This window comes from Watersipora subatra, chromosome 4 (genome assembly GCF_963576615.1).
Source record: "Watersipora subatra chromosome 4, tzWatSuba1.1, whole genome shotgun sequence".
In the NCBI taxonomy this organism is placed as follows: domain Eukaryota; kingdom Metazoa; phylum Bryozoa; class Gymnolaemata; order Cheilostomatida; family Watersiporidae; genus Watersipora; species Watersipora subatra.
The window spans coordinates 52357039-52429127 of NC_088711.1; the positions used below are offsets into that span (position 1 = coordinate 52357039).

The window sequence follows — 72089 nt, forward strand, 5'->3', positions numbered from 1 at the left end:
TATATGATACGCAAAACAGTACCAATTGAACCATTGACTAATCCCTTCTCAACCCAAAGATTTGCTCTAAGCATAACTTGCTAACCGACTGATAGAAATACAGTGCGTTGAAGACCGCATGCAAGATTAGAAGATGCTAAGTGAGCATTGCGGCCAGCGTGTTTTGAGTTAATCTATGCAATGGGATTGCCAAGTAATAGAAGTCTGTTTGAGTTGTAGTCGTGGACCAATTGACATGTTGGAAATAGACGAGTAGCAGTATCGAAGACGGGATCGTGATCAGCAATGCCAGGAAATCGCCGCGACAGGAGTTCATAGTCTTGCTCTGTCGACTCTCCATCACGGAGTCTTAGTAATAGATCGCGGAAGATTAGATCGTTTGCTTGGCGCATACATTGGGATAAGAAGAACGCAGTATCAAAGGTTTGGTAAGCTGAGTGGCCATGCAAACAAGCAGCACTCCTGACATTGGGCTGAAACATTCTGGCATCTAAAACAGGCGGTAGTTGACCAAAGTCGCCAAACATGATTATGGAGCAGCCACCAAAAAACTGGTCTGATTTTTCAGGGAAGGCTTGTCGCAAACGTTTATCAATTGCATTAATCAGGCGGCAGCCAATCATTGAAAGTTCGTCAATTATAATGTATTTAATTTGCAGACACTTAGCTTGAAGAATTTGCAAAGCAGGGCCATTTAGCTGCCGAGTGTCAGTAGGTTTAGCAAAGTGTAGGAAAGAATGAATGGTCGAACCAGAGATGTTCAATGCTGCAACACCAGTAGGAGCCAAAATTTTGCAACATTGACTGAGTAGTTGATGCAATGCTTGAATTAGGAAGCTTTTACCTGTTCTAGCGGAACCAAGAACAAGTGCTCTGAGTGGAAGAGGATTGGGAAGTTGGGAATGGTTCTCTATGCGGTCATAGACTTGCCTTTGCTCATTGTTTAGTTGGGCAATATCAACAAGAGGTATTTCAATGGGAGGTGGGTTGTAATTGTTTTGAGCATCAATTAGAAAAGTAGGAGCGTGTGGGACAAGATGTAGGAGATCTTGGCTATCGGCAACCCAGTCAAAATCCGGATTGGCGTGTAAAGCAGGTTGAGCGAAAGGCAAGTCGTCTTCTTGGTCAAGTAGGCCCATCCAGGGCTCACGTTCATGGGGAGGATTTTCAGGAATGTTTTCTGCATCTTGAGCAAGTTGGGCCGCCGCTTGTTCCACTGCATTTTCAAGTGGTTGCTCTTGGTCAACGAGTAGGGGGTTTTCATGAATGAATTGTGTGTAAGCATCGACTGGGTTCTCAAAGCCTGCGAGCAATTGGTTCCACTGGGTGAAAGGTTTATGCAGAGCTAAAAACTGCACGCAATACTTGGCAAATGTGTCACTTACTGGATCTGAGCTGTATTTGGGGAAGATTTGCATGATGGCATCACCACCAATACGGGCATGAGCTGTAAGGAAGTTTGCATTACGGTGTTGGATAAGTCTGAATGATTTTGTGAATGCAAAGAAAGACATGGCTTGGAAGGCAGGAGGACGGGCCATGTATTTTCGCATATCAGAGTTTCCTTGTCCAGGTAAGTTGTCCTGTATTGTTTGACCATCAACTTTAAGAGTGACAAAGCTGCGTGAAGAGTGATACAGAGGTAAGCTAGCAACGACATGAACTGCTTCTTGTGCGCAAACATCTCTAGCAATAGTGTTGAGTAGTAAAGCAGTTGCAGTGCGTTGTATGTTGGCTTCAGGAAGAAGCTGTTGTGTGATAATTTGATGATAAACCTGCGTGTAGTCAGTACTTGCGGTTTCAGCTTTTGAAGTATATTTGGCAATGTATTTGGCTGCATCGGTTATGTCAAAAGTCAATGAAATGTCATGATTTGCAGTCCATGTAACCATGCATCTGCGATTATAGTTGTTCAAGAGAAGGTCATTAGTAGCAGGTTTTATAGCCATAGATGTTCTACGACCTTGTTCATCTAGAACAAAATCAACAGATGTTCGTGCTTGTAGTTCTTTTGGAAAGCCAAATCGGCATTTTTGAGTGCCATCTGGCTGTGTTCGCAAACAGTACACCGGATTGCAGCGTGTATGTTTTTGACAAATGTTGACAAGGTCTTTCAAGTAGTTTTCTAAGTTATCTACATCTTGACCTCTTAATGAGCATGGGTGGTTTCGAACATCCCAATAGAAATTAGCTGGATTTTGGTTATGTTCAATGGCAGGATTCCAAGTGCATACATATTTATCCCAATACGATGTTAGTTCAAGTTGTGTACAAGTTTGTGTGTTTGGGGCATTTTGTAACCAAGCTAGGCCATGCACATGCAAGCTGCCTCGATGTTGCCATTCAAATCTGTACCAATAGTCATCAATTAGAAAGTATGGTGTAAGGAAATGTTTGAAGAATGTGTCAAATCTAACACCTAGGTATGAGTCAACAGTAAGAGGTGAGTGCGCAATTGCTTGAGCAATGGTTCTATCGTCAGTATCAAGGAAACGTGCAAGATCCGGCCACTGCATGTCAGCAACTGAAAATGTGAAGAAAGCAGTAGCATTTCCGAGTTGTTTGTTCATTGCGAGAAGTTCATTGCGTCGGCTATACCAGTATTGAGCAGTACCCTTGATTTGGGAACCGAACCTAAGAATTTTGTTGCTCAAGTTTCGTTGATTTTCATTGACAAGTTGGCGAATATCGGCAACAGACATTTCACGTTCATTTGGGTTGTTCTGTACGAAGACTTGACCTACTTGAATGGATTGCCAGCGGAGTGTACTATTATAAGCAAGGAAAACAAATCTAGGATCAGCTTGAAATCGACCATCTTTGTAGTAAAGAAGATGTTTGAAGTAGTCACGCGCGGAAACAGGTTTAGCACGGGGTGCACGTAAATCCGCGGCACCTGTCGGGAACAAAACAGGAAATGCTCTTGCTATGTAGCCAACAGTGTTGAACTCGTTGATAGGTTCACCTTGTATTGCAGGCCAATCAATTACATCATTGTTATCAATTGCAGCTTGAATAGCTTGATTTTCATTTGGTGCGGGCCTTTGTGCAGGTGCAAATGTATTTGGAATGATATGGTCATTTGGGATATTTTGTTGACGTTGCAAGTTAGGTTCATTGTTGTTGGCTTCATTTGTGTTGTTGGCGCCATTATCTGGATTAGGTGATGGAGGTAGGTCAGCATCTAACTCTTGTACTATATGATGGTCAGGTAATTCCACAATGTCATCAAGTGGCAAAGCATCTATGTTTTCCTGGATAATGTTTATGTTACGATAAAATTCATTGTTAGCTTTAAGCCAAATGAGCGCGGCAAGAACTCTTTGACGGCGAACTGTAAAGAGATTGGCTGGCAAGGCAACTTGGTCAACGCGTCGACGAAGGACAATGATGTCAATTTGTTGTAATTGGCGAGGTAAATTTATTACAAAGTCATTTACGTTCTGAGGGAAATTGATGACATGACCTCTGAACCCAAATTGGCCACCATGTGGAAGACGGAATATAGACATTGTAGGATTAACCTGAGCAATGAGTAACTGTTCTATAAGTGTAAGAGAAGATAACAATTCAACAGATGGACCTGGGTCCATATTGTTGGCTGCACTGAATTTATTAACAGTGTCAGGTCTAACTTGTTGACACGTATGACATAGTTGTATTTGAGCATTGTATGTAATAAAATGTTTTTCATTACATTCAGTACATGTGAGCTGTGATATGTTGTTCTCAAGTCTGCCTAAAAAGTTGTTACGCAGTTCTTGAAAAGCAGGACAATCTAAAGATTGAAAATGAGGAATGTGATGAAGGGGGGCATTATTGGGAGGAGCAATATTGTTTTGTGCAATATTTTCATTGTCAATGATGTCCATAAAATCATGATCATCATCTGGAAACAAAGGGGCTGTCAAGTCGATGTCATTTACATCGCCTACAACATCTACTAAAGAATTCTCTGAATCAGATGAGTTGTTGTTATTAATTTGAGTAGCGTGTTGTTGAACATTAGCATTTGATGTAGATGGTTGCTGTGAGGACCTATTTATCCTCCTATTTATCCTAGTTATCCTCCTATTGCGCTGTAATAATTGAGAGACACGTGGACGGCCACTGCGTCGGCCGCGACGTGGTGTTATGGGAAGTTGTATGTCCATGGCAGTTGTCAAGTTGTTTTGAAATTAAATTCAAAGTCAATTATGCAAAACAAAAGGTTGTAAAAAAATCACACCAAATCCACTACTATCCCAAAGATATGGTCTACAACCCGATTTTACTGAAAATCGCCACAAAACAGTTAAAAAACTTGATTTAATACAACAATAAATCACACCTAATTTACTACTATCTCAAACCTGTTTCACAACACTAAAAAATATTAATTAAAGCTGTAGGCCTAACCTACTGTAATTTAACAATAAGTAACTTAACAATAACGTAATTTAATAATTAATTTAATAATGTTAATGGAATTTCTAGTTTAATAATGTAACTTAACAACACTTAGCAATAAGGAAATATGTTTATTATAACTCTGAAATACAAAATTAGAAGTAAAATGGCAAGCCACTGTGTACTATACATAGTTGAAAGTTGGTTGCGTTGAATGTGGAATGGTGTTGATAGCGATCTTTAACAGAAAGCAAGTATGAGCGTTCACACTTCTGAAAGTTTTCTGCAAACTGCAGCAAAATAAAGAAAATGTTATCGTCATAAACGGGCGTTGTAGTTCGGCCCTAGCTGGTACGTAAGTTGTAAAGAATTTCGGCTAACGTTTTAAATAATGAAACCTTCGGTGATTGGACAAAAAAACATAGGCTGATAAACGGTGTACCACAATTTCGTACCTGTAAATCGGTCTACGCCTCAAACGATCTACGTTTATTACAAAAACCTTCGAATAAATTCGATTACAAGTAAACAGCACCATAGACTGGTGAAATGAACACGGTTTTCTCGTGAAATACGCACTACTAAATAGTTCTACAATCGGTCGCACGGCTTTATTGGCGTTTCAATTTTCGGTCTTAACTTTTATTAAACCGAGCTTTTCAAGCTTTTTGTGGCAATTTGCGTTCAAATAAATCTGTCTATTTGTGTATAATCCGATTAGATGGGTAAGTTTAAAGATAATACCGACGGTTTACAAAGACTTGGTAACATATTTAAATAGGTTTAAATGTGTTTTGTATCGTTATTATACTTTAACGACTTTACATTCCGATGCTTAAATTTCTTGATGAAATTTCTAGCCAAGGGTTCGTCTCATTGTTGATGAATAATTTTCGTAAGTTGTGTGCACATGCATTTATCATAAAAACTCGCACACATCGCTCTGCTCGTTTGCTCGTGGGATTACTCATTTTGAAAATTGCTAGGTGGAAAGCGTTTTATAAGGGGTGAAATTTTATTGGGTATTATTGAGCTCTTCTATTATAGAGAGTTATCCTATTTATTACATGTTGTCTTCCTATTTTTCTGTGTAAAGGTCATAACCATAGGAGGCGAAGCATTAGAGTCTGCATATAAGGCAGCAAACAAAACTTTTTGATTCATTCTTATTCTCAGCTATGTTATATTTTCAACAATAAATAATATAAACGACATAAACTATGAAGCGTTTTATTAATTAATCTTTAATTAACCTAGTATTACTAATCGTTTTTGTATATCATGGAATAACCATTCAAGGATTTTGTAATATTGTCTGAAGCTTGGTTCCTGAGTTTTGCTTGAGGTACAGTCTTTCTGCAGGACCAGTGTGAGAACTGGTACCATGGTTATGGAGATTATGCACTTTTAGAGACAACTCAAGGCTGTCTATATCTCGAACAACTTTCACCTCATTGCTTTCTGGTCAGGGCAGAAGTCCTGTGTAATCTATACGCCAAAATTAGCATTTCTTTTTTAGCTCGCATATTACGGTCACTTACCCTTGTTTGTAGGATTTACAGGCTCAAGAAGCACATGGGGTTTTTAAGACAGTCAGCCACCATAGAGGCCTGAAGAAGTACCTTTTGTTGCACCCAACAAGAGACATGGTGAGTACAAATTTGTTGATGTTAGGTTTATAAATTGATTTGTTGGTGTTAGGTTTATAAATTGATTTGTTGGTGTTAGGTTTATAAATTGATTTGTTGGTGTTAGGTTTATAAATTGATTTGTTGGTGTTAGGTTTATAAATTGATTTGTTGGTGTTAGGTTTATAAATTGATTTGCTGGTTTTAGGTTTATAAATTGCGGGTAAAAACAAAAGGTTATGTCATAGTGTACACCAAAGTTGGATCATATACATTTTCTTTTGCAGGCAGATAGAGGTGGAACGAGACACGAAGCGTCTCGAGTATCGACCTGTCTCGTTTCGTATCGGTCTCGTCTCGACTTAACTATTGCCAAACTCGAGACAGGAAATAGAACTAAAGCACCTGCGCATGGTTGTTAAAACATGGCTTCTTGCGGTAGCAACAACTCCATATATTGTAATGAATTGCGGGCAACTGCCTTTAAAGTTATACCCGGTCTGTTACTACCTGTTGCTATTGATTATGTCGGCCACTGAGTCTAATCATGTAGTCCGGACAACGGCCCTGCTATATTTTAGTTCGGTTCTGTGTCCTTAAAACAGATACCGGGTCGTATCTAATTACTCTTCGGATAATCCAATTTAATAAATGAGACTTGCGGGTAAAATGTCTGTATTTTATTGTGTCGTGTCTAAACACCAACTGTCCTTCATAAAATTCGGGCCTCTCTTACGTATATACTACCAATCGCGGGTAAAACTTCAATGTATAAATCGATATATTTATAATAATTATGATCTTTCGAGCTCAAAATTCTTAGAATATATAACTTTGGTATTTTAGAGCTGTTTGTGTCACTTTTGTTTACAAAAACTACATGCATATCACTATTAAAATGTTGTATTTAAATCGTTTACACCAGGTGAAAATTCAATTTAAAAAGAGTTTTATTAATTTTATATATACCAAGTAGCTAGTACTTGTGTAGTGAAATCATCACCAAATGCTCATTATTTTACTGTCTCGTGTCTCGAGTCTCGAATTTTTACAAGACAGTGTCTCGAGTCTCGTCTCGAACTTAAAAAACCTGTCTCGTTCCACCTCTACAGACAGAATTGTTTTTTTCTAGACTCTATTATTTACTTGCCTGACCTATAATTGTGAGATCTTTATTCATTTCAGTGGTAATTGGGAAGACTGTGGCTGTCCACAACAGTGGGACTCTGGCTAGAGTGATAAAAGCCTATTACAGACATATAGTAAGTTCATGCACTATACTATCACAAACATTGTACCAAACTGTTGGATTTTGAACATTGTTTATGCATATGTTTAATCAACTACATGCATATAAGTATGATTTGGTATTAGGTTAATAAAGGGATACTGTAAGTATTATCATAATATATAGTTTTTACGTCTCTAACCTATTTCTTCTGCTTCCAAGCCAAAACAAGCACTTGCAATAGAAAAAAACTCTGCCATGGTGTTTTACTTTTCTATTTTACTGTAACCATGGTAATTAGACATACATAACCTTTATTTTTTCTCTGGTATGTGTGATGCTAAAACATATTCCTTCTCTCCTCTATATCTTTACATTTTAAATGGATCAACTTCTAAAATATTTGCTTTGGTTAGATTCCATGCAGATATTATGACAAAATTATGTTATTTTAAAAACAATTTGCATTGTAGGACTGTTTAGAAGAAGAGGAAATAGTGATACAGCAAAACCATCCAATGACGGACCACTTTTCAGAACTATAACTTGTTTTATTTCTTGCAAATGAGTTATTCGGCAAGGCCTTTGATAATTTTATCCAAAATTCATATCACAAAAGGAATAATTGGATTTTATATATGTTGTAAAATCGGTATAAAATCCAAAAATTTTAAAGGGAGGACAAGGTGTGCTCTCGATCAACTAATTTTGCCTGATCACTTCAAAACCAGTAATCCCTGATTATATATAACTATTATATGGATTGTTCCAAATAATTCAAGTGCGAGAGTCCCGAGATAGTGTTCAGAACACATAGCACTAAATAAATAGTGTGAATAGTGTGTAATAAATATATTTGTATTGGTCAGGCTTTCTCCACATCTTATTGGTCAGGTTTAATGATATTGGTATTAGTAATGACTGAATTGTATTAAGATAAAGTCCTCTATAAAAAAAAAATAAAAAAATAAACAAGGCATACATATTAACAATAAAGCATTAGAAAGCATACAATAAAATTAACATTGAGCATTCACAATGATATACATAAAAGTAAACATATTGCAGAGTTTAAAACTACATCTTCATATATAACGGTTAATAAAAAACTTACAATTATTTTCATAATAGGCTATTTGACCAATCAAATAAGTTGATAATAAGAGTAAACTATAACATCTAAAATAAACAATGGTTATTGAACACAATCATACAATTATAGCAAACAACAAATAATATCAATCAGGTACGTGTAATTATACAGTAGACAAGAATACATTACATTCAATGAATTAAATAAACAATTATATACCCACATATAAACATAAAAGTCATAGGAGTTATTAAATATGTGTTAAAAAGTTACACTGGAATCTTGTCTTTTGCTTTCCTGCTTCTCTTCAAAGCTAATGAAGAAAGAGTAGCTATTTAGCAGAAAAGCTAATTTAATTGCAGATTAAGTGTTAATTACTTGTGTTGTATTATGCTGAAAGAAAAGTATTATTTCTACAATATTTATTAAGTATTTTGTGCTCACTAAATAGATGCTTATTATTCGGCTGCAATTTCGCCTGGGTTTATCTGCTTATGTGTTTGTCTTTCTAAACGTGAGTACTAACTAAACATCTATTTAAATACTGTTATATGGACTTGTGCCAAGGATTTTTGTGCTGTAGTCCTTAGAGATCATTTAAAACACCTACCACTAAAACACATTATAAATTATAGTTGCTATACATAATTTTACTACTATATTTATACTACATATACCCATCTCTCCCAAATTTCCTTAGCCCTAAAAGTGACATATACTTTTGTGACATTTTGTTTAACAACTGTTGTACTTACTCTATACAGCTATAAAAGTGGGAGTCCACAGGCCAGAAATAATTCTCGTCTTCACACTCCTAGAGTGATGAGCTAGCTGAATAAATTACACACACCGCCCAAGGAGTTGTGCCACCACCTTACAAAAGTCTTTGTTCATTGTAGCAGTAGATTATTTGCAGCGCTATATCTATATATGTAATACTCTGAAAGAATTTGATAAATTTTTACATAACAAGTGGAGGTAAATGTATGCTTGTATTTTATACATTATTGGTCTAATTGTATAAAGATTACTTAACAACTAGATGTACTTTGCAGAAAATCAAAGAATTGTTATGTACATTAATATTTGTTATACTCACTGTACAATTTTTGTCTGGTGATATCCTCAACACATTATTTAATTGAACTCATGAGAGAACACAACTCTTGAGAGCTTGTTATAGCTGTAAATGTCCTATATTTTTTATAGATTTTAGTCCTGCATCTTAATTAATCATTAATTAACCAATATAATTTCACTGCTATAATAATTACATAACTAGGACCTTTCTAACTTTCGAACATATATGCATTATACATACATTTTGCTACTTTTACATTGTTTTATCACAAAATTCAATGTTTTAAAAAAATACATTATAATAATCTATCACACAAGTAATATTATTTATTGACAAGCAGTATTGCTATCGTCAGACAAAAGAATTGATGACAAACTTTGCAATTGGGCCAAGTCTCAGCAACTGGATAGTTTCTTTTCAGAAGTTGTCCTCCCTTTATTTTAATCAACAACCTATACATAGTTTTTTGCTTTAACCTTATAAAAATACTTTGACATTGTAATCTTATCAATAATCTGGTTGAGTTTTGTAATGGTTAGTTTAGCGTAGATCTATGCAATATTAGAAATTACAATTCTTTTGAAAAGACAACTCCAAATACAAACATGCAGTCAGACATCTGTATGTTATTATTCACTGCCTTGTCACAGGCATCTCATCTACAACTTGTTCCATATGTGCAAATATATCATCAATTGATGGGTCAGAAAACTGCATTTTCACACTAGAAAATTACTGCACGAATGTCTAACATTAGTTCAAATCATCCTTGTTGTTGGAGTTGCCTGCCCACAGACAAGCAACTCTAATAACAAGGTTTACATGATTCCTTGCATGATTTGAACTAGTCTAACATGTATTATACCTTCGGTTGCCAATCGGTTTTATGGAGTTGTCCTACAGTGGCATGTGGAAAACTCCATAAAAAACAGATTTAAGCAGGGAATTAAATGCCAAGCGGGTACTGGCTTTCACAGATGGGCGCATGAACTCATAAAAACCAGTACCCTAGCTAATTCCAAGACAATTGTTTCCACTATACATATATACTTCTTAGACATATATAATTTACACGCTTCACACATGCCGATATCGTGAATTATTATTTATTTACAAATTATAACAATATTATACTTACTCGTTAGTAGAATCGGTTAATCATATATGTACACACTGGTTCATGTATATAACTGAGAATCGATATAAAATTCTAAGGAGAATCAGAAAAATAAATTTTTCAACTGAAAATTCTGATACAAAGCAATTAAACTTTGTAGTTCTAGCGAAACAAAGAAATATAAATAAAAACATTAACTAATGATTTAAGTAAAATTGTTCATACATTTGATTAACATCACGCTTCGAGATGAAGTGCAAAATGAAAAATAAAATCTAGTAGAATAATAGCTTTTCAGATTGCCCTTTAAAATACTAATAAGTTCTAACTGCTAATCACCTTATTCAAAGTTTATTTTAGGAAAGATACCAGCTGCTTAATAATAAGCTCAGAGTTAGTAAGTGCCTCTCATAGTTGAAGTGAATGGATTATGTTACGGAAGGATAAGAATGTTTGTAAGCTAAGAAAGAAATTGTCTTGATACTGATAACTTATAGAAAATTTTAGCTTCACAATTGTTGCGTTCCGTTGCTCTGCAACTGGAGTGTTGATAGTTTTTAGATGTTCGCATGCATTAATATTATATCCACCGCAGCATCTGAATATATTTCTCCATTCCAATCATCTACAAGTATATTGCATACAAATATCGTAGAATACAGAATGAAGTGTGAATGTGAATTCTACCTCAATAGCCTCAAATACATAAGCGCAAGTGAATGCAAATGGTAAAAAATTTGAAAGAAGATTTTCGCAAATTTCATAATAGCAAATGCTCTCTAGTCATTATAATTTCTGCTAAATTAATTATCTACACACATGGAATTTATAAGAAGAAATTTTAATACTTTTTGAAAACACCATTTAACATAATCATTGTATCTCATTTATGTTAATGCCAGCATCACGGTTCCCATAAAGCGATCCAAATTAGTCCAATATATTAGTTGAGTACATAGTTGAGTACATAGTTGAGTATTTACTCAATCCTTCTAATAAGTTAGTATTGAGCACATCTATATGTTTATACTCATGAACAGTGCTCCATGTGCTGATAACATCTCTGGACAACATCAACTGCTGCACTTGTTCATTGCAAGAGCAATAGTATGAACCACGGACATTTATGATGACTCTGAACTCATGTTCCTAAACACATTACACCTATATTACACAGAATAAAGGAAAGACATGCATTTCTAAAGGGTTGAATGTTGTTATTACAACTTAATACAGGTTGTTTTACGGGTCGTAGTGTTGGAAAAGTATACCAAACATTTAGTATTTACACCCTCTTATGGACTGAAAATGACCCAATCCCTGTAAACATAAAGGTAAAAGCTCTAATCCAACAAAAGAGTTAAATGCGTTTACATGCAAACATACCTTTAATTGTAATTGTCACCATCAAATTCGGGTAACACTAGCATCCTCTCAAAAACTGTGATGCAGTCATGCACAGATAAGGCTGATCTACATATATGATATAGTCTCATCAGCCATTCCACTAGTCTCACTATATTATCAAATAAAACAACAAAACATGCTTTTACTTGTCTTCACAATGTTAGGCCAAAGGGACAGAAGAAAATAACTACTTTGCAAACAAATGTTTTACAAGGACATTTTATTATTTCTTCATAGATGGCGCACGACCTATTCCATATGCATACCTTGCAATCCCACTTTAATAAAAAGCTTCAAAAATGAAAGATAATGAAACAAATATTTCACTACTATTATATATATATCGCATACCAATACATGTATATAACTTGCATGTTTTGTCTTGATAAGTTGCAAGGAGGGTACCATTTTGGTATCAAATGCAAACAATACTATTAAAGAGAAAGATGTAATACAACTTTTGGGTACTCTAATAGTTTTACACTAAAATGCAGGCTAACTTTGGGTGAATCCGAAACACACTTTTGTGCAGTTAATTTTTCTCGAGTATTAATTTAAAAAAAATCATGGAAAGAACACTCCATACATGCCACACAAATTGTACTTTGAATGGGGAAGTATTTAACTATATACACCTTTTTGTCATATGCAGGTAACCCGTTTTCCTACCGTAAACTAAAAGTATGTAAAATATATTTATAGGTAGGACAATTCTGAAAACAGTTATCAACTGCCATAATACCTACCATACACGGGTTTCAATAGAATCCTTAGCTGCCATACATCTTGTTTGTTCCATATAATCCCCATTATTCAGCAATTCACTATTACCTGCAACCTCATTTCTCACAACTTGACTGCTAAAACCAAAAAGTGGTATATATATATATATCACTGGTCATTTCACCACCTCCTTTACAGCGTATTGCGTGAGTAATAGCAACTAGGTTGTAGGGAAAAAGATTGGGCACTCCTCATAGAAAATATTACTAAAACTATATAATGATCCCAATCACTCAATTAGTGGGGAGTAAATTTTTCAGAGTTTGACTCCTCATCAGCGCAGCTCAAAGACTACATCCCAGAGTGCTCAAACAGCAAATATGGTATATACCTCAGATAGTACACCACCACATGGGAGAGTGCTCAACCAACGCAATCAAAGGGAGTGTAATACTTAATCTGCGGACAGTACTGTTTCGGAGTTTGACTTCTCACCAGCGCAGCTCAGAGACCATGGGGACAACGACAAACTAGTGCTGCGCTGGGCAAGAATCCGACTACCTAACTTACTCTGGTATAGTAACTTTCACTACCGTACTCGGAGTACCCAAAACCCGAGCTTGAAAAGACAAACCGTTATCCTTGTAATCATGAAAACCTTGCCCCGCACTAGGACAAACCCTATCCATGAGCGTCAAATAAATTTGCTCCTCAGTATTTATCCGTGGACTCTGTCAAAAGTGCTCAAACAGCAAACTGTGTGCTTAGTATATGCTACAGCATAATACAACACTACATGGATAACACTCAACCAAAACAAGCTAAAGGTTAATCAAACTATAGATAATCGGAGTCATCTATGCAGCTTTGAAGCCAGAGAAAATTGACCATTAGCTGAGCACAAACATTCACAATGAAAATAGTAACTTACACATTGGGTTCCTGACTACCGACTGCTTGTGATATAGGCCTACCAATATTTCGTTTCTCATTGTCTAAAATCATACAAATTCAAGTTTTAAGTCCTTTAGTTTACATTCTTAGTTTTATTACATAAAGGTTTCCTTTGACTAGGCATCATAAATACTTAAATATTAATCACACACAAACAGCAGTTACTAGCTAAAATAAATACCAGGGCATGAGAATTTGTAAGGGGAATGTCTCTTCTCAATATGGAATATTTTTTCTCCATCTGCACTAGTTGATGTAACACATTACTTCTAGCTGTCCTGCGCAGCCTTCTTATCTGAAAAATAGATAAAGATATAGAACATTAATTACAGCTCGACTGAACAGTAGAGACGTTCTAACCTAAACCAAAAAAGTATTTGTTCACACTCAATGAGCAGTGTATGTGTCGACATACTCACCTTTTTCATATAGTCACGATTATCTTCCATTTCTTTTTCGTCAACTTACACAAACCTAAAAATATACATATTACGGGCAAATTTTACATATTAATAAGACTGACTCTATGCTGTTTGATATTTTTTGCGTCATTTTATACTGAGGGAGATTTGTGACAGACAGGCCAAAATCAAGATTGTGTACCATAAACATTGTATGCCCAAAGTATATAAGGAATACTTAAATTGACTTCACAAGCCTGAAAGATATATTTTAACATAACAAAATATAATAAACAAAATCCACATGCTTCCATTATAGTCTAGGAGCAGAGTAACTCAATTGTGAGTTGTTATTATTTTTCTCAACTTATGCAATATGATGCGTGCAAAAGATTCTTCAGTATTTATATATTGCCTGTTTGAACGTTGCACTCTGTAACCTCGTTGCTTATATACTTTCATGTTTAAATTACATCTCATCAAATGGCGGAGGCGTAATAAACAAGTCGATCATTGTTGCCATTGTGACAAGGAATTTCACAGACTGCGATTGGATGATTGGAACAAAACGTCATAATCCGCCAGAATGCTTAGTAATAGCGGCCAAACTAGTAGCATGAGTTGCGTACACTGCGTGCCTGAGCTACTAACCTCAAGTGATTTAGTAGTTTTATCACCTCAACAGATAAAAACGGTAACTGAACGCGCTGACCATTATAGGTTCAACCATTTGGAACCATTTACAACTATTGCTAGATAAGCAGAACTAATTAATTTCATGATCAAACCGAAGACATTGTTCGTTCACCGCGATAGCCATTAATTCATTGTCATTGAATATTAAGAACGATGTCCATATGAATATGATGATTCAATTACTATTGACTGATACTAAATTCAAAGCAACTAACAGATCATATCACAGACCAGATTTTACATGTGATGTGGTTAAGTATTCCATTGTATCTTGCTGTTTTGTTCGTTTGAATTTGATGATCATGATGATCTATCAATCAAGGCCAATCTACATTATTTGAGCTGAAGACCTAACATTTTTGTTTGGGGGCCACAGAACATTTTTGTGTCAACAAGTGGAAGATGGGTTTAATGGTAACTTAATATTTCTAGCATATTTGTGACCTAGTCATTATTAATCCAGTCTCCTACTAATTATGCCACCTGATCCCACAAATCATGGCTGGAGTAAAGACGATTAAGAATTCTGTGCAGTGGTTTCCTGATGGACACAGAGCGATTCCCAGGCAGTTTGTGCATTGAACTAGTTGCTCATGCAAAAAAGAGTAGATGTGAAAGCCGATGATAATGCAAAACTGCATCTTTAGTTTGCACAAGTCTATGTGTCTGCGTAGACTGCAGCAATGAAATGAACGACAAGGTTGAAGATGGTAATCATATGGACAGTGATGATGAGCTTTAAGATTTTATTTAATGGTTTTATTGAATACTTTGCAAAATGCTTTCTAGAATCGATTGAGAGTTTTCGATGTATCATGATAAACAGACTGTGTGCCTTGGTAAGCATGCTATATAATATAATTATCATACAATGTATCAAAATACACATACAAAGTCCTATGATATTAATTAATCATCCATAAAGTTAGTTGTCATCGAACATACTGCACCAATATTGTTTTAGCACACTACTCGTACAATAAATCTAGAACTAAGCAAGAGATTTCATATATGTCAGTTAAATAAAAAAGAAATAACATGTACCGACGAAAAGCACTAAGAGAAGCATAATAAATACTTTATGCTTGTCACGTGTTGCTCAGCAATATAATAATTTCATTTAAAATATTAAACATTAAATTCGTTAGTCTGCGTCACAACCAGTGTACCCAATGAGGAATACAGTATAGCCTGTCAATCAGTAGTTGTACAGGTCCCATTGTAAAGAGTATGAAGAGGTTCCTGGCAGACCAGTGGATAAGATGATGACGAGAAATGTCTGTCATATTGAGTCCTTGGCGGCTGACTACAAAGTAAAAAATCACATCCATTACATACAATGAGTTCAAAATACAAAATTATCATAAAGACATATAAGAGCTTACATTTATGGTGCAATATATATCCATCATAACCTATCAGAAAAAGACGATCTATCAAAGCATGTAGGTATAAATTTAAAACTTAAAAATAGGAAGAGGTACAGGACTGATTTTCATGTGTAGTCAATGTGCATAGCCCTACATGAAAGGAATAGATGTACACCCTTCAGCTCTTGCCACAACAATATTTAGTTAACTCATACATCGCATACTTCTGTAAGGTAATAAAATTTTGATAAGTGAGCACTATAATAATAAAATATAACTCAATAGATTAAAATACAATGAAATATGTATTAATATATAGTGTCACACAACATAATGCGACACATAAATCCTATAAAACAATTTACTGCATCGCAGTTCAATACAACATAATACAGTTATTGTAATATAATACACCAGAATATAATGTAATAATACAGTATAAGATCTGCATGACACTATATAAAATTTTAAAACTAACCAAACTATCAGTTACATAATAATCATACAGCTGCATGAAGGTCATCAAAAGGCAACATCAGTTTGTAATGTGGCTGCAGGATGAACTCCAGTGTGATCTTATTCAACATTTCAGTATTTGAACTTTGATAGTTTTTAGTGAGAAAGTTGGTAGGGACAGGCAGTCGAGAAGCTACGACGCTGTGTCTCACACAACAAGTCATTAAACTTACTGGTTGTTCAGGATGTGCCCTCTTCAAGTTTCTTCTATGGGTGAACTTAATGTAACAATTTTGATGCGCTTGAAGCACCTCACCTCTGTCCATCAAATCTCTGAGTGCTCTATAAAATATTTCAGTTGTAGAGCCCACCTTTTTTTGGCTATGCCAAATACATACTAGGGTCAGGGCTGGAGATGTGGCGAGTTATGGTTGGTGTCAATAACATAATATAATATCAAATCTGATTCATATAATAATCCACTGGGATCTAGTAGGCAGATCACACGACAAGAAAGTAGTAAAAAATTAATAGCTTATTATTGAGTTGAATCTGAGCGTTTCCTCATGTTAGGTCTTCAGCTCAAATCATGTAAGGTAGATTGGCCTTGATTGACAGATCATCATGATCCTCAAATTCAAACGAATAAAACAACAAGATACAATGGAATATTTAACCACACCACATGTAAAATATGGTCCGTGATGACATTTGTTAGTTGCTTAGAATTTATTGTCAGTCAATAGTGATTTAATCATCATATTAATATGCACATCGTTCTTGATATTCAATAACAATGAATTAATGGCTATCGCGGTGAACGAACGAGGTCTTTGTTTGATCATGAAATTAATTAGTTCTGCTTACCTAGCAATAGTTGAAAATGGTTCCAAATCATTGAACTTATAGTGGTCAACACGTTCGGTTACCGTTTTTATCTGTTGAGATGATAGAATTACTAAATCACTTGAGGTTAGTAGCTTGGGCACGCAATGTACGCAGCACATTGTACTAGTTTGAGCCGCCATTTCTAAGGAATCTGGCGGGTTATGACGTTTTGTTCCAATCATCCAATCGCAGTCTGTGAAATTCCCTGTCACAATGGCAACAATGATCGACTTGTTTATTACGCCTCCGCCATTTGATGAGATGTAATTTAAACATGAAAGTATATAAGCAACGAGGTTACAGAGTGCAATGTTCAAACAGGCAATATATAAATACTGAAGAATCTTTTGCACGCATCATATTGCATAAGTTGAGAAAAATAATAGAAATTATTTTTATGACAGATAGGGTTGTCCTGCTCTCTGACTATTACCCCAGTAATGATTAAATAAAAAAACATATTAGCCTCCCTTACCCAAAGATTTTCAATGCTAAAACTATATATAAAATGCCACACTCACCTCAAGTGTAAACTGTTACGGCCTTAGTTTAGACATTTTAGTACGATTATTTCCATACACTTTGAAGATCTTCAAACCATTGATATATCTAATCTAGCCTCGGTCTATTCTAATCTAGCCATAGGTCTATTTAAAATGAATTTAAAAAGCAATTGTTGGCTAGACCAATTATGGTAAAGAGCCAATGACAAAAGGACAAGCCACAACCATGGGTGAGCCATCATTTTGCAATGGCAAGGCATTAATAAATCCTGCACAATATAGCCATACCATATGCAAATATTAGAGACTTGTATAGGTACCAGATATGACCCAATCCTGCACAGTACAGCATAGCCATACTCTATGCAAAGATTAGAAGCATGTACAGGTAAAATATATGATCCTAATCTAGCACAGTATAGCTATGCTGTATGCAAAAAGTAGGTTTTTACAAGTACCATATATAACCCTAATACTGCACAGTATAGCCATACCCAGGAGTTCCAGGAGGGAAGGACTTGGGTCTCCTTAGGCCCCATATCACCTGCACTAGATCAGATATACAATCTAAACTGGACCTGGTTTACTTACATTCTGGAGGGTTAAAACATAACACGTAGCTCCAAGTAAACCCTATTAGTATACTGTTACTACAGTGGCGCATGCGATATGGGGCCCAAGGAGACCCTAGTCCTTCCCTCCTTGCACAAGGTTAGGATTTTATGGTTACATGGTACAAGCCTCTAAAACTTGCTGCATATGGTTATGCTGTTCAGGATAAGGTCATATAGTACACATGGCCTCGAATACTTGCATATGGCTATGCGGCTATACTGTCTACACTATAGCAGAACAGGGTTGATTGTAAACTTCAAGTTTAGGTCTAATCCTCCATGATGTGCCCATGTACTCCACTACATACTGTTCACTTTAGATTACATATAATCAGTTAATCCACTATGTACACTGTCCACTATGTATACTACGTATTAATAGTATTTATTGAGCAACATCACAACAACACCACACCCGCATAAACAAAAACAATTACATGACTTTGGATTGGAATGGATTGTAGCTTAGGTTGGACCAATTTACTATATTAGGCCCCAAATGGATGATAATAAAGACATCAACAAACCGAAGCCACAATCCAGTCTAACCAAGGTTGACTGTGTCTACTACTACTGCTACTTACTACAACTCCTGACCCAACACCACAGTAACAAGTAGGCCTACTACAACAACAAGTACAACAATTTCCAGCATATGTGACATGCCATCCGTGGCGGCGGAGTAAGAGTATAATGATTGCTTCAGTGTTGGTGGTTCCCACAGGAAGCCAGGTCTAGGGACTATTTTAAAACTTATCACAGCAGACCTGCCAACCAAGCAAGGGGGAAATGTGTGAGATGAGACAAAAGTTTATTTTTTGTATAAGATTTTGGGGCAATGTGTGGATTAAAAAAAAACTAAGTAACTATTTCTCAATGAAAGAACCATTACCAATAGGTAGATTCTGTATATAATAACTTCCAAAATTGGGCACTTTTTTAAATGTTTGCTAGTAGTAGTAGTACGTAGTAAATGAGGGCAATTGAGTGAGACCAGAGTGAGAGCTTTATATGTGTGAGAGAAATGAGTGAGAATGAGTGAGAGTTGGCAGATCAAAACAAAAAAATCATATTGGTTGGAACGGCATTATAATAAACAAATCTGTTTGCTTTGATTGATGATTTAACTTTAAAAAAAGAAAATGAGAACATATAAATCATTAAAATGTAGCCGTGATTGGTAAACGATAAATACTGGGCCGTCATCCACTACATCGGAAAATATTTATAGAACAAAGGCTTCGTACTTACGTTTATTTATACAACAAAACCTACCTTTTGCACACTTTTTACTAATAAATATCTTTCTTATACTCAAATGATAAAATACATTAAATAGTTCACTATATCAAATACTATAAATGCTGAAAACTTTTTTGTTTTGAATGTTTTATCAAGGGTAAATAACTAAAAGTACCTTAGCAAGGATTAGGGTCTGTTTTCGTGTACGGTAATTTAATAATTGCTATACGACACTGAGTAAAATATTGTAAAGAAGAGCTCGCTGTCAGCTTGAAATACGATGCTTTACGGTTCTGAATAGTCGTAGAATATATGGAACAATAGACAGACTAGCAATAGACAGTTGTAAAATATTTTGCTCTGGCAAAACTAGAGCAAAACATTCCATTTCAGTACCCTATGTGTACCGTGGTGCTTAGATAGATCTTAGCTACAGGCCGCCTCGGAAATGTATGTAGGCCTGTTCGTAACTAGGCAGACGGTCTTTTAAATGCACATCATACGGTGCAATGATTTTTGCTCGAGGCCATACTCGGACTAATCGGCGCGGACTTTATCATCTTTCAACCGGAGTACATGTATTACACGTATTATCGTTAGATTTGTTTTGATTTAGCAATTTTATCGAATGCTTATCGCAAGCTAGTTAATAAATAATGCAGTGCTCTCCATAGGTGTCAAGAATGCGGTATGGTTAAAAGCTGCTTGTTGTGTATCCAAACGCTTATGCGGTTGCATGCCTATGACAAGCCTAATTAGTAGCTATCATCATCAGCATCTATTAATAATATTGCTCTTAGTTTAATGGTTGCTTATTATTATTGCTCACCCAATGATCGAATGATTTTTAACATTCTGATGAGAATCAGCTAACTCATATGAAGTTTGATATATGCTTGATAACGACATTGTATTTGCCGTTTGTATAAATTTAATCCCTTTATCTAAATAATGTGATGGAAACGTATGTTGCCATCTCCTTTTTTTCTTTATATCATTTGGAGTTGTATTCTCTTTTTCATTTATGTAACCACGCCCCTAAAGGAGGCTGGCCTTTGCTACCTTAATTACATATTCAGCTGTATTTAAGGCAGAGCCTCGGCTCATTTACGTTGTTCAATATATGCCTTGCATTTAGAACCACACTCTTCTGTTACTTTGCGCAATAGCAGAACCACACTGAGCACTTACTTTACTCCAAGACTCAGTCTATGGACTGTGCTTTGGGAGTAAAGCCACAGAAACACTGTCGACCCCGTCGACCTCAGGTCGACCTTGTCGAACTAGTATAGTACCACTCAGGGAGCAATTCCTGGTGTAAGGTGGTTGATGTAGACCGGTGGTGTAAGTCGACCTAGTCGCCTCCGCGTGTTGGTCACGGGCAACCCTTACACAGCCCCTGTGAAGAGTGAATGCAGACCGGTAGAGTAAGCCGACCTAGTCGCCTCTACGTGTTGGTCGCAGGATCCAACACACCGGTGGCAGCAGTGGGATTTGACCACGGACTTCCAAGATAACCCTTGTAACCATGCCAAGCAGCCGACGGAGTGCTACCAGAGATCTGGCTGAGGCAGAGTTACACCAGGTCGACCAGATTGGTCAACTGACAGAGGCTATTACTAGAGCCTTACAAATACCTAAGAAGGAAGCTAGCTTCAAGCCACCGAAGTTCGATGGGAGTGAAGATGTAGAGTTGTTCATCTCCCAGTTCGAGGAGGTTGCGGAAGCTAATGAGTGGAGTGAGAAGGCCACTCTCCTCCACCTGCGTGAGACATTGAAGGAGGGAGCCAGAAGCTGTAGTCGAGGGGACTCGCCTGCCTCCATCTTCTCGGCTTTACGCACAAAGTACGGGCTCTCCCCGAGAGAGGCTAAGAGTAGGCTCCACCTCAAGAGGGAACCAAAGACGAGCCTCCAAGAACACGCAACAGAAATGGAGCGTCTGGTGAAGATAGCATACGCTGACCTTCCAGACTCCTACCAATCCAGTATGGCCATGGATGCGTTTTCCCTGACCCTGGGAAACACGCCCCTCCAACGCCATCTTTTGGCAATGAAGGCCCAGAGCTTGGAGGAAGCAGTGCAGGCAGGGAATGAGTTCCTGCAAATTCAGCCCACTCTTCCTCGGCCTGGTGCCCGACCCATAATAATGACAGTGGAGGAGGAGGAGGCTACCCCTGCTACAGTCGCCCCCGTTCACTCGGATCCCCCATCAGCCACCCTGAATGACGTCCTGATGGCGATAAAAGGATTAGCGGATGGACTAAGGGAAGGAAATCTGTTGGGACAACGGGGAGTGGAGAAAAGGGGACCGAATTGTTGGGGTTGCGGCCAGACAGGGCACACCCAACGCCGGTGCCCTCAAGTCTCCCAAGGACGACCACCTCAAGCCACGAGGTCGGGAAACGGTTCCCATCCACAGCAGTAGGGGGAAGTACTGACTGTGGATCGAATATACCCCTGCAAGGCCAGTGGCAACGGCCACGACGGACTAGGCGACACAGGCTCCCCCCCTGCTCGCCACCGGTCCCCTTGCATAACCAGTATCAACCCTTACCTGAGTGTGCAGGTCTCCCACCCTCAGAAGCCAAGGAAGAAATGTACGTCTGGCCAAAACCGTCTCGGCCTTCCAAAAAAGGCCCCCAGAGAATGAGCAAAGCCAGACGAACTCACGGAGACGAATCATGGAAGCCGCATAATAGCAGCTATTTCTTGCCAGGTCGCATCGGAGGTCAGCCCGTCCAGTTTCTCGTGGACACCGGATGCACCTCTAATCTGTTGGGTCGACATGTCTTTGAGCGCTTACCCAAGGATGTCAAAAGCCAATTAGAGGTTCGGGAAGACTATGGACGGATGGCAGATGGTACCCGGCTGCAGTTTCACGGACTCATCACTCTCCCAGTCAGAGTCAGGAGTGTCCAGGTTACTGTATCTCTCGTGGTGTGTGCCCTGAAGGAGGACGCCATCCTGGGCATGCCCTTCTTGGTCGACCACCACTGTGAGATGAACTTTCAGCAACCCACGTTGGTGTTAAATGGACAGAAGTTGACTTGCACTGACCGAGAGGGTCGACCTCTGACAAGTGGAGTTCAAATAATGCGAGCCACAACGCTTCCCCCTCGAACCGAGGTCCTGGTTGCCGGACGTCTCACGTCCTCATCCTATCAACCAGTCGGGTTAATCGAGGGAATAAGAAACGGTTATATGGTGGCCGCCAGCCTACATCAACCCGGTGAGAAGGGGAGAGTGGCCATCCACTGCATGAATCCCACCGACCATCCCGTCAGCGTGACGGCAGGGACGGTCGTGGGACAATACACTGGAGTCGGGCCGGACGAAATAGGGGTCCCCTGGACAGCGAGGGGAGAGGCCGAGATTTCTAAGGAACCTCCCCCTTCTGTTTCCAACGTACCTCCCCACATGCTGGACTTGCTCCAACAGGCGACACCACATTGCTCGTCCCCTACCGAGCACCGAAGGATGGAAGACCTTTTGGTCCGTTATGCGGATGTATTTAGCCAAGGAAGCGAGGACGTGGGGCGTACCACCCTGGTACAACACGAGATCCCCCTCCTTCCAGAGGCGCAACCCATCCGTCAACACCCATATCGAGTAGGACACGAGAAAGAAGCCGAAATCGAACGACAGGTTTCGGCCCTGGAGAAACAAGGCATGATTGAGCCCGCTCACGGGGCCTGGAGCTCTCCGGTGGTCTTGGTGAGGAAGAAGGACGGGGCGTGGCGATTGTGTGTAGACTATAGAAAACTTACTAGTGTCACTCGCCAGGACGCCTACCCCCTCCCCCGGATTGACGAGAGTTTGGACGCCTTGTCCGGCTGCAGGTTTTTCAGTACCTTGGACATGATGAGCGGATACTAGCAGGTACCTCTCTCCGCCGAGGCCCAGGAACGGTCAGCGTTCGCCACACGCAGTGGGTTATGGAGGTGGAAGGTGCTCCCCTTTGGACTGACCTCCGCCCCGGCTACCTTCCAGCGGCTAATGGAACGCGTCCTCCAAGGGCTACACTGGAAAACCTTGCTGTTGTACCTGGACGACATCATCGTCATGTCGGCAGACTTCTCTAGTCATGTAACTAGGCTGGCAGAGATGTTGGAGCGATTGAGACAGGCCGGGCTGAAACTAAAGCCCTCTAAATGCAGTCTGTTCCAGACCCAAGTCAAGTACCTGGGCCACATAGTCAGCGACACTGGAGTGACTACCGACCCTGAGAAGATTCAGGCCATCAGTGGATGGGCAGCACCCCAGGATGTGACACAGTTAAGGTCATACTTGGGTACCACTGGGTACTATCACCAATACGTACCTGACTACGCCTCGATCGCCAAACCTCTCACCTTGTTGACAAGCGAAGGGGTCCCTTGGAAGTGGGAGGAAGAGGAACAGGAAGCTTTCCTTAGGCTCAAGTGGTCACTGACGCACGCTCCAGTACTGGCATATCCCGATCCCTCCTTGCCCTACGTGCTCGATACCGATGCTAGTAACGTAGGGACCGGGGCTGTGTTATCCCAGGTCCAGCAAGGCAAGGAGCGACCTATAGCCTACTATAGCAAGACCCTCTCCTCCGCCGAACGCAATTACTGCGTAACTAGAAAAGTGTTGCTGGCAGTTGTGCTGGCTGTCCGGCATTTCCGGCCCTACCTATATGGCAGAGAATTTACGATCCGGACCGATCATGCCTCCTTGGTTTGGTTGCACCGGAGGAAGGAACCCTCTTGCCAGGTGGCCCGGTGGCTGGAGAGCCTGGCCGAGCACAAGTACCGAATTATCCATCGAAAAGGCGTTAAGCACGGTAACGCCGATGGATTGAGTCGACGACAGTGCATCGACTGCCGGCAGTGTGCTGCCATTGAGAAGCGGGATCAGGGGCCAACTAGGTCACAAGTGTGTGACTCTCTAGTAACCCCAGGAACAAATTGGGAAACTGCTGTGCCAGTGGACCAGGTTCCGGTACAGCCACCAAGAGGTACAGGAACACCCAGTCCCAACATCCGCCAGTTGGATGAAGATGAATGGCCTCGACTACCCAGCAGCGGACATGCCTCAGGGCCCGGCCTCCCGATTCCCACACCAGCCAGTCCAGTCCCAGTACGGCTGCCAGGCGGTGCGGGGTCACCAGGAGTGTTGGACGACCCTCCCGGAAGCCTTCAAGACCCTCGGTTACGGGCCATCAAGATGGCAGGTGAAACCGGAGTCGTTGAGGGAGCTGGTGAACGCACGGTCCCAAAGGTCCCAGAACGGTTGACAGTGGTGCAGACTTCGCTAGATGAAGTACGGGCATTACAACAGAGACCCGCTACCGACCTAGGGATAATTTACCAGGCCGTCAGGAACCGGAAGAGAATAGAAGATGCCGTGCTGCAAGTAGGCAGCCCCGAGCTGCAGTGATTGGCCCGGATGTTCCACCAGCTCCAGCTCGACGAGTCAGGTGTATTGACCCTTCATCTCATTCAGAATGGGCGAGAAAGGGTGGTGGTGGTATGCCCGCAAACGCTGAGACAGGAAATCCTGTGGAAAGCTCACGAACAAACGCACTGCGGTGTGGAGAGGACCTTGAAACGCGTCCAATTGGACTGGTACTGGCCGGGCATGGCTGGAGATATCCGGAGGGCAGTTCTCTCTTGTGAAGTTTGCCAGAGGGCCAAAACGGGAAAAGGCCGGACCTCCGGGAACAGACAACGGCTGTACGCCGGGAGGCCATGGCAACGCCTAGCCGTAGACTTGGTGGGACCCCTACCTCAGACCCCTCGAGGAAATAGCTGGGTGTTGGTGCTCACTGACCATTTCACTCGGTGGTCAGATGCCTTAGCCATCCCCGACGCTACAGCCCCAACGGTAGCTCAGGTCCTGGACGAGAGAATATTCAGCTACTTCGGTCTGCCCGAAATTATCCACACCGACCAGGGGAGCCAATTCGAGTCCTCTTTATTCCAAGAGTTATGTGACTTGTGGGGAGTCGACAAATCTAGGACCACTCCGTACCACCCCGAAGGGAATGGTGTGGTTGAAAGAAATAATCGTGTACTGGGTGACTCCCTACGAGCCCTCTTACTGGGCAGAGGACAGGAAGATTGGGATCAGTTACTGCCACAAATCATGCGGACGCTGCGAGGTTTACCGCACTCCGCCACTAAGGAAACACCCAATTACTTGATGTTGGGTCGAGAGCTTCGTCTTCCTGACCAGTTGCTGTATGGAAACAGGCTGGAATCATTTACAAGCATACACGAGTATGTCCAGACTGTTCACGACCGGTTGATGCAAGCCCATACTCTCCTCCGAGATAGACAGAAGGAAATTGTGTCAACCGATGTGAGAGAGCCTCCGCTATTCAATGAGGGTGACCTCGTATGGTTACTAAGCAAGCGGCGGAGAAAAGGAGAAAATCCAAAATTAGCGGCCAAGTATGTGGGACCCTATCGCGTACTAAGGAGTCACGAAAATCATACTTACGAAATAGAAAGGTATGGACAGCGATCCACTCAAGCTGAAGGAAGGTTAAGGCTCTGTCGCCCTAGTCCGGTGCAACAAGGACGAGCCCCAGTTGAAGTCGAGCCTGCCCGACGTCCTAACATGAGAGGTCACCCCCGGAGACGAGTCTCACGAGGAAACAATAATCCGGATGCCGTTATTCTAGAATCACTCCTGCCTAGCCGACTAATGGAGTTACCAATACTCCAGTCGCCGGGAAGATTGGAATCACTTCGGTTTCCCGGCGAAGATTCCTTGGTCTCTCCAGGGGAACGCAACCCTAACTCGAGGGCTGACCCCGACCCTGGCTGCGGATTGACGACCGAGGAGGCAAGAACCACGGGAAATATAGGAGCCCAGGCTAGTAACACCGGGGCTGGGAACACATCACGGCCCCAACGAATAAGAAAGCCTCCTGCGTATTTAGCCGACTATGATACCAGCGCCGTCCAATCAGGAGAAGCCACCAGAGGTCAAGGTCAGAGGGCGGCCATCTTGGACACCAGAGAGAGCGCGCTCATTGCTTGCTGTCAACTCGAAGCGTATACATCTGCACCTCCTCTAAACATGGAAGTAACGAAAGAGACAGTAAAGAAGGCTTCTCCAATCATCGGAGCCTTGCCTCTATTATCCGAAGTGATCATTCCACTGGAGCTCCACCCAGCTCCTAACGAGACCCTGGACGACACGGAGTCAGACTCAGTGAAAGAGGATTCCTCTCCACACTCCCACCTGCCGACCAAGTGGATCTCTGAAGAGACGGCCAAGAAGATCTTAAGATTATGCCGGGAAAATGGTGTTAACTGCCCACTGTGTCAGCAGCTATTGTCTACCCCCCGACGGCGCCGGATACATATCGCTCAGCATTTCACCAGATTTTTTTGTAAATGTGGGAGGAATTCCACGTCCAGAGACACTATCTCGAAGCATCAGTCACGAATTAGAGATGCGGAGACACGAAAAGCCCACGGCGGAAAGGGCATCACTATTTATGAGTTCGACCGCACCAGCTACCCCGCATGGAGCCAGAAGGTCCAACTGACTAACCCCCCGGCATTCGAGAAACCCACACCCTACGGGCCAGTTAAAGCGAAGCCGCCTGTGCGAAGAGGGCCCCAGGCGCCCTTTCCCTCTCCCCCGAAGAAAAAGTGGTGTAGTCCGCTCAAGGTAGAATGGCCGATCCCAGCTCCCAGGAAACTAACCACGGTCGGAAGCGTCCAGAGCCGACTGGGGGATATTCGACCCCGAGTCACGGTGGACGTCCTGCGGGAAGAGGCCTCCAATCTCAGACGGACGGCTCGCCGTCTAGAAGACCTGGCGAACCGAATGTCGACCCCATAGAAGATGCGACCGAAAGACATTGTTTATCCCTATTTTTCTTGGTATGTTTTAGTTAGTTGGTGTTCTCTCATATTATTTCATTTTTCTTTTCTTTTTGGTATGTTTTAGTTAGTTGGTGTTCTCTCATATTATTTTATTTTTCTTTTCTTTTTGGTTTGTTTTATATAGCCGATGGTTGTCTATAGGGGCGGCGTGTGTGATGGAAATGTATGTTGCCATCTCCTTTTTTTCTTTATATCATTTGGAGTTGTATTCTCTTTTTCATTTATGTAACCACGCCCCTAAAGGAGGCTGGCCTTTGCTACCTTATTTACATATTCAGCTGTATTTAAGGCAGAGCCTCGGCTCATTTACGTTGTTCAATATATGCCTTGCATTTAGAACCACACTCTTCTGTTACTTTGCGCAATAGCAGAACCACACTGAGCACTTACTTTACTCCAAGACTCAGTCTATGGACTGTGCTTTGGGAGTAAAGCCACAGAAACACTGTCGACCCCGTCGACCTCAGGTCGACCTTGTCGAACTAGTATAGTACCACTCAGGGAGCAATTCCTGGTGTAAGGTGGTTGATGTAGACCGGTGGTGTAAGTCGACCTAGTCGCCTCCGCGTGTTGGTCACGGGCAACCCTTACACAGCCCCTGTGAAGAGTGAATGCAGACCGGTAGAGTAAGCCGACCTAGTCGCCTCTACATGTTGATCGCAGGATCCAACACAATAAAAATGTCTGACAGTTTTTAAATGTACGAACTTTTGTACAAGTTCACAATTAGGGGCAGAGATGGGAAGCTCGTGGGGGTTGGAAATGGTGTAGATTGTGGCCTAGCTCTGGGTTATCTGTCTATCAGATTTTAGTATTTAAGCGTATGAAAGTATGAAAGGAAGAGATAGCATCACCAAAGCTTTAGATACTTTAAATATGCAAACACTATGTGAAAGACGTAAGGTCAGTAGACAAAATCTGCTAAAGCGACTCCTCTCCTCTGACCGGAATCACAACTCATTAATTACCACCTATGATGAATTAATGCAGGACCGAGTTAGTACGACTGTCACACGATCTGCTGGAAGAGGCGATCTTCCTACTATATATGCAAGAATGTCTGTTTATCACAACAGCTTTTTACCAAAGACTGTTCGTGAATTTAAAAACTATACATCACATCAACAATAAACAATTATTTGCTAATATGGCAATAAATTACAATATTATCTAGTGTTAACAACTGCTCAACATATGAGGCATGCCGCTTGCCGCAACCAGCTCTAGTACGTTCTATGAAGAAGATGTAAGATGTAAACTGTTGAAATTGATTATCCTAAATAGACTGCTGGTTTATGAACCCAACCAGCTTTCACAACAGACTTTGATTTTTATGAGCTGCGAAATATACATGAACTACAATTTTGATGCTTATTGTCAAATGATGAGACATTTTTGTAGGCACAACTTATTAGCCTATAGGCTATGCAGAGAAGTTTAAACTAGCTTTGTCATTGACTCATTAAATAACTGTTTGAAAATATAAATTGAACTGGACACAGTTTCTGTGAAAGTTTAAAATCAGGCACAATAGCGAGTTTTTTTCTGTTGTGACATCTTATTGCTTACCCTTACCCTACCATGAATTGCTAGTAAATGTCTTAAAAGAAGAACAAGCGTGAAAGTAAAATTTTCATACTCTTGGTAGATCTCCTGCTCATTGAAATCATTTGAAAACAAACAAGTTCGCTGTTCAAACGCTTTTATGTGTATTTTCCATTTGACCCATAAACAGACACAAGCTACTTGTCTTCTTGCACAGTAAACCTGTAAAAGCTTGAAATATAAGTTACCACCTTGCTGACCTGTTACAGCTGGTTCACTTAGAGCACTACTTTGAAGGCATGCATAGTCTCCAAATATTCAGAGCCACAAGCAGTGTACCTTTGGAAAGACATGTATAAGAACAGAATGAAACTTGCTTCTGGTGAAAGCATAGTTTTCACATTCAAGCACGACATTTTTGCATGGTCATTTAACACTGTTACTTAAACCATAACTGTCACATGAAACTTTTATCATATTTTCTAGGTAAATCAGCCACTCTGATTCCGATTTTGTGCTCAAAATAAAAATTGGTCCACTAATCTTCAAAGTCGTTTAGGATTTTTTATTGCGTTTCAATATCCGTTCCGAAAACAACGCAATCGGCAAGCTCCGCCCATAAATATGTGACGAAACCTAGCTTTTTCAGGAATGCAAGTTTAGGAATATTTCATCCGATTTATAATAATAGAGATGGGTGTCTTAAAACCCATTATTATCTAAATCCAGCCTGTAAAATAGCGTCTTTTATGAAATGTATATAAACTATTTAAAATTGCTCGTAGCTTGTTACACGATGTTTAAATAGGCTGAACGCTGAGAAAAATGAGCTCAAAAAGCGTGATTTTATCACAAGCTAGCGTTGTTAACGCGCTTTTTTAAATATGCAATGTTAAATAGCTTATCTACCTTTCAGAAAAGAAAGATTATATTTTTAGGCTGAATTTAGATATTAATGGATTTTAAAACACCCATCTCTATTATTCTAAATCGGTCTAAACATCCCTACGTAACTTCTGTTCCTAAAAAGCTAGGTTACTTCACGTATTTATGGGCGGAGCTTGTTGTGCGGATTGTGTTGTTTTCGAGACCAATATTAAAACGCTGTAAAAAAGCCTTCATTACTCTGAAAGTTAGTAGACTAATCTTTATTTTGAGTACAAAATCGGAATCAGTGTGTCTGATTTACCTAGTACATAACAATAAAAGTTGTACGTGACAGTTATGGTTTTATATTTTGTATCTTTATTTATTATTTTACAGCTTTGAGAAATCTGGTTTTGTGACAACTGAGTCCTTTGTATGCTATTTTAGTAATAACAACCTTACATTATAGTTTTCTGTTAATTAACACAGCAAATCTCTGTATGTAAAACTATTCAATGCAAGTAAGTGGATTTTATTCTGCGGCTTAGGTTAAATTTACTACCAATTTTTTCGTTTTTTTGTGACGTCATTCTATCATTGTCTGCCATCTTTATGGACAATTATTATCGTTAAAAACATGAAACTTCTGCAATTAATTATTGCAAACAATGCTTTTGTTTGCAAATTTTTTATTTTAGTATCAAAACAACACCGAAAAATCCTATTAATCAAGAGAATGACGATCGTTCTCTACAAAGATGGCGGCTTTTTCGTGGGTGAGCGCTTGTGCAAACAGGGTGATGACGTCAAAAAAACGATGGATAACTGTTATTGGGCCAAGGTGTTGCTAAAGAAGTGAAATATTATAGTCTCATTTGTAATACCTTTATGTTGTTATTACAGTGAACCTCCGTCATGCAGCATTAATTTGTTCCAGTGTTGGCATCGTAAGGCGGTATGACTAATAGAGGTATATTGAAAATACAGAAATTATTTAATGCAAACACCTCTTGGCTATTAAATATCAGAATTGTATATATGTAATAAACATATTAAATTTAGGAACAGAATAGTATATATATTAACCTTGGTACCTATAGTCAGCAGCAACCAACTTAGTGGTTATGATCTGCAATAAAATGTAACAATACTATGTATAATACAAAAAATTTTTTATCGTCTTAATTTATTGTTTTACGAAACACGAATAATCCTAAATTTAGAAAGGGAGAGAGAGCTTCGTATCTCTTTCAGACGTTGGGGGAGGGAATTCGGCAAATAACAGATCGGCATCTTTGTGACTCCAACGTATGCATCATACCGACCACTAAATTAAAGTTTCGAAAAACTTTTGTGTTAATGTCATATGGCGAAACAAATGCCATAAGGAGAGGACAAAAAAAACACACCATGTTCTGCATCGTAAAGCTATAAAACAAAGACGCCGTAACTCGGTGGTGTATTGTGTAGTAGACACTTCTACGGCATGAATAATCTGTTCTAGAAACGTTTATGTCATATGAACAGTAAAGTACATGTAATTTGTCTTATCTGTTCCAAGATCTTTCTAAACTCATTCATTTCGCCTTTCAAAAAAGAAAAACTAGACCAAACATTCATTTGTTGGCTGTAACGTAACTGTACTTTTATTGGTTTGTAGCAACAACTTTCCCCCTTTGTCTTATCACTTTCACTCAATTTATGGTCCATGAATGTGATAATCTATACAAACATGTATATAGTTCTCAGTGTTTGTTGGTCTTTTGTCTTTCCTGCGTACAGTTATAGCAATTAAAGTCTAGAAATAAAAATCTGCATGGCAGCAGATTTGATCTCAGAACCGCACATTCACAAGGCGACTAACTAAACAATTATGCCACATAGGATATAATTGGTTCATTGAGCAGATAGCTATTATTTGAGTTAAAATGTGCATATAAAAATGCTGTGAGTAATATGCACAGGGTTGAAATGCTATGCCCAGTGTTGAAAGGCTCTGCATACCAAGGCATAACAATGCTGTGTTACGGCGCAGCATCACTGAAGCTTGCTCTTATTAGGAAGTTTAGCAATGCATATGCTAGTTTACTCAAATTAACAATGCCAATTACATTCCTTACCACAATTTGTAAGCTGTTTTATATAACCCGTGCATTGCCGGTAATATAAAACAGCTTACCGCAACTCCTCTCAATTCATAGTAAAACTAGTCAAATATTCACTAGTTTTACTAAAAGCTAAGGTGAGCGCATACCTCCAACATCAATTTATAACAATTTGTTCATCTTTTCCCAGACAGCAAAGTCTATTCTCCAAAGAAAAAATAATAAAAATATTTTTCAAGTTTGCAATAAAGTTAGAGTACAACAACAATATATTTTTACTATTCAACTGCTAATTATTATCTGTGCTTTACTGACACATCGGCTGTTATGTCTTGTATGGATTGCTAATGGAGAATGACTGATGTTTGGAATGTGTGTTTGTGTGTTTATTCCATTGACCTTGAAACTGCAAAGCAAATGTACACAATGAGTGCAGCTATATACTAAGTGCATAAAACCCAAACAAACTAAATGTATGAACAAACCAAACCTCTCAGCTTTAGTTATCTGTCAATAATGATGAGAAAAATTCTTGATACCAACAGCGTAGTAGGAGTGAGAACGAGTGTTTCATTGATGAAGTTTTCTTTTGTCCTGTTCACAATGCTAGTAAGGTGTGCTTTCATATGACATGGCAAAGATTAATCCTTCAGCTTGTGTTGTAAACCATGAGGTGCTTAACTGATAGCAAGAGACTTATGCACAGCAAGCTTATGCAGCGGATTACGAAAAACCTGCGCATAGCTGAAGAATAATTCCTGATGACCTCCATTGCACCCCCTCCAAAAACCTTTTAGTTTTCTCAATGCCTAGAGTTGTATGTAGAATTATTAGCTTGTAAACGGGTCTCTTCAGTTTTTTCTTGGGCGTTTGCAAAGTCACATGCCTCACATAGCCAACACTATTTGGTTGGGCTTCAGTTACTCTCCCAAGTTGTCAGTTGCATCTAAGTAGTACATCGACCATAACTATCACCACATCTCCAGACTTGAGGTTCCACTTTTGCCCTCTCCGTAAAATCTGAAGATACTGTAATTTCCACTTATACCAGACTTGATCAGTCAGGTACTTCGCCCGTTTCCATGGTTTGTGACTGTATAGAGAGCTGGCGAGGCAAAAGAGCCCAGTGGTGGTGAGAGGTTTTATTTTTTATTGTCACCAGGCTGTTGAGAGTTGATTTTTGACCTACTGTAGTGGATATGACCATATGTGGATTTTGCATGCTCTGTATTCTTGTAGCTATATAACTGATTGGGAAGATGTTTGATGTGCGTTTAAGAGCACCTCATTTTGCGTGGACAACTTGCCAGTCGTCACTCTCATAGCATCAGTCTTAGTGCCTGTCAATATAATCTGCATCAGACTGTTACCATTGTACATGCATGTTGCGCAATCGTTGATTAGCTAATGTTGCATTGCGCAATAGTTAAACTGCTGATGTAATGTGGCGCAATCCATATTTGAGTCATCCTATTTCTTTATTAACACGGTTCACTTACTCAGTTATTACGCAATATTCTATTTTTAGCAACTGACTAATAATGCTGTTTTTTCTGGAAATTACTGGAATAATGCTTTTAGTATATAAAGACGGACATGCTGCTGGCTAGACATTCATTATTCATTTGCCATAAAGGCAACGTCTAGTGAAAAGTTTGAATCTTCTCTTGATAGAGCCGCACAAGGGGTCATATATAAGAACTCGGGCTGTCACCAAATTTACTGCGTGACAGTGCCAGCTTTGGCAGTTGCTTGTCTTGTGCTATCTGACAAGAATCGGAAAGTAGATGTTTCGGTTGTGTCTAGGTAGCTAGCTTTCGCTGTAGATGTATTACTTTGATTGGCTGATAGAACCTGTAGCGTGTCTTTGGCTATGTTTACAACAGTAGAATATTCATGACTCCACAAATAACTGGCTGTATTGACAGTAGTTGGCGGTACAGGCAAGACTCTCCGGGTACTCAATAAAGAGACTGTTGTGTCAACTGTTTGAGGTACATCTTGTATTGTGACATGGTTGTCAGGTCCGTTTATGACCACTTCATGAGTTGTTACTTGTTGACGGGTTTCTGTGATTACGGCACAGAGGCTGATATTAGTCGTTATGTCATTTGTTGAATCAACTGGATCAGTTGTCGCATTTACGCTTTGTCCTGACGCTTTCAAACTTTGCTTCGTAGTACCTAGGTCAGCTTCAGTTGCTTCAGAAATGGAACGATTAACTTCAACAAGATGGTCGTTATCATTCGTTGTTACCAAACTCGTGCCTGGTTTGGAGATAATCCTGTCAGCACCTTTTGTAGTTTCTAATAAATGGTCAGTTTTGATAATATGTTACCCAATATTTGTGGCCTTTTTATATATAGGGTAAGTATTTGCAATAGCTTGGTCAGTAAGGCTCACTTTTTCTGAAGCCTGGCTAGTTGTCATGACAATTAAAGCAACATCAGTTTTATGGTAGTACAACTGTGTCAGTTTCTATCTCTAATGTTTCATCCGTTTAAGAGGTCACCATGTCAGCTTTCATATCTTCAAATGTCTGACCGGTTGTCATGCTAGTCAAGCAAAAATTTGGCTGAAGTTCTGTACGTCGTGTAGAATCTATGCTATAGGATGTGTATGTTATAGGGGCGTCTACTGTAATAGGTTGTTTTGGGTAAAAAATTTCTACTGTTAACAGGTCAGATAGATTTCCTTTATAATGCATTCATCTCTACACCTTATACGTTGTGTTTAGTTACCATAAAACCTCTAATTGAATGCCATGGCACTCTATTTTTCAACCCTTCCTCTATGGTGGCAGTCAAATAGATGTGGCGTTCAAATAGATGCTGGGTTTTTTTTTTCAAATGTCAAAATTCTGAAGATAGATTTAGCTATTTCAAGGCCGAAGTGAATGCCACCTGTATTTCGCCTTCCTCTGCTGAATCAATATTAACCTTGTTGGATGCAATAAATCAGCTAACTTACTTCCGACTTGTCAAATATCTCTTAAAAATATGCATTGAGAAGCCAAATAGATCTCTACCAGTTAATATATATTGCTTGCAATTAACCCGCGATGATATTACAGCCTGTGTCCTACTTCAAGATTGTTTATGGACTTCGATACGAACAAAAACAACGAAAGGACTAATTATTGTTGATGTAACCAAGTCATTATTAGTGCCAGTTTGCAGACACCTTTTTACTGATCACTCGCTATTATGACTTCGCAAAGATCAGAGAATGTCAAGGTGACGGCCAAATGAACTGGCGTTCAATTAAAGGGTGGCGCTCTTTTTTCAACTCTTCTCCTATGGTGGCAGTCAAATAAAGAAATATGATGGTTGTTCAATTAAAGGTTTTACAATAGCTATGAAGATACAATAGTCCTAACAGAAGCCTTGCTTATTGTTCACAATCTTGTTATTCAATGATTATTAATAAGTTCGTCACACCCAACTACAATGTATATCCATGTACCCAGATATAAGGAAGGTTAACATTAGGTTTATTACAGAGTTAAGATAGGTGTGAATATCAATTATGAATTATATGCAAAATGTTGTTTCATTGTTGAGTTCACAGACCTAAAACTTGTCTTCATATTGAGTTTTAATGCTTCATTGCGTAGCGAAGACTAATGCACTCATTCAACACAGCAACACTTTGAACACACAGCAAACATTCTGTTTTATTTGTCACTTTTTTTTTAAATTACTGACATCCATTCATTAATAAATGATTGATATTTTCTGTCAGTTTAGCGTTTCTTGGGAACTTCCATAGTCGGTAATATTTTTAAATATAAAAAATGTAAATTCTTAATCTAATATTAACTAATAACTAAAGAAGAACTCTAACAGTCCCGTTGTGGCCTAGTCTTCAGCAGTCGTAGTGAAATGAAGTGTAACATTAGTATTCGTGTCAGTGGAATGCAATGTATTATGCTAGTTACGACTCATGTATCACACAGACAGTTAACTAAGAGCACAGAAATCGGCAACTGCCAGTACTGAGTCGTCGGGCCATATAACATGGTGTGGTTGAATACTTTATGTAAAATGGTAAAAATACTTTCAGGCTCTATAGACCCTGCTCATTGGCAGTATGTTGCCCACGGGAAGAGTCTGGACCCTGCCCATGGGCAACCTACTGCCCACTGGCAGGGGCAGTATGTTGGAAGGCAAGAGGCAGTACTTCAACCTTGCCTACAAGCGTTGGAGTGTTGGGCAGGGACAGGCAGGGGTCAGTACTTCAACCTTGCTTAAAATGCACTCGTATGCTGAGAGAATTTTAGGCAAGGTTATTTCTGTTTTGTTTTTAGAATGTTTTGAATTGTGGTCAATTATTTATAAAGCTTTGTTAAAAATGGTTAAAAATCTGTTATACTGTTTCTGGCTACTTTATTTATTCGGACAGTTGAGTACATTGTCAGAGAGATAAGTATCTGGGTTCAGATCTAGCATCCTGGTATGGCTATGCTATAATCATTTTGTCTTGACAATTGCCTAGCCTTTGACAGATTTACTGACTTTGCTCATAATAGTGATAATAAGGAGAATGGTTTAGTTAGTTTTTGTTATCTGATATTAGTTTTAACAGGAATAAACTACTGTAATCTCTTTTAATGACACGTCTTATATATATACTCACCATCAAATGGCAAAATAATAGTGGTCAAAGGAGTCTTTGCACAATAATTTTTCTTAGCTACCCATGCTTGTTCATGTTTCCATTTTTCCTATGTTGAAACTAAAATCATTGCGGCTTTTACAGATCAATTTTTTTAACTAGTGGCAGAAAAAGTATAGATAACTGGCATTGTATGTGTTATTGTTATAGATAAAAATTAAGGCTCTTGTAGTAAAGTCTGCTGTGTTTCTATTGGTATCCAGGTTTGATGGTCACATCAGCTGCCTTGTTTGAAGTTTGCACTATTTTAACATGGAATTTGACATCAGAAACATCTGCGTTTCCCTGGTTCCCATTTCTCTTGAGCCTCACTCCCTTTATTACATACTTTCTCACCAAAGAGCTCAAGGTTTGTTGCAGTTGCTGAGATCATGAGGGTTAAATGTGTGTTTCTAAGCAGCAAATACGTAGATATGGGTTGTACATTTCTCAGCTGACTTGAAATAACAAAAAATGAAATACTCATTCAACTTTTATATATTGTTCACTTAGCAGGTCTTAGTTTGTATCCCATTTGTGTTACATCTCAACCTACTTGCACTGCCTGTCAATATTTCTTATTAAGATTGGATTTGGCAGCTAATTTTTATTTGAGTTTTAACTTGTTATATAACAGTTATAGCAGGTATGAGTTTATGGTAGTCTTACATGACAATTATAATCTACATGTATATGTAGTTATTTTACAATAATTATACAGTTACTGTATGCATCACATAATCTTATATACCTCAACCTTAGGGGTTACATGAACTCTATGGAACTTTCTAACTACAACATATTTGCTACATAGTGACTACAAAGTGATAGCGCAAGTATATGAGAGAGAGGTCAAAGTTCAGAAGGAGCATCATCATAGCCTGGCATGATGTATAAATCATAAGTAGAGTTTAGTTGAAGGAACAAATTGGAAATGTCTTATTAACTTCATGCAGGATCAATCAGCTGGGTCGGTGGCTGCTGCCTTCATCTCCATAGTACCAGGCTATATCAGCTCAGGTCTGTCGCTGGTTCCTATGACAACGAAGGAATCGCCATATTTTGCATGATCTTAACCTACTACCTCTGGATTAAACTTGTCAAAACTGGTTCGATCTTATGAGCTGCTGTTTGCTCTGTTGCCTACTTTTACATGGTTAGTAGTTTCCTTTTTATATTTATCACTGAGCTAGCTTTCAGGTAAGACATGTTCTCGCTCCCAAGTATTTATGACCTACCGGAAGACGAGTCGTAACGGTTTTTTCACGATATATTTCTTATAAAATTAGTTATTAATACGAAGAAAGTAGGTAAAGATATTTGAAAACTGCTACAAGTGGAAGCGAAATTTCTGGTCTAACATCTCGTGCAAAAATTAAACAGATTGGTTTGCGTTGTTGCTTAGAAACAGCGATTGTAAACAGAGTCGTGCCAATGCCGGTTTTGCGGCCACTAGGGTATCTGACGCACCCTACGTAATACCGCAAACGCGGCCGTTAGGGTTCAATGAGTTAAGTACAGAGATTAAGTAGTTGTGCAGTTGTTCAGAAATATCTAAAGGCAATAAATGCGTGCTGGATGTCACGAGTTGTAGTCTCGTCGAATGCTCTATTTTATCCTAACATTAAACTTTGGAGACGATAGACAGACGGTCAGACTGACACTGATATTATTATGTGTAGTAAAGATATAGATTAGTTTTACTTTATTATCCTTAACCTTAATTATTAGTTAAATTTATTAATTATCACTACTTTAATTATTAATGCTATTATATTACTTTATTTCTAGTATCCTTCCTGTCATGCTCATATTGTTATATTAAGTTAGCCATTTATTATGAGACATTTCATTTAGCCGAGTTATTATAGTTAGATAACTTTTAAAGACAGGAAGTATATTCCTTAGATGATTCAACTGAGTCATCTTATCTCTTACTTGGTTTTTCTAAGGGTCATAATCACTGTTAGTTTGAGACAATAGTGTTAACATTGTTTATAGGTTTTACAGTGACTGCTGCTGTTTGCAAGTTCATTGAGAGCTCAATAGGATTGTTTGTGTAACAATTTGTATGACTGAGCCTCACACCTTTCATGTCTGAGTTTTGACTTGTTGTCTCTGATGCATTATAGCATTTAGTATGTCCAAGTTTTGTACTACTTGCCTTGTATATAATGCACATCAGTTCTTGGGTGTCAGGTGTCATCTCGGAGAGGCTATGTATTTCCCATCAACCTTATCCCTCTTCACTTGTTGGCACTTATGGTTACTTGAAGGTTCTCTCACAGGATATATGTAGCCTACAGCGCAGTAAGTACTATGAGATACATTAGCGTTTATGAGATACAATCTTGTCTATGAGATATACCTGCGTCTATGAGATATGCTTGTCTCTATGAGATACACTCGCCTTCATGACATATTTTATACTATCATTTTTGAAAATAAAATTTTAGTTTAAAACGTATCTAAAAAAGTTGCCTATTTTCTTCTGTTAATGGAGATTGTAAAATGTGAGTTACCTAGGCTAAATCGCCAAATGAATAAACATTGTGTGCATTCCTAAGAATTACATTAGTACACTAGTTCGTTATCCGGTTGTAGTACAACCTTACGACTTAGTAGCCTGTGTTTAGGCTATTATTCACAATCAATATAATATCAATTAGACAAGCAGTCTTCACCCTTTGTTCAATTGTTCAGACATGATTAAAATTGTATTTTCCATTTATCATTAGGTATCAAAGCAAGCAAGTTAAGGACACGGTATGCATGTTTGACCCAGAGAATTATCTCCCCTTGATTTTGTTTTGGTTCAGAGAAAGCCAATGCATTGGCATCCATTTAGATTACTCAGATTTCTGAGCCATGTTATTCATAAATCAAGCTTGTCGGATCTGTGTCTACTAGTGTAATGGCCATGTGATAGCTTTGTGTTATGTTGTTGAACCTCATCCTAGAGTTGTTGGTATTTTTGTTACAGGTTTATTGTCTTGGTACCCTCTTGTTTATCTCCTTTGTTGGATTCTAACCAGTACAGTCGAGTGAACAAATGGCTGTAAGTACCTACTCGTCGTTGTGGTAAAAGGGGAGATGTAGGGCTATACACAATATGTAAACAACGGTTGACAATTTGAAATCTAACCTTGTACACACGAGCAAGCCTTTTCACCCTATATCGGTTACCAAACTCCACTTGCCTGTAAAAGTACTCGAGGTAGCGCACTTCTTTGTGGACTGATTATCATATTGGAGCTCCGAACCTTTTATCACCAAATGAAAAAAGTAGAAGTAATGTATTGCAAAGTGTAAAACTCAATAAAAAAGAGAAGTTGAATATAGCAAATAGTGTCAGGAAAATTGGCGCGTTCCCCTTACTGCTGCACAAGGAAACAAACCACTGAGTGCAAAGCAATAGGAATATATATATTTGACAATATATATAATAATATTACTGCTGTACAAGGAAACAAACCACTGAGTGCAAAGCAATAGAAATATATATATTTGACAATATATATAATAATATTACTGCAGAAGATTAGATGATCTTAGAAAGAGATCATGTTTAGTATTACAAACTTATTATTAGTATTAGAAACTTCAGTATTACAAGATCAAAAGTATACTGCACAAAGCAGCAAAAGTTTCATAAGCCGGAAGTGTGGAAGTACAAAAAGAACTAATGTTCTGTCAGCAGCCGCTCTTTAGTTCTCGGTCAGCTGGAAGTGCCTTCGGAAGTTTTGCTAAGCCTCAAGAACGAATAGTCTAATGGACTCGAAACTATGAATTTATATTGACATTGTATACACACAAAAAAATTGTATACGCACAGACAAAATTTTTTTAATCCTATATACACCGGAAGTACAGAAAAACCCTAGCGGAACTATGAATCCAAGGTGAATCAGATAGGTAAACATTTCCCTGAATTATTTGGAGCGCACGTGTTAAAGTGTTAAACTTGAATTGTTTTAAACATTCAGAAGTTGTCTTATCATAAGCTAAAATATGATAGCAAAAGATATGATATAGTGAAACTAGTTGATTTTGAAAGTGGGTGAAGTTTGCTGCATAAAATTATTCCTTAACCCTTTCACTGCCGTACGCGCATTTATGCGAAATCCATGGTTGACTGCCGTGTACGAATTTTCTGGCAATTGCATAGTAACCTAATTTTATTATTCGTTGACAACATAGCCAACGACCTTTAGTACCTTTATGGTATTGACAGTATTGTTCGGAAACTTCTCTATAAAAGAAGCCTAAATTTGCGAAGCAATTTTGAATCTTTGTTTGGGATTTTCCAACTCAAAAATGCACATTTTTCATTTTTAATGTTCAAAATATTTATTGTTACATGGCTCCCTCAAGCACCTCCCAAGTAAGAAAATTAAAAAATACTTATGTTGATGGCATTATGGCCGATTCCGATTTTAGTGATTACACAAATAATGAAAGCAATAGCTCTGACGACGATGAGATTAATATTAGTGTTGCAACAAGATGTCATTTTCAAAATTTTAGTTTTACATAGCTTTAGTAAGCTATATAATATAGCCACAAAATTATAGCTTCACATACATGTAGCTTTAGCAAGCCATGTAGTATAGCTAAATTGACAATGTTTGCATAGTGATGTTTGTAAACATTTAAAACAGGTAACAACATAAAATATACTTGTACAATTTTTTCTTAAACGATGTTTAAAATTGAAAAATTATGAGTATGTATCATGCTCTAAAATCAGCAATTTTCAGTAAAATGGCTAGCAGTAGGCCAAAAGCTAAATTCCTACATGGATGGCAGTGAAAGGGTTAAGATCAGGTTTGCTATACAAAAATTAGTAATTGGTATCATAAAGGTTGACTTTCAACAATTTACATTACAGTTATTTAGTATCAAAAGGTTCACAATGTCTTTCTCTGTTGTGTGGTAGGTTCAAAATATGTGGAAATGTGATTACAAGCTCCTAAAAGCTCAAAAACGAACAGTTAAAAAACGACTGTAGGTTGGAATCCCTTTCTTTGATGACGTACTCAACTCGACGTGGTTATTGTTTTGACACATGGTGTTATCACCCGAAATGAAAAGACAATTAAAGTCACATTATAAAACGTCTCGGAGCACTAGTTTAGGACTAACACTTTGGGTTCTACCAAAAAGCCCTCATCAAATATACATGTAGATGCTCGCTACTTCACAGTTTCTTTTCAGCCTTTTATAATCATCTAGTCATAATCTTATCATGTGACCCATATTTCCTAAAAATGGGGCAAGCAATTTTTACAATGTGCATTTTTCGACCAGCACAGGTGACCAACAGGCTCCTCGTGTTTATCAAAGGATGGTATGCCCCTTCCAGCTATGAATAAACAATTAAACTGATTTTTAGGCCACGTTTTGAGTTATCAGTGCTCAAAGTGACAGCATTACGATGATAACGAAATAGATGACTAAAGATAGTAGACATGGTTTTATTGAATGCGTGAAGTTTATTCGTGAAAGTATTTTGACGAATGAGGTCGCATGAAGGTGTTAACAGAAGCACATCGTGTTCAACTACGTCATATCTGAGCTGTTTTGAGAGGGGTTCCAACCTACGGCTGTTTTCGTGATGGCTGTGATTAACTGTTTGTTTTTCATCTTCTACGAGCTTGTAATCACATTTCCACATATTTTGCAATTACAACACAACAGAGTAAAACATGGTGAACCTTTTGATACCAAATAACTGTAATGTATACTTTTTTGCAAGTCAACCTTTAAGATACATCCTGTTAGTCTAGTTTTTAATTTGTCTATAAACTAGCCTGGCTAGCCGTTGTTGTCTGCATATTAAAATCAGCTTGTAAACAATGAGCGTTGCCTGTCACTCGCTATCAGCTTGGCACATTGCCAAGGTACAATTTGAGTAAGCCGACCAATAAGAAGTACCACTCTCCGTGACTTACACCCACAGTTTTTCGTCATGATCAAAAGCAGTAGCCCGTTTGCTCCCATATACCGACATATATCGCCTAGCGATTCCATCAAGCTTGTGTGGCTAAATTGGTAGGGCGTCGGAATGGCAAATTGGAAGTCCGAGATCAAATCTTCGGCGATGTGGATTCTTCATTCCAAGATTTTAATAGCTATAGCTGGACACATTCAATGATGACAAAGTTTGATATACAATATACAAAATTGATCATGGGTAAAACGCTCAAAAGAAAATGATGTCTTTTCTTTTGAGCATTTTAACAACGATCAAGTTTTGCCAGTGTCAATCTAAAAAACGTCCTGGCAATAACGTCACCTCAAACAAACCAATCTCAAGTGATAGAAAAATCTCTATACTTTTTGATAAAAACGTTTTAAACTTTACATTAGAAGTATTTAATTTGAAACAAGCCATTTGTGCTTTTGATTTATATTATAGTTTGTATATGTACATGTATCTACTAATAAATAAGTAAATACATGGACTTGTGACAGTGCTCTGATAACTTGAACGCTCTGATAATTCGAACACTTTCGCTCGGTCCCGTGAAGTTCGAGTTATCCATGTTTGACTGTATATAGATATATTTCTCAAAGTTGGTCGTGTGTATGTGTGCATGCCCAGCTATAGCTATTGAAATCTTGGAATAAAGATTCTGTATCGCAAATGATGAGACATCGGAACCCCCCTATTCGCTAGTCTGACACCTTACTAAACAAGCCAGACGAGTTTGATAGATTCGCTAGGCAATATATGCTGTTATATAGAAACAATTACTCTACCGTTCTCCATTACGACGCAACATGATGACGTAACGGCATGGACAGCGGTGGCGTAATTTTATGCTTGCTCAATCGTGAGAGCAAATAGTTAGCTCTTATTAGTAAGCTTACTCAAATTAGCCATTGGCAATGGGCCAGGCTAATAGCAAGTGGCAGGGAATAGCAAATAACAATTACTTCTCATTGTTTATAAGCTGATTTTTAATACCTGGGCAACGCCAAGCATATACCTAGCAATTTCAAATGTTATATGTTAAATACCAATAAGTTTTCGGTCCAAAGACTTTTTTAGTACCCTGGCAACGCCGAGTAGTACAGTTTTTTAGCATACATATGCCTTATTGAGGAGTAAACAGTATCAAACTTTGATGAATTGTTGTGATGTCGGAGTTGTCCTCTTATTAAAACACTGCAGCTGTGCTATACCTTGTCCTAATACTGTTTACAAACTATAATGAGATTGGAACATTTCCATGGTCACATTATATTCACAGTAACACAGAAGCACAGAAATTCATCTTTTTAATAACTAATCACGTTCTTATCACTTCCTTAATAGGCATTCGGCGTGTTTGGATTCTGTCAGATTTACACGTTCGTCGACTATGTCGGATCTCGTATGACATATGACCAGTTCACCCTTCTGCTCAGGACCATAGTGACTGTTGTTGGAGGAATGGCGTTGGTCGTCGGTGGACTGCTCACTGCTACAGGTATTGTTTGTTATAAAATGTAATTGTAGAAGTTTAAATCTGTCACACCGTCTCTCACTAGTTTGTTTGTATATAAAACTCTGTTTATGAATTGTCTCAGGTACTTTTATGCAGGCTTCAACATTGACTAGAGTAACTCATGTACATCGTAAGCTTTTATTTCTCTCTACAAACAGCCATTAGTTTAATGAACTTAATGTCTTGTTATATAAAAGTTGTCTTTTACATCCGTCTTATGTAAAAAGATTTTTACTGCTTGAAAATAAAAAATAAATCAACTTGAAGAGCTAATGTAAACTTAGAGTGAAATGAAGGCTAAATGTGGTCTTCACAGTAAATACATAGCAAACATGGTATTGTTATATCTACATAATATTTAACTATAGTTGTGACATATACATTTTTATTTAGTTGTTCTTTCATAGTTGGTTTAAGCAAAAAGTAAAAGTAAACACTCATGTCTGTATTTATACTGGAGTGTCTGACCTGTGAGCAGGAGGTTATAGCTCCATAACCAGAAAAGGCACCTGGTGTTGACAGGAATAGTATCCAGTCTTAAGTTGCTCTCTGTAACTGAGCATGTCCAGTCATCAAAGTTAACATTCCATTGGCCTCAGACATGTTCAGCAACGATCACAGAGACATTGTTTGCACAAAAATGTTCTAAAAAACATACACAGCTTCTGCTAGCAGTAATTTAAGAATATGCTGTGCTTAATTTTTTTAGTATTGCTCACACAGACATCTGTAAATGTTTAGGTAAAATCTCTCCTTGGACTGGCAGGTTCTACTCACTGCTTGACCCGTCTTACGCTAAGAACAACATTCCCATCATAGCTTCAGTTTCTGAGCATCAGCCTACAGCGTGGAGCTCATTCTATTTTGACTTACAAATGCTCGTTTTTATGTTTCCAGGTAAGAAAATGTTATCCTAGAACATTTTTGCATCTATGGAATTTTGATGTTTTATAGCTGTTTATATTGGTGATCCCAGCATGAAAACCAAAAACTATAATATAAGGACCATGTTATGATCTTTGGGTACAGATAAGGTCAAGGTAGCTTGAGGAAAGGTCACGCTTTCCAAATTGAGTTTTATATTTAACCTGATCGTGAATTGAATATGTTAATGAGTAGTAAAAGAAGTAGTTTATGAAAAGTAATACTTCCCATAACTTTGGACCACGCGTTTTCATTTCCGTGGTTGGTGCCTGACTTTATAAAGTTATTTCTTTTGTAGCCGGAATGTACTTCTGCTTCAGTAGGCTCACGGATGCCAACATTTTTATTATTATGTACGGCCTTACAAGTATATATTTTGCGGTGAGATTCTTAGCTGTCGTTATGACTTTGTTTCTTACTGTTTTGCTTGATATTCTGTTTGCTCTATGATTTCAAGTGATTCATTTATTTTACCAATAATATTTTTAACAGAACTAACAATGCTGTTTGTATTTGCCATTCTAGGGAGTAATGGTGCGTCTTATGTTGGTCTTGGCTCCTGTTATGTGCATCCTCGCTGGCATCGGGGTCTCCACCACCCTTTCATTGTACATGAAAAATATGGATCCAATCTTTGGGTCAAAGAAATCTGAACCATCCATTAAAAAGACGTCTAAAAAGACGGTTGGAGAACTCAACTACCCATTTAAAAATGAGGTGGGTTAACGGAGGGCTCTCAGTAGCTTGTATGTAATACTTTTAAAATGTTGATGTATGACTATATTATGCCTACAGATCTACATCTACATGCTTTAGTTAACGACGGAACTAGATGTGACTTCAAAAAGTGGTACTTTTTGAAACCATCACCATTGTTAGCGAGAAGAAAACTACTTAGAAATTAGCGCTTGGTTAAACTGGTCAGTTCAACATTTTCTATGAGCATTGTTTCAATGGCTTGTACCTATTGAGGCGTTGTTTCCTTTTCAAGGTGGCCACTGCTGTAGTTTTCACCATGACCCTTTTCCTCATCACCTATGTTTTTCACTGCACCTGGGTCACTTCAGAGGCCTACTCCAGTCCTTCCATCGTTCTCTCAGCCAAATCAGGCGATGGTGGCCGTGTTATATTTGATGACTTCAGGGAAGCTTACTACTGGCTGAGGCAAAACACTCCAGAGGTAACAAGGATGCTCTTCACTGTAATAGTGATTCTATAGCAAGCAAATGTTCAATCGTGTCCTGCTAACTCTTGTTGAATAACATTGTAGCTAAAGTGATATTTACTTTTTTTATTCCAATACCAACTATGAACCCGTTAACAATGCCTGTTGTTGTTCATTTGAACACTCACGCTGGTTAATAATTTTTCATTCACTTTTTTGTTAGTTTAGTCTTATAGAACTTGCCTCCTTCCTTTGCAATGTGTGCTAGTTGTTCATTGGCTAGTCATTAGATTCTCTCTCGCTAAGTTTATATACGCATTTGCTTTTCTGTCTAGGATGCAAAGATTATGTCTTGGTGGGATTACGGATATCAGATAACAGCTATGGCTAATCGAACAATTTTGGTAGACAACAATACTTGGAACAACACTCACATATCCAGAGTTGGGCAGGTGGGCATCTTAGGATTGACTTTGCTTATTCTTTCATTCTGAGACATTCGAGAGGTCTATTACTTGACCACACAGTATGATCCCATTTACTATGTTGCGTCCATTTCTTTGTCATGCAGGCAATGTCATCACCTGAAGATAAAGCCTATGAAATCATGAGAGAGTTGGATGTGGGATATGTGCTTGTTATATTTGGTGGTCTCACTGGATATTCCTCAGATGGTAAGAGCTCTTTCTTGAAATGGGCTTTCATTCAAAGACCTCCCTCTCTCGATCTCTTGCTCATATTTCTCTCTCCCTCATCTCTCTCACTCATCTCTCTCATATCATCTTTCTCCCACTCGTCTCTCTCCTCACTCCTCCCTCTCTCACACTTTTCTCACTCACTCCTTTCTCACCCACGCTTATCTCACTCACGCTTTTCTCACTCACGCTTTTCTCTCTCACGCTTTTCTCACTCACGCTTTTCTCACTCACGCTTCTCTCACTCACGCTTTTCTCACTCACACTTTTCTCACTCACGCTTTTCTCACTCACTCCTTTCTCACTCACGCTTTTCTCACTCACGCACGCTTCTCTCACTCACGCTTTTCTCACTCACGCTTTTCTCACTCGCGCTTTTTCATTCACGCTTTTTTCACTCACACTTTTCTCACTCGCGCTTCTCTCACTCGCGCTTCTCTTACTCACGCTTCTCTCACTCACTCGTTTCTCACTCACGCTTTTCTCACTCGCGCTTTTCTCACTCACGCTTTTCTCACTCGCGCTTTTCTCACTCGCGCTTTTCTCACTCATACTTCTTTCGCTCACTCGTCTCCCCTCGTCTTCTTCTCCTCGTCTCCCTCCTTCTCCGCTCTCTCCCCTGTCCGCTCTCTCCCCCGCTCCGCTTTTTCCCCTTCTCCGCTCTCTCCCTTTCGGGTTCATTGTTGTTCCCGCACCCTCTGTTCGTGCTCCCTCATTCTCCCTCCCCAAAACACGACAGTAGTACGCCGATGTCTTGTACTAATCATAATAATGCTCTTTTCAGATATCAACAAGTTTTTGTGGATGGTACGTATTGGCGGCTCAACACCAGAGGGCGCTCACATAAAGGAAGCAGACTACTACACTCCCCAAGGAGAGTTTAGGATTGACAAAGATGGTTCTCCCACCCTACTCAACTGCCTCATGTACAAGCTCTGTTATTATAGATTTGGTTCAGTCTACACCGAGCAGAGTGAGTGTATATTTGTTTCTACAATACTGATATTTGTATATCTCAGTTTGAGAAATCGATAGTTTGTGAGGGTGTGAAGGAAACTGCTGGTTCTCTTTACTTCTCCACTAGACAGTCAAGAGATGCAAATAAACACATAGTCTTTAGTCATCAAATAATATGTATTTCAGCTAAATATATATAAATTCATGAAAGCAAATGAGTGTACAACAATTGTCAGTCATGCAGAGAGCCTGCGCTGCTCTTCTGGAATGATCTAGGCAGGCTTTTATATGCTTCTTTTCACGGTAGGTTCCGGCTCCTGCTTATCGCCTCTAGACATCTTCCTTTGTGATGTAACTCGAGTATGTGACTCGGCTCAGGAATCTAACTCATAATGGGGTCAGTTAAGCTAAGCAAAATGTAGCTGAGCGGACTCACTTTCACTATGTTTCCATGGTGCGCAGTACTGCGAAGCAGCCCCCTCCGAAGTCGAGGGAATTGTACGTTTCCATGCTGCGCAGTGGTTTTCAGCAAATTAGCAGAGAAGAGAAATTGTATAAATGGAATCGCCTGATGTAGAAATTGAATCATTTATGGATACCGAACGTCAGAAACGGTCTTTTTATGCTTCTGTCATCATACTTTTATTTACAATACACATTCACAAGGTTTTACAAACCTTAACACAATTTTTTATAAAGTAATATATTTTTAATAAGTATTTTTTAAGTAATATATTATTTAAACGTTAATTTAGGACTTGCCACCTATTTTTCAAAAAGTGTTGGCATCGATAACAAAGTCTAGGAAAGTAATCACCTCATCATCCTCGTGGGTGCAGACTATAATTAAATATAGGGGAAAGAAGATCGGAAGAATAGAAAAAAACAAGATTAGCGGAATAACATTTGTACTAGTTCACGGCCCTCGAAGAATCCGTCTCCACGGCATGAGAGCTATGCGCAGCCACTGCGCAGCAGCTGTTTCCTTGCTGCAAATTTGCATTGGCTTCGCACTGATCAGTGCGCAGTGATTTCAGTGCGAGCCGCCGTTTCCATGATTCGTAGAGGGCGCCACTCCGAAGCACTGCGCACCATGGAAACATAGTGTTTGTTTATAACAACTGGGACGGTCCTGTTGCCGTGACAACTTGATTCTGTTTGCGAGCTGACAATCGCTTTGGCTTAAAATACATGCCACTGCTTCTTGATCTTCCAGCCAGACCGCTCGGTGTTGGTGCCTGGCTGGTGGCACTACAATAGACAATTAGAATGTTAGTATATCTCCTACAGAACAAGGTACTATTTTGTCGGAGTAGGTCAAAAATCAGCAACTGCGTGATGTTTACAATTTTGTGCAGTTTGTTATGACATTCTCTGCTTCATCTTTTTTTGCAAATTTGTAGCCAAGCCATCAGGATATGATAGAGTACGTAACGCTGAGATTGGTAATAAGGACTTTGAACTCGATGTGTTGGAGGAGGCATACACCACAGAGCATTGGATAGTTAGAATATACAAAGTGAAAGACTTGGTCAACCGAGGCGTATAGAGAACCCATCAAACCTTTTGTAAAGTTTCTCAGTCTCATGCTAGTACATTCTTTAGCTTACGCAATGGCTCAGCTACAGTGACACAGATGTCTCTCAGAGATGCATAGTATCTGGTTAGATTCATGTCATGGATGAATCTTTATAGCCTGCTAGTAACTTTCCTGAATGCATGATCAACGTGTGATTTGTAGCATCAGTAATGATTTACAATGCTGTTTAAACTTAGTTGTACAGTTCAATAAAGCCTATGCATTCCTTGGTGGCCTTCATTGTATAAATTTTGTCTGAGGCTAGCTAGTGGATGGTTCAAATATAAGGTATCTGATACCAGGGCTCAGGTATCTGATACCAGGGCTCGGGTATCAGATACGATGGGTAGATACATATCAGTTCATAAAGGAGTCTTTTGTTTGAATAAAGGAGAATATTGTTTGAGTAATCTCCTAGTGAACGCCAGCTAAATGAACCTATTGATATTTAGCAGGCCAGTGCTAGCTGAATACAAGGCGGACAAAACTAATGTCTAAACAGCTCTATCCATCTCTATAGAACACAAATTCATATCTTCTGACCACGAAGTAGGCTGGCCTCCCACCTTCATCATAAACAGGCTGTATAACAGACTAGTTGTCTAGGTTAACCCAGGTTCATAAAGACATTTACATGGGTTATTTCTGTGTTAATAAATCCCTCTTGGCAATAGGTTACTACTGAGAAGCATTAGCTACTATTGAGAACAGGTCAGCTCCATACCACTATTCACAGTATCTCCTTACGGTTTACTGTTCTACTGTTAGTCTTGCCGTATTTGTATAGAGAAGACCGTCTAGAAGCTTCCATTTCTATAGAACACGCATTTGTATTACATCACATATTATTAACTAAACATGGTGGAGTTGTAAATACCCAACATAATCTACTAATAGTTTGGAGTGTGTTCTACAATGGATGGAAGCATTAACATGTCAGAGCTTTGAGCATGCAACTAAGGACTAATTGTTGTCTACTCTAATACTTGTACTATGATTAAATACTAAAGGTATAGTTTACTAGCAGATTCAAACTACATACATTGTATCTATTAAACATCAATTTGTGATTATTATCATTATAGACCCAATTGCACTATAAATGTAGTAATGCTCATTCACTTGGTTGTGGATGACCGGATCTATAGCTGAGTATGTCCTACACAGTTAGCCGGCCAACCGACGGATAGAGGGTCAGCCAAAGAGGCAGACCAGACCAAGACTAGCAAAGATTGGGCCAGCTAGAAGTATGACCGGCTTGCTGCCAGACAGTAGAGAACAGACTGGCTGGCCACTGAGCTGGCACTTGGAAGACGAATCAAAAGATCGCCAGAAGAAGGCCATTCTAGAGATGAAAGCGGAGCCTAACCCTCCCGCGATATAAAAGAGGCAAGACTATTGATAGTCGGTCAGAGCGTGGAAGATGGCAGATCACTGTATGCACAAACATTGGCTGTATCTTTATATACATACTTCCTATAACGTAAATTCTAAATAACGTATAGAATTTATGTAAAGTCTTTGCTTCGTACTACGTAAAAAGTTCCATATAATGTAGTGTCTATAGTGTGGTGAGTTCTCAAATTCAATTCGAATGTTACTCAATCTCGCCACGGCTTTTCCAAAATAATGACTCACGTAAAGTGTTATAACTACATTTATTATATATGCAACTTTTGCAACATTCTAGTTCGTCATTATAGAGCGTCAGGTGTGTCAGCAGAAAAGAGAACAGGATAGCTGCGCAATTGTTCATGAACACAAAGGCGATCGATTGGTGCAGGGGTTACAGTGTCGATCTACCAATCAGGATGTGATGAGTTGGAGTATCATCGACAGTTCTGTTTTATCCTAACCTTGACCCTTGGGTACAGATAGACAACCAGCACCGCTCTTCATAGTAAACATATTTTTTGTTTTGCTTTATTGTAGATGTGTAAAATATTTGTTATAAGTTTCACTTCACAGATATAATTTGCTGCTCAAAAAATAAGCAAATCGTTGTAAACGATCGTCGAAGGTATGCAGTTCCAATCAACTTATTGTAAAAATTACCGCAATCATGGTCTATAAAAACAGGGAGATTGATCAGAAATAGGAGAAAAGCTGTCGATGCAAACCAATAATACTGCAGTTACGGTACACATATTGAAAGAGTTAAGTGAAGTTTTTCCTTTTTGTTTAGCCAGAGGCTTGAGTTTGGAAAGATCTTGGAACGGATTATGTATATTCCATGTATCTTACTATTCTTATAACGTAAAATCCCTATAGCGTAACGATATCCCTATATCCCTAACGTTTCCGGAACGAATTATTTATGCTGTAGGAGTGCCTACTGTATTTATTTAAAATATATATCTATACCTCTCTACTTGATCAAGCGGTTGGTCTATTGGATAGCAGTAAAAGGTTGGCGGCAGTTCTTCAGCAATAGTATGTCTCAATGTATATATATATTAGCTTAGTTCACTTTCATGTTACACAATTTATCATTATTGAACCGACTGCGGTATAAATGCAACAATGCTTATTCACCAATGTTAGCTTGGTACATAGTTCACAGCAAAACCTTTTTGATTTATCTACTCAGAAGATGATAGTAGTTTTACCAAAGTTACTGATTTCTAGCTTTTGTCTTACAGCCAGCCTACAGATTCCAGCAAGTGTACCTCTAAAGGCCTATGACTTATGCAATGGCTCGCTATCAAAATATATGAATATAAGTGTTGGTTATATATTATTATATTAGTATATCGTATATAAGTGTTTGTTTGTTACTCAATGGCTCAGCTACAGTGCCACGGATGTCTCTCAGAGATGTATCTCTGAGAGTACATGTATAGTATATGTCCAGTTATACGGAAACACCAGTCTTGCAGACAAGCCACGCTAACCACTACGTCACATGGCTGCCTTCCCAAAATATGGAATGAATTTGGACATACTTATTACACCTGCCAAATCTTTAATGACGATTGATTAAAATATGCAGACCTCAGCGAGCGCACTTGAACTTATAGAAGAACTCTATATATATATATAGAGAGATATATATATAAGGTTACTTATATAGGGATATATATTGGGATATCTATATAGGTATATACATATCTACATAGGGATATATAGATTGGAATATTTATATAGAAATATATATATTTTTATATATATTTATATATATAAATTTATATATATATATATTTATATATATACATATTTAAAATTATATATGTACAACTTTATATTTATGTATATATAGAATATATATATATATATGTTTATGAACATATTTACATGTATATGTAGGATAACCGAACTAAACGGTTAGTAAAAACTAACTGTTTAGGGCTTTTAGTAAAAACTAAAAGCCCTGTTAGAAGGCTCTGAAAAATTAGCTGTTCAGGGAGCCTCCATATTCTACATATATATAGAATATAAATATATATAAGCATATAAATATATTTATATGTAGCATAAACCGAATTAAACTTATATTGCACACAGAAATAAAAAAACTCCTTCATTTAAAATGGTAAATGTTGTATATGTTTATTAAAATTAATTTTCTATACAAAAACCTTTTTATTACTCGTGTAATGCTAGACATCCATCTAGTTGATAATAAAGTAACTTATTGTAGGTTAAACTTGGAGGTACCACTCAAGAAAGTGAATAGAACTAAACTATTATTTTAGTATGAAACTGATGTTTATACGCTCAGGTCCACATTATTATCTGTTAAATGATTGGTTGCCAACAGGCCATGATGTGATGAGACTGCATGGCTGCATTGATATTAACAAAAAAACCTTTGTGTTAGCGATAGATTGTGTCGGCGAAGCCATTACATTAGCTACGAGTGTTACAGCTTGGAGTTCTAGCACTTCTACACTGAATGAGAAGTTATACGGTATATAATATCTTAAAAAGATCATTTATGAGTGACGTTTGCTCTCATCTACAAACCTGACTAAAGTTGATATGCCATTTGCTGATCTTACCCAAAGTTCCACCATCCTTCTATACAAGTGACTAAGGTTAAAGACTGCCTGGTAAGTATTAAAGGTTTCTAATTTTGCTGTACCACGATGTTCTATGAAGGTTAAGGTGAACTCCATAAAAGACAGTTTTTCTTTTTTTGATAAAAAGACGGCTGGTCTTTCTGCTCTGGTCATGCGAAAGTGTTTGCTTCGGTACAAAGGTGGGATGTTTTGGCTGACTATTTCCCTGGGTCTATTCAGTGTACCACTAATTAATATATTTGATCTGGATTTTGTGCTAATAACCTAACTTCCATCCTTTCCAGGTTGTTTGCTCTTTTTGATGCTTTATATATTGATGTCTCTAAAATGAGTTTGAGGTGACCTTCATAAAATAATCATGAAATACTGGGAATACCAGATATTATAACATATTTTATCTGGTTTGAAAGTACCATATGGTTAACTACAGTACTCTGTTGTAGAGGTTGTCATAGTCACATAGACTTATATTCAGGAACTAATACTTTTACTTTACTGCTCGGACTTACATGTACATAATATCAATAGCAGGTGGAGTATTGACTACTTATCTATATATTTATCTATAATATGGCTATTCAACTAATAATAATTAATTTTAAAATGATACGGATAATAAAAAAGTGTCCGTTAAAATCTACACAAATTTTGAATGAAAATATAGTAATATGATATCTGTCGGGTATAGATTGCCTTATCATTGGCTGAGTCAATGAGACAGACAGAATTTCAAGTGAGAGGCCACTGAGGTCTGGGCGCTCAAATAAAACTAATGTTTTTACTTCACTTTAGGTGCTGTGTAAGTTTCATTAGCTTGTGAACCATTCCATTAGCTCCATTAACCATAATAGATCTCTTGTGTCTTCATTAGTACCAACATAGTTTCTATTCTCTACATCTCAGATTGCGCTTGTGCATAGCTTATTGTTCTGATTTGTATGGCTTGGCTTAGATCTTGCATTCTTGCTCATCTATTTGGCTTTCATAAGATGAAAGCCAAATATATGGGCCAAATTTTCAAATTAAACGCCAGGCTTTCATCTGAATGCCTGGTGTTTAATTTGCTGGTTCACAAGTCTGAAAGCCGTTGTCTCCTACTAACACTTGGCGCAAACTTAAATTCTATACAAATAATTGCTTCAATAACATAATTTATATATTATCTATGTAAGGAGTGCAAGACAGTGCCTCTGACTATACTGCGAAGGTTTCTGCCTCACAGGCTAATTTCAGGTCCGATAGACCTTTCTCTCTGATGAGAATGTTATGAAGTAGGCTATTGCTTAAACGATGTAAGTACTAGACACCTGTGGGTAGATGACACCCACCTGATGTTTGTAATGTAATATAAAGTGTCAATAGATGAAGTAGCTAACATTACAGTAGAAATTATTCAGAGAGACGGAGACTTCATGTTAAACCAGTGAGTGCATAGTGATTGTGTTTAAGACCGCTTGTATGTAGGATGAAGTAAGAGAGAGGTGCATAGAGGTAGGTTAGATCGCTTTTAAGACAACATCTACTATCTAACAAATACCACCTGTGCACCCTCATTTGTTTCTTCATCTGTAGTGCTTATGCTCTATATTCAGATAGTATTTGATTGAGTTGGTAACAGTGCTTTTAATACTGTTAAATGATTTATTGGTTTATTAGTGTAATAATTAGATTAAAATAAGTATTGTAAGCAATATGGACGGATGCTTACTGCTAAGAATGAATGGGAGTTTAGCGTAAGAAAATAAATTATGCAGCAGTCCATCGTAGATGCCTATTGTATTACCAAAAGACAACTTCTAATGAACCACACCTCTCCATTAACTTCGATTTCTGCTCAGAGATTGTCAACTTGAAATGAGTATCTTTTTTTTATTTAAGTTGTGTTTTACCATGCCTTTGCATTTCAATTGGTGCCTGCCAATACTGTGAAGCCATTCTCTGAGTTGTGAATAAAGGCTCTATTAGGGTAGTCTGGCGTTTTCCATTATGTGAACACGGCCAGTCAATCTTAGATTCTTTTAGATGTGAACTTTATACATGTTAGGTAGGTTGGTATGAGCTAGAATATCCTCATTCGGGATGAAATCTCAAAACTTCACATTTAGAATCAGATGCAGATGTCTCATCATATAGACGTTAAACTTGTGATCAGTTAGCTTGTATAATGGCCAGCTCTACACTTCATGTAACAGAGAAGATAGAATGATGGCCTGATATACAGAGCATTTAATTTTGAATATCAGATCCTATTCATATCACACATTTGCCCTAACTCGTCCAAAAGGGATTGAAAAACATCCTTGTGTTTATCTCATCAGCCATTTTGCTGCTACTCATGACTGTCGGCCTGAGCCATCACTCTTCGCGCCCGAGGGTTGGTATGGCCCCCTTCCCCTTCGCTCCCAGGCGGCGGCGGCGGCGAAGGAGGCAAACGCTAAGCTACAAGGTAAGTTTGTAGGCCCCTACCAAGTCATAACCGCCTGGCCCAACTACAGCTATGTAGTGAAAAAGCAAGGCCAAATCTCGACTTAACACAAGTCCAGGTTGAAACCCTATCATGCCTGCCCAGGAAGCGCTGGCCGTGCTCTGGCAACGCTTTAGCCTCGAAGAGTGCCAAATATGAATGGGGCCAAGAGGGCTCGGCCCTCGCGCAGGAACTGCTCACAAACGGATAAAGAATTGATAGATTTTCCTTCCCAAATGAGTTCAGCTGATAAGCTCGACGAGATGGGAAAGGCAACTCCACAGGCAAATACCGAAAACGAAAACTTGCACAAAAATTTGTGCGAGGGTTCGAACCTCGAACCTCCGGCTGCACATTGCCAAAACGAAGGTAGAGATGAAATGGTCCCTTCCCTTCTAAAAAGCCCGGCTGAATTATTTACGAACCTGGACTCCGGACACCTAACAATGTCTCCTCGAGCAGTGGAATATCCCATCACTGCAGCAGAAGAACCAAGAAGAACGGTGATTGGGTCTATCAGACAACGAGAGGATAAGAAGACCTAGCCGCGGAACAGACAGTTTCAAAAGGCAGCCCACAGTACCAGAACCAGAATATGCCAGCTGCTGACGACAAACATTTGCTTAATCAAGAAATTAGCCACTTTGAACACCATGTTAAGCAGCTTGGGACGTTGGCCCGGCTGGCTGCTTCACCCATGTTGTTTAATTAGATAATGCCTCTAATGGAGGGGAGTGTGTAGTGGATGCCGGGCCATGACTTTATAATTCGTGTAGATATTTATATATATATATATATATCGTTAATGCTGTGTTGATTTTTTTATTATATCGTTATTAATTTGTTCGTATGCTATATCACTATTATGTCTTCGTTTATCACTGTATTATAACCATGCCAACGCATTAGCGATTGTGTTTATTCACCTTGTTTGCCGGTGTTCTTACCGTCTGCCATAAGCTGGAATGGCTGATATTATTACATAAAGGAGCATGCTCACTTAGTTGAGCAGAGCAAATAGCCTTACGCTCCTCGGCTAGTGAAACTTCCATCGCTAATAAAAAGCTGAACGAAATTACACGCACTCTCTTCTCTCTATGTATTAGTCTAGATAGTGCCAAGTAAAGGCCGGCAAATTCCTTTACACATAATCCTGCAACATGTTACATTGAAACACAATCATATACCTTTTCATATTGGAACCCAACCATATACATTGTTGTAATGAAACATAATTCTGCACCATGTTATATTGGAACACAATTCTTGCCATATTGAAACACAGCGCTACTGCTGCTACTTTCACCTGCTCCAACACTAAATGGACGTACTTACACAGACATAATCCCTAGCAATACAAATCAATGTTTTCATTACTAGACAACAAAAACTGTGCTTTTATTTACATCTCTATTTTCTGATTATTGTAGAGAAAGAAGAAAAGACTGAGTACCTAATGGATGTGTCCTTTTACATAGAGTGGTTAGCTAGGTCTTACAAAGAGAAGGCAGAACAGTCTGGCAATTGGAGACACTATCTACAGGTAAGTTTACAATATTTCAGATCAACTAGAGTGAAATGTAAAATGTTTACAAGGAGACTGAGCACACTAAGATGGTGAGTCATACATTTGACGACTGCAACATCATTTAACTGTTATTCGCGAGCAGAGGTTATTTATTTATACCACTAACTTTATTAACATGAAACTTGAAAAGTTGTGATTTTACAAAATATTCAATCTTCACTCCTGAACGTAATATATTAGTTTAAAGGTAATTCAAACAATTATTTTTTAAATGGAGGTTATAACAAAATATAAAATTTAGTATAGATCGCATCTTATAACATAGCCATATTGTATTTTGTCCAATGAAGATGGAAAAATGAAGATTTTTCAACTTTTAGCAAAGCCAATTGTAGTACAAATATAACATGTAATTAATGGGGCTAGTGTTGAATATTATTGTATATTGTGTCATTGACTCAACAGATTACTAGCATCTAACAATTTACTAGGTGAATGATTATAATGTTATTTATTTGAGACTTTAAAATATTATTACTGAGTCAAATTCTTATAATATTGTAGAAAGTTTATTGATTCACTTTGTTGTAGCTGTGGTTTAAAACAGGGAAATTATGAACACTCCTTTATAACAGCTCATTGCTTAAAACAGACATTCTCTAAGACACCCTTGAAGTTCTTTAAATTCTTCAACTGAAATTATAGATGGTTGCTATGACAAGTGATATTATCAAGTCTTTAATTGTCCGTTTTGAAATTTACCATAACTTTTTTTATTATGTTTTCTCGCATGACAGTAAAATATCATAGCAACTAATGTGAAGTGATGTCACAGCGTTGATAGTGGTAGAAGCAATTTTGCTGAAAACATAAGTACGATTGAAATGTACTTGAAATGTCATGTTGCAGTATGGACATGGATTAAAGTACCATTGTTGAAAACAGAAGTCAGATTGAGTCGTACCTAAGGCTATGAAACACAGAATTCTTATTATTTTGCTATTAATTATTTACAATCTTTAGGCTCACGGGCTAGCTAACTTCTGCCTTGCTCAAGACTTAACTCCAGAAAGACGTAGACTTGTATATGAAATAGAACAAAGTTGGTACAGAGGAAACCATCCTCTCAGCTATGATCAGCATCAACAGTTAATCAATGACCACAAACTACTTCTGACAAACTACCGAGAAGAAACTAAAAATACCTTTGCTAGTTTAGACAGCTTAGTCGAGGCTTTAGACACTGGTGAGCTATTCAGTGAAAGAAGTTTAAAAAGTGCTGAAGAATTCTGTCAAAAACTATTTCAAGCAAGTAGAACTTGTACTGATGGACTCGTCAAGGTGTCGAGAAAAATTCTCCAAGATAGTGTTGATATACTAAAACAAGGAAGAAAATATCCGCCATGCCAATTTGCCCTGATAGGGCTTGGATCAATTGCCAAAGGAGAAGCAACTCCCTACTCTGATTTAGAATATGCCATCATCGTGGAGAAAGAATCAGACTACTTTGAAAAATTAGCTGTTGACACCTACTTCAGGATAGGGAATCTGGGAGAGAGTCAGCTTAAAGGATTTGATATCGAGGAACTCAAAGGCAATGAGCACCTTGATGATCATATGAAGCAATTGACAACTGGTTACAGAATAGATGGAATAACTGAAAATTCTGGAAACATTCCGACAGGTAATGGCAGAAAGGGAGGTCACACGCTGACCTTTTCAGTTGAAAGCTTGATGAATCTTTATCGACAAGAAGCCGAGGCTAAATTTGATAGATTTCCAGGCGACAAATCGGACATGTTCTCTTCTACTGTAGTCATTCTCTCTAATGGAGAAACACCTGATAGTAGCCAAGTCTATGATCAGTTTATTACAGCAAGAGAACATTATGAAAATTCTGTGTTGAATGAAACAAACGCTGTCCAACAAAAACGCCTCGATTCATTTCGAATGGATATTGATAAATTTTCATTTGTGCCAGACTTCGTCAAGTTTCAACCTCCAAATAATCTGAATGTCAGGGTAAAAGAGAAGATTTTCCGTTACCCAACTCTACTAGCAAATAACATAAAGATGTGTCTAGGACTACACTCTAAACGCTCATGGGAGATATGGACAGAAATGCATCAGCTTGACATCTTGTCAACAGAGAATCAAAAGTACCTAAATATTCTTCTAGCAACTGCCATTTACTTACGAACCTCTGCTTATCTCAAGTCAAACTCTCAGACAAATGATGTGCAAATTGACAAGTACCATAAAGGAAGGCAAGATAGAGTCTACACTGTTCCTGCACACTTGTTTGTACTAATGGGCTACTTACTTGTACAAATAAAACAATTTGTTTGCTCTGCAATGCCTCAAGTAGCAACTTCCGCTGATGTATCTTTGTTGCCACAGCAACTAACAGTTTCTCTTGAGAATCATTGGTTGCTAGCAGAAGTGCTTTACTTTACTGGACAGTATGAATCGGCTAAAGAGGCAGTCAGTAAACCTATAGACCAACCACTTGACAGTGACAGCGAGGACATACTGTGGAAAATCATCAGTCCAACCACACCACAAAGAAGTGACCTACTTGACTGCAAATATGTTCCACAAAAACGAGCTGAACTTTGTGCTTACCTCCTATACTACACGAAAAATTTTAATTCAGCGCTTCGTTTCTTTAATTCTTTCATCGTCACACAAAAAAAGCAGCATGCTCTTTGGAAGCTGTTGGCAGCACATTGCAGTAAAAAGATAGGAGATTACATAAGAGCTCGGGAACTACTCAGAGATGTGAGTGTTTATTCGCTGGTATAAATTTAACATTCCTTTAAACATCTAAAGTGTTGGAAGATTTTAAAGTTTCAAGATGAATCTTTGAAATGCTTTCTATCTTGATAAAATTATTTTTTATTTATAACATTTGGCAACTCAGGCTTTGTTTCTTTTTTGGTTTAAATTGCTTTTTTGAAATTCAATTTCTTTAATGTTTTATTTATTTTTTTTCTATTGCTCATGAGAGATATTTGCCTCAGAAAGATTGATTGATTGAAAAATTGGGAAAAAGTAGTTGTGATAGCACAAAGCAGTCAGAACTTTTAAAAAATTTATTTACATATAACAACATGTGTCCATTAATAAATGATAAAATACTAAGGAAATTAGTCGAGTAAAATAAAAAAGATATAGTAATAGTACAGACCTTTAAATATTTCATGGTTATGTATCTGTTGTGTAGCTAACACTCTTCAACACAGACTATCAACAACTCATGTTAGTCTTTGGTTGACCTTAAACAACACAGAGAGAAACCTATATTGACTTTTGCTCCAATTTCTGTATACCCTTGAAGAGTGATAAACACTGTGGAAAAAATCAAATACTCCTCTCAGAGCTGTTTTCATTTGTTTCTCATTATCTGGCTACCTTTCCTTGCTGCCTTCTTTGTTTGTCTATGTTCAGGGTAAACAATTAAAAACATATAATCGCATTTACGTGTTTTTTATTTCAGCTTTTCAGCCACAGCGCATCACTTTAGTGACAAGCAGCACTGTTTAGTTTGCACAGAATGAAACGCCGGACACCACTCGATGTGTCATTAAAAAATTACAGTCAATTCCAAACTGGATATATGAAAAGTACCAATTGGTTGAGTCCCCTACTTGTAATATCAAGATGGATGTCCATTGCGAAGAAATCCAGTCTCGACTTTGTGCATAAGATGTTGCAAATATCTTATCCCGATGAACCCTTGATTAATCATTTAGTAGTAAAGGTAGCCATTAATCTGATTATTCAGATAGCGACTGTGATGTTGTAGCAAATGTTTTTATGGAAAGCTGAACAAAGAGTGATATTTCATGGAAATTTTGATTTTTAAAAATTCAAATTTTTAAACAATGCAAATATTAATGCCACATCTACCAGAGCTGGGTAGTCGAGTTAACACGCTTGCTTGAGCAAGTCTCACTTCACTAATGAATTGAAAATAATCGATTCTCTTGTATCTTTTACTTACTGTAGAGTTGTATTGACTCGCAGCATCCTGTCAATAATAATTGAAATGAATCAAGTCTTTACTGTCACCATAGATGAATTAACTCGAACTCTATTTTTATATGCAAAATTACTCGAGTCAAACTGAAACAATCTTTCCCTTTATATTTATTGAGTTGATGAAAATCTATCACCAACAAGATGTCTTAGGTGACACAAATGGTTACTCGATGTGTGACAAAGCGAACACATTATTGCAGCCTCATGCTGCCACCTGCACACGCTTTTGTAAGACTTCTATATCACAGTGTATGTTTTATTGATCAATAACATGTACTATACACTAACTTTATGGTTTGTCTGTGCGCTGACAATAAGCTTATTAATATGTTTTATAGCCGCTTGCAAGTGTCATTAATTCTATGTGTACGATGAAAAAGCTAACATGACGACTTGCCTTTGTACCTACACAAAACAGCGATCACATATCGTAGTGTTATCAGATCTGCCCAAAACTTGGTGACAATAAATTTAGGAAATTAGGTTATCATTGTGCCAAAAATGAACCAGTTGCATATATTTTCCTTCACTCACAAAACAGCATAAAATCGTGGATAAATCTTTTAATTTCCCGCTAAAGATAAATGACAGAATTGTTGTAAATAGCGACCTAAACGTATTTCTGCGAGTGAGTCAGTGAACAGCAAGCGAGCCAATAAATCACATGGAATAACTATTTGCACAGTTAATCTTGAACACCAGAAAATGGTTGATCAGCGCATGTGTTAGAGTGTTAGTCTAATAATCTGAATGTTGTGGGTTCAAGACCAACTTATAACAATCTTTTATCTCAACCTGTGACCATTACTGTGACAGACAAATGGAAGCACAAAATCACGACTTTTTTATAAAAAAATATTGCAGAAGAGTGTGGCACACAGCAAGCTTTTTTGCTATCATTGTAATATATAGATAATAATATAGTATAGGTAGAGTGCCTAAGTTGAGTTACTTAGTGTGGGTATTGTTCTTGGCACTCCAATCATGGGAGTTATAAATTTATATATTGGTGACAAGCTATGTCATACTGCATTTCCCTAAAACTAAGAACAGGTTAAAGAATACAATTGTTAAATAACGAGTTTCCTAGTAAAGATATCTGATATCTGTCTCAGGCTGAGAAAGACATAGAGTCATCAGATAGCAGAGACTTGTTCAAGGAGACTGATGACAACAATAAAGATACATCAGAGGCATACAGCAACATTGGTTCTGTGTACTTTGGTCTGAGTGAATACGACAAGGCATTTGAATACCATACAAAAGCATTGAAGATGGACGAAACCATGTATGGTGAAAATGTTCATTCAGACCTTGCTGTAGACTACAGCGACATTGGTTTAACATACAACTCACTAGGTGACTATGGACAGGCACTAGAATATTACACCAAGTCATTGGATATGCATAAAGCTATATATGGTGCTGAGACTAATCATACTGCGATTGCTACTAGCTACAGCTACATAGGTTCAGTATACAACTCACTAAGTGACTATGGACAAGCACTAGAATATCACACCAAGTCATTGGATATGCATAAAGCTATATATGGTGCTGAGACTAATCATACTGCGATTGCTACTAGCTACAGCTACATAGGTTCAGTATACTACTCACTAGGTGAGTATGGACAAGCACTAGAATATCACACCAAGTCATTGGATATGCAGAAAGCTATATATGGTGCTGAGGCTAACCCTACTGATATTGCTATTAGCTACAACAACATAGGTTCAGTATACTACTCACTAGGTGAGTATGGACAAGCACTAGAATATCACACCAAGTCATTGGATATGTATAAAGCTATATATGGTGCTGAGGCTAATCATACTGCTATTGCTACTAGCTACAGCAACATAGGTCTAGTATACGACTCACTAGGTGACTATGGACAGGCACTAGAATATCACACCAAGTCATTGGATATGGATAAAGCTATATATGGTGCTGAGACTAACCATACTGCTATTGCTACTAGCTACAGCAACATAGGTTCAGTATACAACTCACTAGGTGACTATGGACAAGCACTAGAATATTATACCAAGTCATTGGATATGTATAAAGCTATATATGGTGCTGAGACTAACCATACTGCTATTGCTACTAGCTACAGCAACATAGGTCTAGTATACGACTCACTAGGTGACTATGGACAGGCACTAGAATATCACACCAAGTCATTGGATATGGATAAAGCTATATATGGTGCTGAGACCAACCATACTGCTATTGCTACTAGCTACAACAACATTGGTTCAGTATACGACTCACTAGGTGACTATGGACAAGCACTAGAATATTACACCAAGTCATTGGATATGGATAAAGCTATATATGGTGCTGAGACTAATCATACTGTTATTGCTACTAGCTACAGCAACATAGGTTCAGTATACAACTCACTAGGTGACTATGGACAAGCACTAGAATATTACACCAAGTCATTGGATATGGATAAAGCTATATATGGTGCTGAGACTAATCATACTGTTATTGCTACTAGCTACAACAACATTGGTTCAGTATACGACTCACTAGGTGACTATGGACAGGCACTAGAATATCACACCAAGTCATTGGATATGGATAAAGCTATATATGGTGCTGAGACTAACCATACTGCTATTGCTACTAGCTACAACAACATTGGTTCAGTATACGACTCACTAGGTGACTATGGACAAGCACTAGAATATTACACCAAGTCATTGGATATGGATAAAGCTATATATGGTGCTGAGACTAATCATACTGCGATTGCTACTAGCTACAGCTACATAGGTTCAGTATACAACTCACTAAGTGACTATGGACAAGCACTAGAATATCACACCAAGTCATTGGATATGCATAAAGCTATATATGGTGCTGAGACTAATCATACTGCGATTGCTACTAGCTACAGCTACATAGGTTCAGTATACTACTCACTAGGTGAGTATGGACAAGCACTAGAATATCACACCAAGTCATTGGATATGCAGAAAGCCATATATGGTGCTGAGGCTAACCCTACTGATATTGCTATTAGCTACAACAACATAGGTTCAGTATACTACTCACTAGGTGAGTATGGACAAGCACTAGAATATCACACCAAGTCATTGGATATGTATAAAGCTATATATGGTGCTGAGGCTAATCATACTGCTATTGCTACTAGCTACAGCAACATAGGTCTAGTATACGACTCACTAGGTGACTATGGACAGGCACTAGAATATCACACCAAGTCATTGGATATGGATAAAGCTATATATGGTGCTGAGACTAACCATACTGCTATTGCTACTAGCTACAACAACATTGGTTCAGTATACGACTCACTAGGTGACTATGGACAAGCACTAGAATATTACACCAAGTCATTGGATATGGATAAAGCTATATATGGTGCTGAGACTAATCATACTGTTATTGCTACTAGCTACAGCAACATAGGTTCAGTATACAACTCACTAGGTGACTATGGACAAGCACTAGAATATTATACCAAGTCATTGGATATGTATAAAGCTATATATGGTGCTGAGACTAACCATACTGCTATTGCTACTAGCTACAGCAACATAGGTCTAGTATACGACTCACTAGGTGACTATGGACAGGCACTAGAATATCACACCAAGTCATTGGATATGGATAAAGCTATATATGGTGCTGAGACTAACCATACTGCTATTGCTACTAGCTACAACAACATTGGTTCAGTATACGACTCACTAGGTGACTATGGACAAGCACTAGAATATTACACCAAGTCATTGGATATGGATAAAGCTATATATGGTGCTGAGACTAATCATACTGTTATTGCTACTAGCTACAGCAACATAGGTTCAGTATACAACTCACTAGGTGACTATGGACAAGCACTAGAATATTATACCAAGTCATTGGATATGTATAAAGCTATATATGATGCTGAGACTAATCATACTGCTATTGCTACTAGCTACAGCCACATAGGTTCAGTATACTACTCACTAGGTGACTATGGACAAGCACTAGAATATTACACCAAGTCATTGGATACGGATAAAGCTATATATGGTGCTGAGACTAACCATACTGCTATTGCTACTAGCTACAACAACATTGGTTCAGTATACGACTCACTAGGTGACTATGGACAAGCACTAGAATATTACACCAAGTCATTGGATATGGATAAAGCTATATATGGTGCTGAGACTAACCATACTGATATTGCTACTAGCTACAACAACATTGGTTCAGTATACCACTCACTAGGTGACTATGTACAAGCACTAGAATATCACACCAAGTCATTGGATATGTATAAAGCTATATATGGTGCTGAAGCTAATCATACTGCTATTGCTACTAGCTACAACAACATTGGTTCAGTATACGACTCACTAGGTGATTATGGACAAGCACTAGAATATCACACCAAGTCATTGGATATGGATAAAGCTATATATGGTGCTGAGACTAACCATACTGATATTGCTACTAGCTACAACAACATTGGTTCAGTATACCACTCACTAGGTGACTATGGACAAGCACTAGAATATTACACCAAGACATTGGATATGCGTAAAGCTATATATGGTGCTGAGGCTAATCATACTGATATTGCTACTAGCTACAGCAACATAGGTTCAGTATACAACTCACTAGGTGACTATGTACAAGCACTAGAATATCACACCAAGTCATTGGATATGCAGAAAGCTATATATGGTGCTGAGGCTAATCATACTGCTATTGCTACTAGCTACAGCAACATAGGTTCAGTATACCGCTCACTAGGTGACCATGGACAAGCACTAGAATATCACACCAAGTCATTGGATATGCAGAAAGCTATATATGGTGCTGAGACTAACCATACTGATATTGCTACTAGCTACAGCAACATAGGTTCAGTATACAACTCACTAGGTGACTATGTACAAGCACTAGAATATCACACCAAGTCATTGGATATGCAGAAAGCTATATATGGTGCTGAGACTAATCATACCGATATTGCTGCTAGCTACAACAGAATAGGTTCAGTATACAACTCACTAGGTGACTATGGACAAGCACTAGAGTATCACACCAAGTCATTGGATATTCAGAAAGCTATATATGGTGCTGAGACTAACCATACTGATATTGCTACCAGCTACAGCAACATAGGTTCAGTATACAACTCACTAGGTGACTATGTACAAGCACTAGAATATCACACCAAGTCATTGGAAATGCGTAAAGCTATATATGGTGCTGAGGCTAATCATACTGCTATTGCTACTAGCTACAGCAACATAGGTTCAGTATACAACTCACTAGGTGACTATGTACAAGCACTAGAATATCACACCAAGTCATTGGATATGTATAAAGCTATATATGGTGCTGAGGCTAATCATACTGCTATTGCTACTAGCTACAGCAACATTGGTTCAGTATACTACTCACAAGGTGACTATGGACAAGCACTAGAATATTACACCGAGTCATTGGATATGTTTAAAGCTATATATGGTGCTGAGACTAACCATACTGCGATTGCTACTAGCTACAGCTACATAGGTTCAGTATACAACTCACTAAGTGACTATGGACAAGCACTAGAATATCACACCAAGTCATTGGATATGGAGAAAGCTATATATGGTGCTGAGGCTAATCATACTGCTATTGCTACTAGCTACAGCAACATAGGTTCAGTATACAACTCACTAGGTGACTATGGACAAGCACTAGAATATCACACCGAGTCATTGGATATGTATAAAGCTATATATGGTGCTGAGGCTAATCATACTGCTATTGCTACTAGCTACAGCAACATTGGTTCAGTATACTACTCACAAGGTGACTATGGACAAGCACTAGAATATTACACCGAGTCATTGGATACGCGTAAAGCTATATATGGTGCTGAGGCTAATCATACTGCTATTGCTACTAGCTACAGCAACATAGGATCAGTATACAACTCACTAGGTGACTATGTACAAGCACTAGAATATCACACCAAGTCATTGGATACGCGTAAAGCTATATATGGTGCTGAGGCTAATCATACTGCTATTGCTACTAGCTACAGCAACATAGGTTCAGTATACAACTCACTAGGTGACTATGTACAAGCACTAGAATATCACACCAAGTCATTGGATATGTATAAAGCTATATATGGTGCTGAGGCTAATCATACTGCTATTGCTACTAGCTACAGCAACATAGGTTCAGTATACAACTCACTAGGTGACTATGTACAAGCACTAGAATATTACACCAAGTCATTGGATATGCGTAAAGCTATATATGGTGCTGAGACTAATCATACTGCTATTGCTACTAGCTACAGCAACATAGGTTCAGTATACAACTCACTAGGTGACTATGGACAAGCACTAGAATATTACACCAAGTCATTGGATATGCGTAAAGCTATATATGGTGCTGAGGCTAATCATACTGCTATTGCTACTAGCTACAGCAACATTGGTTCAGTATACTACTCACAAGGTGACTATGGACAAGCACTAGAATATTACACCGAGTCATTGGATATGTTTAAAGCTATATATGGTGCTGAGACTAACCATACTGCTATTGCTACTAGCTACAGCCACATAGGTTCAGTATACGACTCACAAGGTGACTATGGACAAGCACTAGAATATTACACCAAGTCATTGGATATGGAGAAAGCTATATATGGTGCTGAGGCTAATCATACTGATATTGCTACTAGCTACAGCCACATAGGATTAGTATACTACTCACAAGGTGACCATGGACAGGCACTAGAATATCACACCAAATCATTGGATATGGAGAAAGCTATATATGGTGCTGAGGCTAATCATACTGATATTGCTACTAGCTACAACAACATAGGTTCGGTATACAACTCACTAGGTGACTATGGACAAGCACTAGAATATTACAACAAATCTTTGGATATACTTCACATGATACACTGTGAAAAACCAAATCACCCTGACATACAGCGTTTACAAACTATAATCCTTTGTGTCAAAATTGGCAACTTTAATACCACTACCAGTGCTTGCATCTTTCCTTTCTGATTCTACTGTTTGTTTTGGGTATAATGTTTATCATTGAACATTCAGTTTAGCCTTCTGCATTAATTGTGACAGAAACATGCTTTATTATATCCTCTGTAGTTTCCTATGCGTAGTCCATGTTTACTCGAACAAGTCTTTAGAGCGTTTTATTTTGTTTAAATTTATTGCATTCCTTTTTTATTATAATATATAATAACACTATACATATTATATATTTATGGTACTATATAGTAATATTGACAGCTCTTGGTGAGGTATGTTGACTGTTCATAGTTGTTAATTAAGGTGAAGTCTAAAACTGGTCTAAAGGATTATACTAGTAGGCAGGTTTAATATTATTACAGAGTGGGGATGCAACTCCAACTTCCACTATAATAACCAAGTTTTTATTATTATAAAGCTTGAGCTTTTGCAGATTTAATATAGACCAGTGGCTACATGAGTTAAATCAGTTGAATCAGCCTTTTTTCTTTGATTAGCATCAAGCATCATGTCTAACCAATTGTTATAACGTCATAGGTTAGTGTATTTGGTATTTTGAGTTTCTTTATTCAACTGAACACTATGATTGCTAAAGATAACCTGCCCTTGATGTATCCAGCAAGCGTGATCAACTAGTATGATGCAAGAAACAGCAAGCAGCAGGTAAAAACAACAGAGCATGGAGTTCAACTAAGCCACATCACGGCACAAATCAGTGACCGATATTATGAGATGCGTTCGGCTTTTACAGTTCTTGCTTTGAGGGCTAAACTTTACAATTATCCCAATAGATCAATAACATTATTAATTTCTTTCTCCTCCACATATATTCTCATTATCAATAAAACTCCATCTTATATACAACAGTGGTGATCCCACTGTACAATAACTTTTAACAACAATAAGGCATTGAAACGCGTGAAAATATTTTTGGCCTAATGTTTTCAGAAGTTGCTTTCTCATGTCAATCAAATGCCTAAACTTTCACATTAATTTTAACATTGATAGTTCAGTACCATGCTATAGACCTGTGTTTAAAGATTTGCTACTCTTCAGTCCTTTCCTAGTTGTCTGCTCCTATCAACTCTTATAACTCAGCACCTCAGCATCTACTCCTATGAATTAGAAACTCTAACACTCAGTTCATGACTATCTCTAAGTAGAATCAGACATCAAACTGTGAAGGGAATTACTACCTTCTCATTTCTGATCCAACTGATGCAAAGATAAGAAGCTTAAGCCCTTTTAGTATGACCTACTGCTAAAGATTTTAATATCTACATAGCCTATGGTCTTGTACAACTTTTACATCATTGTCACTAAACCAAAGCTATGATGATGAGCAACCCATGATATGATAATGTTGCTTTTACCATGCTACAGGGTGGGAAGCTAAAGATTTCCCTTTACAAATATTTAATAAGATTATTATAGACCCGTACTCAACCTGCAGCAAGGTAAGTGATAATGTTGTAATAGCTTTCTCAGGAGTTAGCTTATCTAGCAAATGCAAGTGTAAGTAATTTCAAGTTATCTTAATTCATTTGCATCATGGTTCCTGATAGGCCTAATCTTGACTGAACTTGTGTCTCTTAACCAACTCCACAAGACCATCAATACACCAATGCAACAGTTACTTGGTATCCTAAACCAAGACTACAATTGATGAATAATCAATGATATCATAGTGTTGTTTTTAACACACTATGGCATGAGGCGTTAAAAACTTCACCTCAAAAATATTTAATAAGAATGTGATGAGCTTGTAATCAACCTGTTACAAAGTAAAATGATGGCTCTTGTACAACCAAAACTTCCAAGGTGTAGGTTTTAGTTACAAGAAACCTCTTAAGTAGCAAAATTTTCTTTCATAATTTGGTTCAGCCACGAAAACAAAAGTTCACTATAAATTAATTAGACAATATATTATTAGATGTATGAAAAGCTAAATACAATTTAATTTTCACCAATTGTTAAATCAATCATTGATCATTAACTGGAATCACTTACTAATATGAAAGGAACTACTTAGAGTAATGCTGACTTTCAGAGTATCTTCAGCTGTTTTATTTGAGACAAATACTCATTAGAAACTTCGGTTATTATTGTATTAACCCTTTACTATTTACTACTAGCCTGTTTGTAATTGTACAGCCATCCTTCCTCTACATCCCTTCATTTACAATATATTCTATAGTATAATTCATCTAAACTACTAAACATTGCAGACTGTATCTTTAGCAGAATACCTCAAAGCTCACACGGCGTGGCTAATCATTGCTGTTTGGGCTATTCAATCAATGACTTAAGATGCAACCAATGAAAACATTTGACAATCAGAAAGAAACTAGTTAGTACAAAGCTGATTTGCTGAGTCCAGTTCAGACTCATGTGGCCACTTTTTGCTAAGATCAGTTGATTTGGTTGAGATAAATGCACTTTAGAAAGTTTGGTTAACATTGTGTTGCTCCTTTAGTATTTACTACCAGCCTGCTTATAATTGTATAGTTATCCTCTACAGCAATTTCTTTACAATCATGTCTATAGTACATTTCATCTGAACTACTAAACATAGTAAAGGGTATCTTTAGCAGAAAACTTCAAAGCTCGCATAGCGCAGTAAAAATTTAAGGCCATTAACAGTGATATTTGTAGCTGCCTGCAAGCTTAGCATCAGTGCTAAAGTAAAAAAAAATGGAAAAGTGTCACTTTTTGGTCGTTCTCTAGCAAAAGCAAAAAGATACATATGGTTTTACAAGAAAAGTAATTGTGTATAAATCCTTACCTCTATCGGTGTATAACCTTGAGTTAACTTAAGCTATGATAATATATTCTCCACATTTTCTTTTTTCAAGACATTAATTTAACTAACAGACAGAGTTTACCCATTTTTCATAGTAAATGCGAAAAAAACTATTAAAATCTTTTTAAAACATAGTTTTTTGCAATATGTGGTTTTCATAAAAATGCCTTATACTTCATGTATTATACTTGTATTATGCAACACTTGACATTCTGTAATTTACCACAAATGTACTTAGCAATTGGGTTGCAATGCTGGGAATTGCTTTGTTTCTAATTGTACTAAAATTTCAGTACAACTTTACTTCCACCTCAGGATTTGGTTTATTGCCATTATTTAACTTGAGCATACTCAAAAACAAAAGAAACTCTACTTACAAAAAAATATACATACTAAATGTCTATATTGTGAAACATATCTTCGTAAAAAAATTGCTCCGACTAAATAAAGATGAAAGTAGACCCAAAAACTAGAAGGTCTTGCCTATTCTGACCATTTAGTTTGAAAGGCAAAATAAAAATAT

General features: G+C 38.1%; 2 protein-coding genes, 1 long non-coding RNA gene and 1 pseudogene across 4 annotated transcripts in view; 2 read left to right on the top strand and 2 right to left on the bottom strand.

Annotated features, from left to right (window-relative positions):
- Positions 1-3593, bottom strand: part of LOC137393030 (uncharacterized) — a 3769-nt gene extending 176 nt beyond the window's left edge. The window contains 2 exon segments of the mRNA XM_068079412.1: positions 23-173; positions 498-3593. Coding sequence (XP_067935513.1) covers positions 23-173; positions 498-3593 — 3247 coding nt within the window.
- Positions 3594-10529: 6936 nt separating this feature from the next.
- LOC137395054 (uncharacterized) lies at positions 10530-14164 on the bottom strand. Of its 2 annotated transcripts, XR_010978433.1 has the most exons (6): positions 14040-14164; positions 13802-13915; positions 13598-13661; positions 12690-12803; positions 11923-12052; positions 10530-11161 (listed from the first exon to the last, which is right to left on the bottom strand). It is a non-coding gene; the product is annotated as an uncharacterized lncRNA (long non-coding RNA). The 2 variants fall into 2 exon arrangements; XR_010978434.1 differs by lacking the exon at positions 11923-12052.
- Positions 14165-37092: 22928 nt separating this feature from the next.
- LOC137395052 (dolichyl-diphosphooligosaccharide--protein glycosyltransferase subunit STT3A-like) lies at positions 37093-49876 on the top strand (annotated as a pseudogene).
- A 15527-nt stretch (positions 49877-65403) lies between these two features.
- On the top strand, positions 65404-67179 carry LOC137394844 (tetratricopeptide repeat protein 28-like; the record flags this gene model as incomplete). Its single annotated transcript, XM_068081614.1, has 3 exons — positions 65404-66214; positions 66389-66694; positions 66917-67179. Coding segments are annotated over exons 1-3 (1296 nt in total), but the record flags the coding sequence as incomplete, so codon positions are not given.
- Positions 67180-72089: the final 4910 nt, after the last annotated feature.